Source organism: Zingiber officinale, chromosome 6B (assembly GCF_018446385.1).
Source record: "Zingiber officinale cultivar Zhangliang chromosome 6B, Zo_v1.1, whole genome shotgun sequence".
Lineage (NCBI taxonomy): Eukaryota > Viridiplantae > Streptophyta > Magnoliopsida > Zingiberales > Zingiberaceae > Zingiber > Zingiber officinale.
Genome location: NC_055996.1, coordinates 109408810 through 109480898, shown reverse-complemented (window position 1 = coordinate 109480898; position 72089 = coordinate 109408810). Strand labels below are relative to the sequence as shown.

Here is a 72089-nt window from a genome sequence, read left to right as displayed (position 1 = left end):
TAGGCATTTTAGAGATATTAGACATCCACCTAGGATGCCACTTGTTAATAAGTATTGTTAAATGCCATTTGTCCTTAATTTTAAGGAAATAGACATGATGCATGATTATGTTATGGCATACATCAAAAGGAAATATTTTTTTTTCCAAACGAAAATATCCAATAACTACATGATGTATGAGTGTCATGACATGGTATTTTTGGATTTTTCATAATAAAACATGAATGCAAAAATAGACATGATGTCATGACATATGATGGGCAAACAATCACGGCAAGGTTTATCATAAATAAAATATACCTAGATTGCCTATCTAAGTATCCTTAACCACTTAGCTATCTCCACTTGTTTTAACTTAAAACGTTAAACCTAGATTGCCCTAAATGATTCAAAGAAGTGCCAAAACCTAAATTGACATTTCTATTTCTCTTGATTTGTTTATGCCATTTAAAAATAAGCATATCCTCAAATGTTGGCATATTCCATTTTTCCTCAAGAGTAAGCACATAAATCAAGGCCCGGATTGCCTTAAATTCTTAAGAAAATACCAAAATCCCAACTTGGTATTTCTCTAGATTTTCTCAATTTATGTCATTAAAGATAAAATCAATTTTTCCACCATTAGGCATATTTTACTCTTTCAAAGAGTAAATAATAATTCCATTTCATTTTCAAAGGTTAATAAAAACCTTGAAAATGCTCTTTGAGTGTCAATTTCCTCAAAGTTGGGTTAACTACCCTTCTAATCGGAGTTGACACTCTCTAACCCATCTATGGGGTAGAGAAAATGCTCCTAGGAACCCAACACCTATTGGTGCTCCTTGGATGCTCTAGGTACTCACTAGGGATAACTTCCCTAGATACCTTCCTAGTGACCTTGTTGGGCTTCTTAGAAGCCTTGGTCACATTTTCTAGGTCAACTCTAGGGATAACCTCCCTTGTGACCTTGTTAGTGACTTTCTTAGACTTCTTAGAAGTCTTAGTTACTTTGGTTGCAAAGATACTCCTAGGGATATCTTCCCTTGTATCCTTGACTTGACCTCTAGACTTAGGGTTTGTTCCATAACTATATGGAACCCTATGATAACTAGGCACATCTTTTTTAGCCTTGGGTTTGTATCCCAAACCTCTATGGTCATTAGATGACCTTTGTACCCCTAAACCTAGGTTATGCCCATTTTGCCCTAATAGGATATTTTCCAATCTTTTTAGGGTCTTTTCTAATTTATCAAGTCTTGACCTCAAGACTTGATTTTCCCTCACTAAGTCCTTAGTATTTGATTTTTCATTTGATCCATGAGCATTTTTATTCTTGGCCTTGTATCTATTATCATTAGTGTTCTTGCCCAAATGTCTATCTACCTTCCTAACCTTAGGTTGGGTAGTCTTGGCATGTAGGGCCACATGTTTTTCCTTAATGCCCTCATGCTTTCTATTCTTATGGTAAATTGCATTAAAATGATAAAAATTAGAACTATCATCCTTTTTACCATAACGTAAAGGGGTAGGCTCAATAAATGTTACCTTCTTCTTTACCTTGGAGGCTCCCCCTTGACTAGTGCCTCCTTGAGCCTTGACCATCTTCTTCCCCTTGGGGCATTGACTTCGGTAATGCCCTTTTTGTTGACACAAGAAACACACAATGTGCTCCTTGCTCTTCTTTGTCCCGGGGGTGGTCTCCTTGGGCTTCTCCTTGCCCTTTTGTGTCACTTGACCCTTCTTCTTGGCCAAGTTGGGACACTTGCTCTTATAGTGCCCACTTTCCCTACACTCAAAACATATTATATGATTTTTATTTTTAATTGAAACATTTATACATTCTTGTGTAGGGATGGAACTTGCTCCTCCATTTGATATTTCTTGAATTTTGGAGGTGGCACCATCTTCTTCTTCTTCACTTGACCCGGATGTGGAGGCCTCTTCTTGCTCCGGATTCATTGATCTACACTCCCCCTCAATCCTAGAGGTGGAGGCTTCATCATCTTGTACATTGAACAATGAGTATGCTCCCTCCTTGTTCTCTTCATTGCACTCCCTTGAAAATGAAGCTTCTTTTTGGACTTCTTCTTCGGAGGTTGAGCATCTCTCAACCTCGGAGTCCTCCTCTTGGTCATGCTCCAAAGAGTCACCCTCTCTGGATTCTTCTTGCTCTTGTACAGTGGAGGGGATCTCTTCATGAAACTTGGCCAATTTACTCCATAATTCCTTTGCATCTTCAAATTCTCCAATTTTGCAAAGGATGGTGCTTGGCAATAAATTGACCAAAAGCTTGGTCACTTTGTCATTGGCCTCGCACCTTTGGACTTGCTCTTGGCTCCACTTGCTCCTCATGAGAACTTTGCCCTTTGAGTTTGTTGGAATCTTGAAGCCTTCCATAAGAGCAAACCATTGCTCTATCTCCATCATAAGAAAATTTTCGATTCTTGATTTCCAAGAATCGAAGCTCGTGGAAGTGTATGGTGGAGCCACCCTCGTGTCGAATCCGAGCCCATCTCGGAATTCCATTGTAGAAGTTGAGTTTTTGAATTTCTTTGACAATTTTGCTTCAACTTCTTCACCCTCTAGCTCTTCTTGTTATGCTTGACCCTTCCGGCGATGATTCCGGTGAAGAGCAGCCTCGCTCTGATACCACTTGTTAGGACCGAAAAGTAGCTAGATGGGGGGGGGGGTGAATAGCTCGTCGCTCGCTAGGTGCTCGTCGTTGCTTGTTTCTTCGAGATGTGCAGCGGAAAATACAGAAACAAACCACACAACGCTAACAAGGTTGATTTACTTGGTATCCACCTCACAAGAGGTGACTAGTCCAAGGATCCACACCTACACACACACCCTCCACTAAATAAAACTCTCCTTTATGGTAACTACCAAGGGCGGAGAAGCCCTACAAGACTCAATACAAGAAGAAAGGGAAAGGTAATGAAATACAAGCTTACAATGAGAGCAAAAACCCTAATCCTAGTTTCTTCTTCTTGCTTTGATCCGCCTGTTGACTTGGAAGAACCTCCAAGAGCCTTCAAGAACTGGCGATCTCGAGCTTGAGAAGAGCTGTGGAGAAGCTTGTGAAGATCTGAAATGAATCGGTGAAGAGCTGCTGAAGGAGACGCCCGCCTGCAGCTCAAATACGACGCAACGGTCGGATCCCGATCGATTCGAAAACTCCCAATCGATTGGGGAGGCTTTGGATCGATTCACGGATCGATCCAGAGCGCCTCTGTGCTATGGAAAAACGCCTAGATCGATCCACGGATCGATCCAGCGCTTATCGCGCGAAGCAGCAGCGTCCCAATCGATCGGCTGATCGATTGGGACCTCTGGATCGATCCACTGATCGATTCAGAGGCTCTCTGTTCGCTAGGAAAGGCCTGGATCGATCCACTGATCGATCCAGCTCTTGGTTTTTGCCCAAAACCAAGTCCCATGCCTCTCAAACCAACATCCGGTCAACCTTGACCTGTTGGTACATCATAACTAGCATCTGGTCACTCCCTTGACCCACCAAGTGTCTGGTCAATCCCTTTGACCCACTTGGACTTTTCTCTTCGTGCCAAGTATCCGGTCACTCCCTTGACCTTACTTGGACTTCCACCAGATGTCTGGTCAACCTTGACCCATCTGGATTTCCTCGTGCCAAGTATCCAGTCAATCCTTTGACCTACTTGGACTTCCCAACACCAGATGTCCGATCATCCTTGATCCATCTGGATTTTCCCTTGCCTGGCTTCACTCACCAGAGCTTTCACCTAGCTTCACTCACTAGGATTTTCCATCTGCCTAGCTTCACTCACTAGGAGTTCCACCTGGCTTCACTCACCAGGATTTCCTTCTGCCTAGCTTCACTCACTAGGACTTTCACTCTGCCTAACCTTCCAGTTAGGACTTCCCAGTCAGGTATCCGGTCACTTTTGACCTACTTGACTCTTCTTCATTCACCCTGATTAGTCCCTGATCAGAATCTCCCCATATGAACAACTGCACCTGCATTGTCCATTGTGTCTACATGTATTTTCAAACATCGAAACTATGACCAAGACTCAAGCTTGGTCAACTCAGTCAACCTTGACCTAAGGGATATTGCACCAACAATAATAACTAATATATAAATGAAATATTTACCTTAGTTATGTCAAAATTTAAACCCCAAGTTTTATGATAGTAATATTTTATGCGTTAGTCGAGGGTACCGTTGTAAAGATATTTTGAGAGTAAATTTGGTTGACGAGGCGTTCTTTTATTTATTTTAATAAAAAAGCTCTATTGATCGTGTTAATAATTTAGGACGCCGACTTTTAATTTTTGTCCAATATATTTTGAAAACAAACTCCTACATCTTTGAGTGGTTTACTAGAGGGATATTTTGCAAACGATTCCGCATTTCCACTGCCGCTTTGCAGAAATCGTCTCCTCCGCTTCGGTGCCATTTTCTAGGGCGAGGTAGCGATGGACTCCGACATCGGGAAAAAGGCGAAAGGTGCTCATTTGTATCATTTTTGGTTTTTGTTCCATTTCGATCTGTTTCTTTATAGGAACCGCCTGACCGATCAGAATTTCACTATCACCGACATGGTAACCCTAGCAATCCTAATAGATATGCAAAATCTCATTCCGGCGACACAATGACCTCTTCTTATTGCACCAATTCCTGTAAAAATTTTCCAACATGGTAACCCTACCCAAAAAAGAAGAAATTTATGTGACTGCAGAGGATTAATTCTTTAATTCTTGGCTGATCCTATGGCACAGCAGGGGTCTGATGGACGCTGAGCGGCACGGCACGGTGGGGGAATAATGGCTGCGAAAGGAACTTTCATGGATAATCACTAGTTCACCCTGGCCTCAGATTCAATAGCTGTGAAATGAGATTGAGTTAAAAGCACTGTGAAAATTCCTTTGTTGTAATTTTGTTCACAGTATCAGGGGCTTTGAATTCTGATGCAAAAGGAGGACCCCAGGAAGGCAGGAACTCACAATCTTCTATTGAATGAGGTTTGCTTACAAGCAAACCCAAGGGCCATGCACTTCACTATCAGTGTGTTGTCCTTTAGTTTATGACTCATTTAAGGCTTATGCTTCACGTTGTCATCTTAATTTCTTTCTATTTCATACATCTTCTCCAATTTATTTCCACCTTAACATTGCTAACATCTTTTGCCAATCAAGAGAAATAACTTGTGCAGTTTCATCTCCAAACATGTTCTATTTCAGATTTTCTTTCATTCTTAAAATTTATCTTTCCTGAGAGCTTTTCCCCAAGTTAATCTTTACAAGAATTAGTTGTCATTGATATGTTTATTTGACACACTTCCATTATCTCTGATACTCAGATAAAGAATTCTTTTCACTACTAGCCACTTAGCAGTTGGATATAACCGGTCTCGTAAATTACCTCCTTTCACATAATCTGGGATGGAAGGGACACCTGGGGTGAGCATAATCACCTTTTGCTACAATGATATAGATAAAAAAAGAGCATGATCATTGGGTTTCCCTATATAACACCAGGAAAGCCATTGGAAAATAAACCAAATCATTTTTATCTTCTTCTTCCTTGTGCTCATCCAAACTCCTCTTTTCTCAGCCTTCTCATCTTTTTTGCTCTCCTTTGTTTTCCATTTGAGGGACAAAAAAGAAGATGTGGGGGAGTGATCCTATATCTCAAAGCCCCTCTCAAGGCTCAGTTATGATGATGGTCATCAGCTTCTTCCGTCATAAGCTCTATTAGAAAACTGCACGGTGGAGAGACTCATGTCCTCTTGATCTGCTGATCATAGAGATGGCTGGAAGAAGAATTGATGGCAGTGGTAGCACAGCAGGTTTTTTTGAAAATGGAGGGATCTATGCAAATGGAGATCACGAAGCACTTCTAGTTGGTGGATGTCATGGTAATTATTTACTTTCCAACTTCGTTTCTTGTTTTTAGAACTTCTATTTATTTATTTTTACTTTTGATAGGAATGTTTTTTTAGGAAAAGCAAAGGTATGAGTTCTTGTCTTCCTTGAATATTAACTGTGGATTTTGTTGCACTTAAAGATACATAATCGAATAAGAATAATAAAAGTAATCTTTCTTTATCATAAAAGTTTCAGATGATCAATGAAACTCTTGTTTCAGTTCAAAAATTCCATTGAGTTTGATTAGTTCCATCATACTGAAAACACTGAACTTATGCTTTTCTTAATAGTTTTCACTTCTTATCTAGTGACATTTTCATTCACATTTCCTTAAGAAAACAAGGATATGTTACATTGGAGATGGCAATCTAATGTTAGTATTGCTTATATCTCGAGAAAAAGTTGCTTGTTTGATGTTTCAGCAATATTCTGACTTTTCCCCTTATCTTTACGTAATAAACTTGATAAAAAAAAGTTTTTGAGCAGTCTCTTCCAATTCTATTTTTATCATTCAGCTAGCAATAAGATTATTGTTCTTAATGCAATGATTACTGTATTTATCAAGTGTAGAACAATACTACACTTCAGGTTCACAGTTCATAATGAATTCTGATGACTTTCAGGAAGGTATCTCAAGTTTGACTTGTACGAAACTGATTCAGACGAGTTAACTCCAAAGTTGGGCAAAAAGAAGCGTCTGAGGGTCGATCAAGTGCGATTCCTCGAAAAATACTTCGAGCACAAGAACAAGCTTGAGCCAGAGAAGAAACTGCAGCTGGCCAATGACCTTGGTCTGGAGCCAAGACAGGTAGCCATATGGTTCCAGAATCGACGCGCTCGGTTGAAGACCAAGCATCTCGAAAAGGAGTATGAATCCCTCAAGTCTAGCTATGACACGGTCAAGGTTGATCATGATAACCTTGCCAAGGAGAATGAGAAACTCAAATCTGAGGTGGTTTTTCTCACTGACAAACTTGTCAAGAAAGAGGAACCATTCAAGCTGCAGGAGATTATCAACATGGAGGCTGAGGCCATAGTTGGCAAACATGAGGGCTCCAGCTCTGCCAACGCTACATTAGAGTGCGAGAGCCTCATGAATGGCTTCCATTTGGGTGACAAGGATAAGGCTTTGGTTTATGGGTTCCTCAGGTCAGATCATCATCCATTCAGTTATAAGTTACAGGCGGAGGACCAAACCTTCTGGTCCTGGCCTTAACTGCACTTCCTAGTATTTGCTCGCGTGTCAAACTTTGTTCTTAAAATAAAATCTCCATCTTTCATGTATTTTCTCTGTTCAGTTTTGTAAGCAACAAAGTTAAATCCCCTTATCCGAGTTCTTAATGAACAAAATAAAGCCAATTCTTCAACCACATGTGGCAAATTATGGAGGTCACATCAGACAAGACCTGTCTCCCTACATGTGGGAAACCAAAATTAATCAGATGAAATTCGAACGACAATTTACCAGGGCGCAGTTGAAAATCTGAATTTATCAAAAGAATTTATCAAAAGACGTACACTACTTTGATATTTATCAAAGAACGTACTTTTTTAAAATCATTTCCTATTTTACCCTCCTGATAATTTGACTTTTCTATTGTTTTTCTTATTTTCATTATATTTCTCTCACTTCTCTCTCCTCTGTCGGCAGAATATAGAAATAACATTAGTCAATCTTTAATCACATTTTAATACATTGGAGCTTTCTAGAACGATCAGTGGGTTTCGGTCAAAATCCACTGATGGACCTAGAAAGCTCCGATTGCACTCATTTCAGTTTCTATGGATTTCTAAAATTACAAGGAGTTCAAATATGGTGTACATTATTTATTTTGACTTTTTATATATGTTAACAAGCAAAATCAAAGAATCGACATAAAAGCCCACGTTGGGCGTGATATTGAATCATATCAGGCCCAACGTGGGCCTGATATCATTCCATATCAAGCCCAACGTGAGCCTGATATCATTCCATATCAGGCCCACGTTGGGCCTGATTTGAGTCCATATCAGGCTCAATGTGAACTTTTTTGTCGATTCTTTGATTTTGCTTGTTAACATCTATATAAATATCACACGAAACATATTTAATTTAAAAAATACTTGAAAAAGAGCACGTCGCCGCCTTCGTAGCGGAAGAGCCGACGAAACCCACCGATCGATCGGGTGCCTGAATCTCCCGACTCCTGCAGCGACTTCGCCTGATTATTATTATTATTATTATTATTATTATTATTATTATTATTATTATTTCTTTCTTTTTCTTTTTTTTTTAGGCCATGACACGTAGCCGTAGATTACCTTGACCCCATATCCTTGTTCCTTTCTGGAATAATAACAACAAAAATAAAAAACAAAAAATAAATAAAGAGAGATTTAGGGTTTCAAACATCTCCACCACTAGAATGTCAAAATAATAATAGACACCATATTTTCACTCCTTGTAATTTTAGAAATTAAGAACGAAATGGAGCTGGTGATAAGTGGGTTTCCAAACCCACTTACGGACCCAGAGAGTCTCGATTACCCATTTCGCTTCTATGATTTCAAAATCGCAAGGAGTTCAAATATGTCCATTATTTTTTGGTTTTATAGATGTTAACAAGCAAAATCAAAGAATCGACAAAAACGTTGAAATGATCATATCAAGCCCAAGTGGGCCTGATATCATTCCATATCGGTCCGATGGGCCCGATATCATTCCATATTAGGCCCACGTTGGGCCTGATTTGAGTCCATATCGGGCCCAGTGGACTTTTTGCCGATTCTTTGATTTTTGCTTGTTAACATATAAAGCAAAATAAATAATGGACACCATATTTGAACTCCTTGCATTTTAGAAACCATAGAACCGAATGGGTGCAATCGAGCTCTAGGTCCGTGGTTTTGACCGAAACCCATCGATCGATCTGAAAGCTCGATCACCCATTTCAGCTTATGAATTCTAAAATTACAGTGAAAATATGGTGTCCATTATTATTTTGGCAGGTGGACAGAGGTTTTGAAAATCCTAAATCTCTCTTTATTTCTTTTATTTTTTATTTTTATTTTTGTTACCAGCACTATCATATCAGACCCACATTGGGCCTGATATGGGAGATATCAGGCCCAACATGGGCATGATATCTCTTCATCGCCCAAAAAAAAAAAAAAAAAAAAAGAAGAGAGATTTAGGATTTTCAAACCCTCTGGTCTATCACTAGAGTAAAAAAAATAATGGACACCATATTTTCACCCTTGTAATTTTAGAAATTCATAGAAACTGAAATGGGTGCAATCGGAGCTTTCTAAATGAGTTTTGGCCAAAATCCACCGATGGACCTAGAAAGTCCGATTGCACTCATTTCGATTTTATGGATTTCTAAAATCGCAAGGAGTTCAAATATGGTGTCCATTATTTATTTTGGCTTTTATATATGTTAACAATCCCAAAATCAAGCCCACATCGGGCCCGATATCTGAAATCACACCCAACGTTTTTGTCGATTCTTTGATTTTGCTTGTTAATATCTATAAAATCAAATAATAATGGACACCATATTTTAACTCCTTGCATTTTAGAAACCATGAAACCGAATAGGTAATCGGAGCTCTCATGGTTTTGGGTTCGAACCCAGCATGAAGTCTGACATACTCATTTCAGTTTCTATGAATTTCTAAAATTACAAGGAGTGAAATAATGATGTCCATTATTATTTTTGGCACTCCTAGTGATGGACCAGAGGTTTTGAAAACCCTAAATCTCTCTTTATTTTTTTTTTCTATTTTTTATTTTTTTGTTGTTACTAGGCCTGATATCTCCCATATCAGGCCCACATTGGGCCTGATATGGGGAGATATCAGGCCCACATTGGGCCTGATATGAAGAGATATCTGGCCCAATGTGAGCATGATATCTCTTCATATCAGGCCTAAACAAAAAAAAGGAAAAAAGAAAGAAAGAGAGATTTAGGATTTTTCAAAACCTCTGGTCCACCACTAGGAGTGCCAAAAATAATAATGGACACCATATTTTCACTCCTTGTAATTTTAGAAATTCATAGAAACTGAAATGGGTGCAATCGGAGCTTTCTAGGACAGAGAGCTCCGATTGCACCCATTTCAGCTTCTATGGATTTCTAAATCAAATATGGTGTCCATTATTTATTTTGGCTTTTTATAGATGTTAATAAGCAAAATCAAAGAATCGGCAAAAAAACCCATATTGGGCCTGATATGGACTCAAATCAGGCCCAACGTGGGCCTGATATGATTGCATATCAGGCCCAACGTGGGCTTTTATGCCGATTCTTTGATTTTGCTTGTTAACATCTATAAAAAGCCAAAATAAATAATGTACACCATATTTGAACTCCTTGTAATTTTAGAAATCCATAGAAACTTAAATGAGTGCAATCGGAGCTCTCTAGGTCCATCAATGGGTTTTGACCGAAACCCACTGATCGACCTAGAAAGCTCCGATTGCACCTATTTCAGTTACTGTGTATTTCTAAAATTGCAAGGAGTCTAAATATGATGTCCATTATTTATTTTGACTTCTTCAAATGTATTAAAATGTGATTAAAGATTGACTAATGTTATTCCTATATTCTGCCGACAGAGGAGAGGGAAGTGAGAGAAATATAATGAAGAAAAGAAAAATAATAGAAAAAATCAAATTATCATCAGGATAAAATAGGAAATGTTTTTTAAAAAAGTGCGCTCTTTGATAAATACCAAAGTAATATATACTTTTTGGTAAATTCAGATTTTCAAGTGCGTCCTTTGATAAATTCTCGAAATTCGAATGCTTGCAATATTAAAAAAACATTAATTAATTCGAACGGCCCCACAATGTCATTTCCCACATCATCTCGCGACTTTGAATGGTCCCACTCTTTGTGACACGTGTCGAGTTGTACAAACAAATCTTTATTTTTGATAATTTAAATATTCAATTTTTCACACACGTGTCAAAGCACACAGCAAAATCCAGTATAGTGATGGTAAAAAAAAATTGACAACGTTTACTCCAACCTTGATAATACTCCAACCTTCATAATATTTCATGCGTAATAATTAGGTGTCGATTTTTAAGAATTGACTATTGGAGGATCGGTGGCCGGCTAGAAGGGGGGTTGGATAGACGATGCCCCCAAATACTCGCTTCCTACGTATTCGTTAGTGTGCAAGCGGAAATACAAATACTAATAACGAATACAAAAGCTAATGACAATGAAAAGAACAAGCAAACCAATGCACGTCGATGTAACGTGGTTCGGAGATGATCCTCCTACTCCACGGCTGTCCGTAAGGTGGACGATCCCGATCCTTCGGTGGATTAGCCCCCGGCAAACTCCGGCTACTCAAGCAACTCCTTGTGGGTGGAGAAACCTCACCACAACACCAACCAAGAACACTTGGACACAAGAGACCTTGAGCACTTTGGTGACTACTAATTAGGCTTTAACCAAGTCTAATTTCGTCGCCTTGGCCGGCCATACCAAGCTCCTTCTTATAGAGTTGGGAAATCACCCTTGTCGATTTGCTTACCGATCGGTCCTTGCACCACCGATCGTGCCACCCAACCAAGACTCCAACGACTATCTACCGACCGATCCCACCATTTCGGCATAGAACCTCTCAGACCTCCAATGACCGGTTCCAAGATCAGACCGGTACAACCCTAAACTTAGGTTTCCCATCCCAGTACATTTCTCTCGACTCGGACCCTCACGACCACTTGACTCTTCTTGCCCTTGACCTCTTGCCTTCAAGCCTACTTCCTTTGGCTCGTCCCTCGGATGCATCCAAGCCCACGGCTCGTCCCAATGTCATCCTTCACAGATGCCTCAAGTCGCCTCGACCCTTGTCCTGCGCTTGTCCACGGTCCCTCGGATGCTCCATCCTTCACCGGACCCGAAGTCATCAACCTGAGTCACATGTGTCACCTGCAGTCCTGCACAACTCAAGTACACATATCAAATAACAAGGGTAAACCTAACTTAAACCCTTTGCCCAAACACCAAAACACATGGTCCCACGAACCATTGGGATTGCTCCAACAATCTCCCCCTTTTTGGTGTTTGGCAATACGTTTAAGTTAGGGAAAACAAATAGCAAATCAACATGCTAATACAATGGACTTACGATGCCAAGGCTACACACTTGGCAAACGCCGAATGGACTTACATTGCCAAGGCTACACACTTGGCAACCGCCGAAACAATACACAGGGCTTTTTAAGAACCTATCCCAAGGCTCCCCCTACACCTAAGCTCCCATTGAGCTAGGATTTTTCACATAAGGCTTTTTAAGGACCTATCCCAAGGCTCCCCTACATAAAGGTACTTTCAGGTTTTCCTAACTAAACCTTACTTCTCCCCCTTTGCCTAACATCCAAAAAGTTTTCCAACAATATCCCAATTGTTGAAAACTTATCATCCAAACTGACCCTAAACTCATGTATTAATCCTCCTTGGATCCCATACATCTAAACGAGTTGACATGGTCAAGAACAGCGCTGAAAAACACTTTCAGGCTGGTATCAGTCGACTGCCCTCGTCAAAATGAGCTTACAGAACCATTCTGTGCTCAAAAACATTGTTACCAGTCGACTGGTATCTGCACCAGTCGACTGGTACCCTATTTCTGAAAAAATCAGCCTTTTCAGGCCAACTTCAGAAATGCACCAATAATTCCCTAGACCTCCAAAAATTCCCAAATTTTGTGGAGAGGTCTATTGTACTCTTGTCTACTTGGGAAAAATACATTACAAAATGTATCTATCACCAATCCCAAGATTGACACAAAATCCAAAACTAGCTAAATGGTTCAATTGAACCTTGACCTAAAGTCCTAGTTTTGGCTTCCTTTTGATGTATTTGCCCATACCAACCCACAATGCATCCCTAGCATTGGTTTATATGGCATCTATACATCCAAAACCAATTATCATGCTATATGACCCCAAATGTCATATTTCTTGCATGAAGCACAATCCATGTGTGTCAAATCCCTAGGTTTGAGACTCAAATCAATCTCTAAACCATTTGGCACACTCCATGGCTCCTCTAGACCCCCAAGTAGAACCCACCTGAGATCCATTGGCCATGGGTCCCAATTTGACTCTTTGAACTCCCCCTAGAGCTCTTAACCTTAGCCACCTCCCTCGGTGACTCATCTATTGTGGCTATACCACAATGATGTCCCTTAGAAGATCTCCTTATCTTCTTGACCTTGGACACATCATCCTTGCCATAATCATATGCAACTCTAGCATATTTCTTTTTATTGGCTTTGGATGACTCTCCCTTGCCCTTATCATGTGCCACCCTAGCACATGGTCTCTCCTTGGCCCTTGAGGTGCTAGATCGGTATCCCAAACCCGATCTATCATTGTTGGGTCTTTGACTACCCAACACCATATTCAATCCCTTAGATCCAACATTAAATTTCTTAAGGAATTGCTCTAAACCATCAAGCTTTGCCTTCAAAGCTTGATTCTCCCTTTCTAGGTTCCTAAACCTAGAGTCAACATGTCTACCTTGGACATTCCTAGACCTACCCTTTCTAGGCATATGTCTCCCCTTCTTGGGATTAATGTCTTGGTTCTCTATTACCTTCTTCTCCTTAGGTAATGAGAATTTAACTTTCCTAGGTCTATCATGCATAGGTCTCCTAGGGTTATGATCGATATTTACCCTATTCCTATCATGATATTTAAATCCAAAATTTTGCATGGGTAAATAATGATTAACATTATTTTTCCTAGCATGCTTGGAAGAATGAAAATTTGAATTACAATTCAAATTAGGATATACCTCCCTTACCCTTGAAGCTCCCCCTTGATTTGAGCTCATGTTCTTCTCCCATTTCTTTAGATGCGCAAGCTTCTTGATTTCCCCCTTCTTGGGGCATTTGGTGTGGTAGTGTCCATTCTCCCCACACGTGAAGCACACAATGCGCAATCTCCTCCTTTGGGCTTTTTCACTCCTACAACCCTTGTTAGTGTTTAAAATAATTTGATTGGGTTTAGGAGTTACCTTCTTCTTACCCATAGGACATCTATTCTTATAGTGTCCCTTCTTATTGCACCCGAAGCACACAATGTGGTCCTTTGACTTAGCTTCGGTGGAGGTGCTCACTAGGTTGACCTCCAAGACCTCTTCTTCATCCGTCTTGGATTCTTCTTCAACCCTTGAGGATGTCGATGATGCTACATCTTCCTTCTCCTCCTCGGATGTTGAGCATGGCTCAACTTCCGTTTGCTCGTCCTCAACTTGAGCAATTAAACCCATCTCCTTGGGTTCTTCTTCTTCTTGTGTAGGTTTAGGTTCTTCCCGTAGAACCATCTTCACCTTGCTCCACAAATCATGGGCGTTCTCATATTTACCTACATCACTTATCACATTAGGAGGCAATAAATCAATTAAAATTGCTATTACCTTTGAGTTTGCCTCCGATCGTGAGGTTTGCTCTTCCGTCCAATGTCGTGTCCGGAGCTTCTTTCCTTTCTTGTCCTTTGGGACTTTGAATGGCTCTTTGACCACCATCATTATGTTCCAATCCGTATTGAAGAAGATCTTCATCTTCATCATCCAATAGGTGATGTCCCCAAGCTTCCTTCTTTGAACTTTGGAGAGACAATCAACCCGGCCATCTTCTTATGTGTTGCTCTTCTCGGCGGTTAGTCCGATGAAGTGCGCTCTCGCTCTGATACCACTTGTTGGAGGATCGGTGGCCGGCTAGAAGGGGGGTTGGATAGACGATGCCCCCAAATACTCGCTTCCTACGTATTCGTTAGTGTGCAAGCGGAAATACAAATACTAATAACGAATACAAAAGCTAATGACAATGAAAAGAACAAGCAAACCAATGCACGTCGATGTAACGTGGTTCGGAGATGATCCTCCTACTCCACGGCTGTCCGTAAGGTGGACGATCCCGATCCTTCGGTGGATTAGCCCCCGGCAAACTCCGGCTACTCAAGCAACTCCTTGTGGGTGGAGAAACCTCACCACAACACCAACCAAGAACACTTGGACACAAGAGACCTTGAGCACTTTGGTGACTACTAATTAGGCTTTAACCAAGTCTAATTTCGTCGCCTTGGCCGGCCATACCAAGCTCCTTCTTATAGAGCTTGGGGAAATCAGCCTTGCTGATTTGCCCGTTACCAGTCGACTGGTCCTTGCACCAGTCGACTGGTGCCAGCCCAACGGCACTCCAACGACTATCTACCAGTCGACTGATCCCAGCCATTTCGGGCATAGAACCTCTCTGTGCTCACCTCCAGTCGACTGGTTCCAGTACCAGTCGACTGGTACAACCCTAAACTTAGGGTTTCCCATCCCGAGTACATTTCTCTCGCACTCGGACCCTCACGACTCACTTGACTCTTCTTTGCAGCCTTGACCTCTTGCCTTCAAGCCTACTTCCTTTGGCTCTCGTCCCCCCGCGGCTCGTCCCAATGTCATCCTTCGCGTATGCCTCGAAGTCGCTTCCCTCGACCCTTGTCCTTGCTGCCTTGTCCACGGTCCCTCGGATGCTCCATCCTTCACCGGACCCGAAGCCATCAACCTGAGTCACATGTGTCACCTGCAGTCCTGCACAACTCAAGTACACATATCAAATAATAAGGGTAAACCTAACTTAAACCCTTTGCCCAAACACCAAAACACATGGTCCCACGAACCATTGGGATTGCTCCAACATTGACGACCTGAGATTTATTCCGTTATGTATTTATAGTCTATGTATATGTATGAATCTCCTTCGATTTCCATGAAACCGATACTAAGAGGAACACTAAGGAGGTGTTTGGTTTAGGGTAATAGGAGTGGGGAATGGGAATGAGAATCATTGATTCCCATTGTTAATGTTGTTAGGACCAAAAGTAGCTAGAGGGGGGGTGAATAGCTCGTCGCGTGCTCGTTGCTCGGTGTTGCTTGTTTCTTCAAGAATGCGCAGCGGAAAATACATAAACAAACACAAACACGCTAACACTAGGAGTTTACTTGGTATCCACCTCCAACGGAGATGACTAATCCAAGGATCCACACCACGCACGCACCCTCCACTATGAAAACACTCCTTTTCGGTAACTACCGAGGGCGGAGAAGCCCTACAAGACTCTCAGTACAAGAAGAAGAAAGGGTAGTAAAGAATAAGCAAAAGCTTACAAGAAATGCAGTAAAAACCCTAGCTTCTTCTTCTTCTCGTTGCAACTCGCCTCTTGACTTGGATGAACCTCCAAGAACCTTCAAGAACTGGCGGTGAGGAGCTTAGAGAGTGCTGGGGAGGAGCTGTGTTGAATCTGGAATGAATCGGTGAAGTCCTTCCCGAAGGAATCGTGCGCCTGCGGCCTTTATCGACGCCAACGGTCGGATCCCGATCGATTCGAATGTTCCCAATCGATCGGGGAGGCTTTGGATCGATCCAGAGCGCCTCTGTGCGAATGCTCGGATCGATCCATGGATCGATCCGGGCGTTTTCTCCAGGCCCCAATCGATCCACCGATCGATTGACATCTGATCGATCCACGGATCGATCCGGCCTCTCCGATCGCTAAGAGCTCGATCGATCCATCGATCGATCCAAGACTTGGTTTTGCCCAAAACCAAGTCCCAAGCCTACTAAACCAACACCCGGTCAACCTTGACCTGTTGGTACACCATGCCTAGCATCCGTCACCCTTGACTGCTAGGACTTCCCACCAAGTGTCCGGTCAATCCTTTGACCCGCTTGGACTTTTCTATTCATGCCAAGTATCCGGTCACCCTTGACCTACTTGGACTTCCACTGGATGTCCGGTCAATCCTTTGACCTACTCAGATTTCCTCGTGCCAAGTATCCAGTCAATCCTTTGACCTACTTGGACTTCCCAACACCAGATGTCCGATCATCCTTGATCCATCTGGATTTTCTCTTGCCTGGCTTCACTCACCAGGACTTTCACCTAGTTTCACTCACTAGGGTTTTCCATCTGCCTAGCTTCACTCACTAGGGCTTTCACCTGGCTTCACTCACCAGGACTTTCACCTAGCTTCACTCACTAGGGTTTTCCATCTGCCTAGCTTCACTCACTAGGACTTTCCTTCTTCCTGGCTTCACTCACCAGGACTTCCATTATACCTAACATCCCAGTTAGGACTTCCCAGTCAAGTATCCGGTCAACCTTGACCTACTTGACTCATCTTCAATCAATTTCTTATTGTCAAACATCTAAACTCAAACCAAGACTCAGCTTGGTCAACCAGGTCAACCTTGACCTGAGGGATGTTGCACCAACAATCTCCTCCTTTTTGATGTTTGACAATACCACAATAACACTTACAATACCACATGTAAGTTAGGCTAATCCTATAGCCTTAATCTTCATGCCACTAGGTAATGAACACATAAATTAAGCTCTTCATTCTCCCCCTAAGAGGGCACACTCCCTCTAGGTAATGAAAGCCTAACTTGCACCCATTCACAGGTCCTTTCATTCTCCCCCTATTGGCACACATCAACCCATCTTTGGGAACACATCAACCCATGCCCCAATTTTGGGTACACATCAACAAATCCATTTGTTGACGACTCTCCCCCTGAAGAGTTGCTCATCGTTGTTCACAACATCACTCGTCATGATCAACACGATAATGAAGGTCCCATACCCTTCATTTATCCTTAACTTCTCCCTCAATGTAGACAAATACCCAACCTTGAGCATTTTCTAACCACTTGAGTTCCCACTTGAAATAATGAGGATATCCACTCCCCATTTCAAGTTCAAAAGCTCATACAGGAGCATTTTCTTTAAAGAAGGTTAACCACCTTCCAAGGTTCATGAAAAATAACTTTTCATGTCTTTAAAGAGTCCCTCCCCCTAAAGACATGGTGGTAACTTCTGTCATTGCATCAACAATGACTTGGAATCCCTAAACCTTTAGGAAACCCAAATTTAGAAGTTTTGAGGTTCAAATACTCAAAATTTGAAACAAACCTCAACCTAAAACTTCAATGAAGTCTTCCTTAACCAATCCATCCTTGTTTTCACATGAAAACACCCTTTGTATGTATACAAATATATTTTTGGGGGTTTGGAATGGTTACCTAGACTCAAAGAGGTTCAAAGATGCTGAAATCAGGTCTTCCCAGCCAAAAATCAGCAACTTGGATCGATTGGAGTTGGGTTCCAATCGATTGAACCTTTCTGAATCGATCCACTGATCGATTCAGACTCCCTGGATCGATCGGCTGATCGATCCAGCGAGCTTCTGCTCGCGGGAGACATTCCTTCCGAATCGATCCACGGATCGATTCAGACACTCCAATCGATACATGGATCGATCGGAGCTCTGATAGTTGCTGAAATTTCATTTCAGTCAACTTCAGAAACCCCTAAAAAATTCTACAAAAATCCAAAAATCGTGAAATTTCGTGTAGATATTATTTAGGGCATACTTAATCATGGAAAAATAGTTTTCTATGAAAATACATCATATTTTCAAAGATTGACATAAGCTTGAAAACTTGCTAAAACTTTAGCGTTTTCTTCAAGTTTGTGTCTAACTATTTAATGATGATTACTATCAAAAGATAGCCTTCACCAAGGTTTTCCAAAATCATTTTGAAAACATTTTCAAAACCAATATCCCATCATGTTCTTTGGGCATAATGCACATGACTTGTACATTAGCTTTCCCAATGATGGGAAAACACATAACTATATATTTTGATGAACCTAAAAACTCAAAAGAATGCACTAAATCAACATCTTGAGTTTTGTTCATCATCCTAACATCTCACTTATATCTAATGTGCACTAAAACACATACAAGTTACCTTATAGTCTTTGTGAGATGTAGATTTTGGTTTTTGCCCTAATCTAGGGATCATGCATATCTATCTAGGCATTTTAGAGATATTAGACATCCACCTAGGATGTCACTTGTTAATCAGTGTTGTTAAATGCCATTTGTCCTTAATTACAAGGAATTAAACTAATGCATGATAATGTTATGACATACATCAAAATAAAATAACTTTCAAAAGAAAGATTCCTATTACTACATGATGTATGAATGTCATGACATGGTATTTTTGGATTTTGCATAATAAAACATGAATGCAAAAATATACATGATGTCATGGCATATGATAGGTAAACAATCATGGCAAGATTTAGCCTAAATAAAATATACCTAGATTAACTATCTAAGTATCCTTAAAATCTTAGCTAAACTTATAACTTAAACCTAGATTGCCCTAAAGTGCTTCAAGAAAGTGCCAAAGCCTAAATTGGCATTTCTAATTCCCTTGATTAATGTATGCCAAACGAAATTAAGCATATCCTCAAATGTTGGCATATTTCATTTTTTTTTTTTTACAAGAGTAGCACTTTTAAATTAAGGCCCGGATTGCCTTAAATTTCCTAAGAACATACCAAAATCCCAACTTGGTATTCCTTATGAATTTTTCAATATGTGCCATTTAAGATTAAAATCAATTCTTCCATAATTAGGCACATTTTACTCGTTCAAGGAGTAAATAATAATTCCATTTCATTTTCAAAGGTTACCAAAACCTTGAAAATGCTCCTTGAGTGTCAATTTCCTCAAAGTTGGGTTAACTACCCTACTAATCGGAGTTGACACTCTCTAACCCATTTATGGGGTAGAGAAAATGCTCCTAGGAACCCAACACCTATTGGTGCTCCTTGGATGCTCTAGGTACTCACTATGGATAACTTCCCTAGATACCTTCCTAGTGACCTTGTTGGGCTTCTTAGAAGCCTTGGTCACATTTTCTAGGTCAACTCTAGGGATAGCCTCCCTTGTGACCTTGTTAGTGACTTTCTTAGACTTCTTAGAAGTCTTAGTCACTTTGGTTGCAAAGATACTTCTAGGGATATCTTCCCTTGTATCTTTGACTTGACCTCTAGACTTAGGGTTTGTTCCATAGCTATATGGAACTCTATGATAACTAGGCACATCCCTTTTTGCTTTGGGTTTGTATCCCAAACCTCTATGGCCATTTGATGGCTTTTGTACCCCTAAACCTAGGTTATGCTCATTTTGCCCTTTTAGGATATTTTCCATCTTTTTTAGGGTCTTTTCTATTTTATCAAGTCTTGATCTCAAGACTTGATTTTCTATCATTAAATCCTTAGATTTTGATTTTTCATTACACCCATGAGCATTTTTGTTTTTGGGCTTATATCTATTATCCTTAGTGTTCTTGCCCAAGTGTCCATCTACCTTCCTAACCTTAGGTTGGGTAGTTTTGGCATGTAGGGCCACATGCTTTTCCTTAAAGCCCTCATGCTTCCTATTCTTATGGTAAATTGCATTAAAATGATAAAAATTAGAACTATCATGCTTTTTACCATAATGTAATGGGTTAGGCTCAATAAACAATACCTTCTTCTTTACCTTGGAGGCTCCCCCTTGACTAGTGCCTCCTTGAGCCTTGACCACCTTCTTCCCCTTGGGGCATTGACTTCGGTAATGCCCCTTTTGATTGCAAGAGAAGCATATAATATGCTCCTTGCTCTTCTTTGTGTTGGGGATGATCTCCTTGAGCTTCACCTTGCCTTTTTGTGCCACTTGGCCCTTCTTCTTGGCCAATTTAGGGCACTTGCTCTTGTAGTGCCCGTGTTCCCTACACTCAAAGCATATAATATGATTTTTATTATTAATTGAAATATTTATACCTTTGCTTGTAGGGGTGGCATCTTTTCCTTTGGATCCGGAGGTAGAAGCTTCCTCTTGATCGGACCTTGATTCTCCTCCAATTGATTTTTCTTGACTTGTGGAGGTAGAATCTTCTTCCTCCTCTTCGTCTCTTGACCCGGATGTAGAAGCTTCTCCTTCTTCTTGATCCGGCGTCACCAAGGATTGCTCCCCCTCAATCCTAGAGGTGGAGGCTTCATCTTCTTGAATATGAAACAAGGAGTATGCTCCCTCCTTGTTCCCTTCGTTGCATTCCCTTGAGGATGAAGCTTCTTGAATTTCCTCTTCTTCGGAGGTTGAGCATCTCTTAACCTCGGAGTCCTCCTCTTGGTCTTGCTCCAAAGAGTCACCCTCTATGGATACTTCTTGCTCTTGTACAGTGGAGGGGATCTCTTCATGAAGCTTGGCCAATTTGCTCCATAATTCCTTTGCATCTTCAAATTCTCCAATTTTGCAAAGGATGGTGCTTGGCAATAAATTGACCAAAAGCTTGGTCACTTTGTCATTTGCATCGCACCTTTGGACTTGCTCCGAGCTCCATTTGCTTTTCTTGAGAAGCTTGCCCTTGGAGTTTGTTGGAGCTTCAAATCCTTCCATTAGAGCAAACCATTGCTCTATCTCCATCATAAGAAAGTTTTCGATTCTTGATTTCCAAGAATCGAAGCTCGTGGAAGTGTATGGTGGAGCCACCCTTGTGTCAAATCCAAGTCCATCTTGGAATTACATCTTGAAGTTGAGCTTCTTGAAATCTTTGACTTTTGATGAATTTGCTTCAACTTCTTCACCCTCTAGCTTTTCTTGTTATGCTTGACCCTTCCGGCGATGATTCCGGTGAAGAGCGGCCTCGCTCTGATACCACTTGTTAGGACCAAAAGTAGCTAGAGGGGGGGGGGGTGAATAGCTCGTCGCGTGCTCGTTGCTCGGTGTTGCTTGTTTCTTCAAGAATGCGCAGCGGAAAATACATAAACAAATACAAACACGCTAACACTAGGAGTTTACTTGGTATCCACCTCCAACGGAGATGACTAATCCAAGGATCCACACCACGCACGCACCCTCCACTATGAAAACACTCCTTTTCGGTAACTACCGAGGGCGGAGAAGCCCTACAAGACTCTCAGTACAAGAAGAAGAAAGGGTAGTAAAGAATAAGCAAAAGCTTACAAGAAATGCAGTAAAAACCCTAGCTTCTTCTTCTTCTCGTTGCAACTCGCCTCTTGACTTGGATGAACCTCCAAGAACCATCAAGAACTGGCGGTGAGGAGCTTAGAGAGTGCTGGGGAGGAGCTGTGTTGAATCTGGAATGAATCGGTGAAGTCCTTCCCGAAGGAATCGTGCGCCTGCGGCCTTTATCGACGCCAACGGTCGGATCCCGATCGATTCGAATGTTCCCAATCGATCGGGGAGGCTTTGGATCGATCCACGGATCGATCCAGAGCGCCTCTGTGCTCTGGGAAAAACGCCTGGATCGATCCATGGATCGATCCAGCGCTTATCGCGCGAAGCAGCCGCGTCCCAATCGATCCACTGATCGATTGGGACATCTGGATCGATCCACGGATCGATCCACTGATCGATCTAGCTCCTGGATCGATCCACTGATCGATCCAGTACTTGGTTTTTGCCCAAAACCAAGTCCCAAGCCTACCAAACCAACACCCGGTCAACCTTGACCTGTTGGTACACCATGCCTAGCATCTGGTCACTCCTTTGACCTGCTAGGACTTCCCACCAAGTGTCTGGTCAATCCCTTTGACCCGCTTGGACTTTTCTATTCATGCCAAGTATCTGGTCACTCCCTTGACCTACTTGGACTTCCACCAGATGTCCGGTCAATCCCTTTGACCTATCTGTATTTCCTCGTGCCAAGTATCCAGTCAATCCTTTGACCTACTTGGACTTCCCAACACCAGATGTCCGATCATCCTTGATCCATCTGGATTTTCTCTTGCCTGGCTTCACTCACCAGGACTTTCACCTAGTTTCACTCACTAGGGTTTTCCATCTGCCTAGCTTCACTCACTAGGGCTTTCACCTGGCTTCACTCACCAGGACTTTCACCTAGCTTCACTCACTAGGGTTTTCCATCTGCCTAGCTTCACTCACTAGGACTTTCCTTCTTCCTGGCTTCACTCACCAGGACTTCCATTATACCTAACATCCCAGTTAGGACTTCCCAGTCAAGTATCAGGTCAACTTTGACCTACTTGACTCATCTTCAATCAATTTCTTATTGTCAAACATCTAAACTCAAACCAAGACTCAGCTTGGTCAACCAGGTCAACCTTGACCTGAGGGATGTTGCACCAACAAATGTTTGGATTATAGGAATAGGAATACAAATAAGGGAATGAATCCTTGAAATTGGGTAATAACTCATTCCCATGTACCCCCCCTTCAATGAGTCATTACCCTATTTTCATCAATCAAAATATTCCCTTATTCCAAAAATACCCTTAACTTAAAACTAAAATTTTCTCCATTAATATCAAATATCAAAATATATTTATTTATTTTTTCTTTCATATCACTTATCTCTCCTTATTCTCTCTCATTATATTTTCTCTCTCATCATAGTTTCTCTCTCATCATTTTATCACACACTTTCTCTCTCCTTAATCTCTCCTATCACACTCTTTTTCTTTTTTTTTTTCTCATTACACTTTCTCTCTCATTATACTTTCTCTCTCCTCAATATCTTCAATCACATTCTCTTCCTTCTTTTTTTTCTCATCACACTTTCTCTCTCATCATGCTTTCTCTCTCCTCAATCTCTCCCATCACACTCTCTTTTTTCTCATCATACTTTCTCTCTCCTCAATCTCTCTTATCACACTTCCTCCTTTTTTCCTCAACACACTATCTCTCTCATCATACTTTCTCTCTCATCGTATTTTCTCTCTCCTCAATATCTTTTATCACACTTACTCCTTTTTTCCTCAACACACTTTCTCTCTCATCATACTTTCTCTCTCCTCAATCTCTCTTATCACACTTACTCTTTTTTTCCTCATCATACTTTCTCTCTCCTCAATCTCTCCCATCATATTCACTGTTCTCTTTTTCTCTCACTATACTTTCTCTCTCCTCAATCTCTCTCATGACACACTCTCTCCTCATTTTTTCTCACTATATTTTCTCTCTCTTCATCCTCTCCTATCACACTTTCTCTCACATCATATTTTCTCTCATCATGCTCTCTCCAATCACACTCTCTTTTTTCATTTTCTCTCATTGCACTTTCTCTCTCTTCATTCTTTCTTATCATACTTTCTCTCTCATCATTCTCTTTCATTATATTTTTCTCTCACATTCATCTTTCTCTCACATCTAATTTTTTTCTCTTATTTTCCTTTAAGGGTAAAAAAGGAAACTTTGATTTATTCCGATAGAAGATATACAACTAACCAAACATTACTTTTAAGAGTGATATCCATGCTCATACTCATTCCCATTCTATAATATAATGATTCTTATTCCGATTCCTATTCCTAGGAAAGAACCAAACGACCTCTAAGATAATGGATCTTATTTTTTTATTTTTTATTTTTTTAATATTTCATGCACTATAACGAAATCCATAGTCACATGTCTTCGTTGTCATGTAATAGTGCAAATAGCGGAGAGAGATAAAATGCTAAAACTTGATATGTTGACTTTAGGAGGAAAGATGAATTTTGCACACGATCGATAACGATAAATTTGGTCAAATGTCTCCACATCTGTTTTTTATCTCCTCCACACAGTTGTATCCACAAAGCACTCGTCGACCTTCCTTCTCGCACCTCTCCCCCAACCTATTTAACTCTCTCGATAGTTTCTCTCGGTTCCTGGTATCTTAATCACATTGAGAGATAGAATAATGATCCATTGCTTTTAGGGTCAAACACCGATCACTTGTTTGAGCTCGCGGTTTGCAGCTCCTACAAGTTCGGTATATATATCAAAGCGAGCACATCTTATCACTTTTCCGAAAAAAAGTCGACGAAGAAAGAAAAATCAAATCACAATGGTGCCGAGGTCAACGTTCTTCTTCTTCTCTCTGCTTTTCTTGGCCTCCGCCACCTTCTCCGCTGCGCACATCGCCGACTTTGATGATTACTGGAAGAAGAAGGCTGAATTGGCAGTTGCCAAAAATCAAGCCTCCTACAACCCCGACCCTGAATCCGTCACCAGCACCTTCAATGCCGATGTCCACAAGTAATATTTGTCTCTTTTTTTTTTTTTTTAAATTTGGTCGATAATGCAAATCTGATCGATCGATCAATGGATTGTTAGAGAGACGGTGGACATGGAGGAAGAGACGGCGAACAGCACGAGAAGAGGGTTGCGCGGGAAGAAGAAGAATTTGATAGGGGAGCCCTGCGTGGCGACGAACCCGATCGACCGGTGCTGGCGGTGCCGCAGCGACTGGAGCAAGAACCGGAAGCTGATGGGTCAGTGCGCGAAGGGGTTCGGGCGGCACACCACCGGCGGGCTGGACGGCCGGTTCTACATCGTCACCACCCCCGTCGACGACGACATGGTGAACCCCAAGAAGGGGACGCTGCGGTGGGGCGTGATTCAGGACCGGCCGCTGTGGATCGTCTTCGCCAGCGACATGATCATCCGGCTCAGCGAGGAGCTGATCGTGAACAGCAACAAGACCATCGACGGCCGCGGCTTCAACGTCCGGATCATCGGCGGCGCAGGCATCACCCTCCAGTACATCCACAACATCATCATCAGCAACATACACATCCAAGACATCAAGCCCGGGAACGGCGGCATGATCCGCGACTCCGAGGTTCACTGGGGCTTCCGCACTCGCAGCGACGGCGACGGCATCTCCATCTTCGGGGCCAGCAACATCTGGATCGACCACGTCTCCATGGACAACTGCGGCGACGGTCTCATCGACGCCATCATGGGGTCCACCGCCATCACCATCTCCAACTCCCACTTCACCCAGCACAACGACGTACGTACGCCATGCATGCGGATTTAATTTCCTGACACTAGATTTCTATAATTGACCTCGCTCCAATCAGGTGATGTTGTTCGGTGCTAGCGATGCCTACTCCCCCGATGCGATCCTGCAGATCACCCTCGCCTTCAACCACTTCGGCCGAGGACTCGTTCAGAGAATGCCAAGGTTTATATATTTATATATATATGAAGCTAGCCTTCAATCACTGAATCTATTTGATGATTATCATGCAGGTGTCGATGGGGTTTTGTCCATGTTGTGAACAATGACTACACCCATTGGCTGATGTATGCAATCGGAGGCAGCCAACACCCCACCATTCTGAGTCAAGGCAATCGATTCATTGCTCCACCAAACATTTTCGCCAAGGAGGTATGAATTATGCTAAAAACAAAAACAAAAAACAAGGTATATATATATATATATATGAAGAATTTGATCACTATATGTTACGATGTAACAGGTGACGAAGAGAGAGTATTCTCCAGAAAATGTGTGGAAGAATTGGAACTGGACATCAGACGGTGACCTATTTCAAAATGGAGCCGTGTTTATACCATCGGGCGTGACTCCGGACAAGGACGGCTTCCTCCTGAAGGACCTCATCAAGGCCAAGCCTGGCGCCTTCGTCACGAGACTCACTCGCTACTCCGGCGCTCTCGACTGCATCCGCGGCCGACCTTGTTAACATTATTCATTGAAGATTATTATCGATCGATCGAATAGGATTTGAAGACGACGATCGACTATGTGTTTCCTTTTGACTCAACTGTTTTAACTAAACCTGATCAGGTCGAAAGGGCCTGTGCATGTTTAGGGACCATTTAATTTTGTTCTAGCTAACTTGGTTGGATTTTGGGCTCCTTAATTGTTGAGCAACGGTTGCAGCTAGCTCATCGAGTGCTACGTACTTAGCCGATCGAGAATGAACTACTGTTAATTTATGCCCATTTGGTTCATCATATGTTTTTTATTCTTCTTCTTCTTCTTATTATTATTATTATTATGTCCCTGTGATTTGTATTCCAATTTTGAAAGGGTAAAATTTTGAAGAAATTGATAATTAACCGCTTACAGACTTTGATCTTTCGCTCTCTTTCACCCATTTCTGTTTTAGCTGATTATGATGTTATAATATTTAACAACGTCTCATGGCTCGAACAGATAATATTGTATGATATATGTGGTACTCTTTATAAAACTAATGATCTAGTTTTAGATCCTCAACTTTTCTTGAACCGATATTTAATTAGGTTCTTTTATATCATTGGCGAAACAAAGAAAATATTTCTGAAAAGAAAGTTATAATTGATTCCTTAACAAATGAAGCTTCTTTATAAAAGATTACACCAACTAATGTGCCTAATTTATATAGGTATTATAAAACTAAGAGCATAACAAAGAGAGAGTGATAGATGAATATGAGAAAAGAAAGGGGAGACATTTGTTTGATTTCCAATCAATTACATTCCAATAATTTTGTACATGTCCTATTTATAGGACTAAGAGTATAAAGGTGAAGTGATAGGTCTCTTGACATTAAAGGAGGAGATGAAAAACTAAATGTTATATACTATCCTTTCAAATGTCAAGTAAGCAAAGCCTTTGTAAACAAATTGGCCAAATTGTCCTATGATCGGATTTGTTGAACATTAATATCTTGAAGATCATGCGTAATTTTTTTTTTTTGTGTGATATGTGTTTCGTTTGATTACCTTTAATGTATCCTCTCTTTAATTGAGCAATGCATGTAGTATTATCCTCATATAATGTTGTTAGGATGCTTTTATTTAAAGGTAAATTAGGTACCTCTCGAATGTGATGTATTACAGATCTCAATCATACATATTCCTAATTCGCCTCATGAATTGCGCTATGATCTCAGAATGATCAGAAGACGTAGCAATAATCGTTTGTTTCATAAATCTTCAAGATATGGCTGTACCACCACATGTGAATACATAATCTGCTTGAGATCTACCATTATGGGGGTCAGATAAATAACTAACATCAACATACCCAATCAATTCCGCTTCAGGCGTATGAGGATAATATAATCTCATATTTATCGTAGCTTAAAGATATCGAAATACAAATTTAATGTCATTCCAGTGTCTTCTTGTTGAAGAAGAAATATATCTTACTAATAAATTTTTAGCAAATGTTATATCGGGTCTTGTATGACTACAAGATAAATTAGTGCTCCAATAGCACTAAGATACACTACCAGAAAATTGAGCTTTTACAACACTTAAAAGACAATGCTTTTTTTAAAAAGCGTTGTTATTTTTTTAACGCTTTTAGTGAAAAGTGTTGTCTATTTCTTTATTTTCTTACTAATAGACAACACTTTTTTAAAAACCGTTATCTTTTAGTGATTTTTATGGGTCAACGACAACACTTCTTGAAAAGCGTTGTCTATTACCATTTTTTTAGTGTTGTCTATTGTTAAGTTCTCGTCTAAATTAAATCTAAAATGATATAAATCGTTCCATCAAGTAAGGAGTTGAAAAACCCCTAGGTTTCACTCACTCGCACCCCTAGGTTAGATTAGATTAGATTAGTTGAATTTTGACAAATTTATTCATGTGGAAGTTTATTTCTAATATTTCCTAAATTTTTGCGACTCAAATTTATTCAACTTGTCCATTACCTTGTCTATAAACTATGCACTTCCAGAATCATAAACTATGCACTTCCAGAATCTTATTGAAGCTTGTTATTGGGTCGGTCTTGAAGCTATATTATGTTATTTTGGAAAGTTTCTTGAAACATAATCCATTCAAAGAAATTTGGAACTCAGGAAGTGTGGACTTCCATTGCATTTTATCCATACCTATGTTTTCTCTTTAACATCCTTGCATCTGCTTATGGTTTAGTCACTTTATTGCTATTCACTTTGTCCATTCGAAGGATTTAACTCAAATTCTATAAGATAATTTGTTGCCTGTTTTCCCTCAGTTTGCTTGCTCGATGCACATAACACAACTAGATATGTGTTCCATTCTAAAAGTTTTCTATAGTTTATGATTGGCTTCTATATCAATTTATAATTTAACCATATAAGAACTAGTGTGTTTATGGTCAACATGGTTATCCATTAGTATAACTCATTACATGTATTAGATGTTCTAAAGAGATTTTAAAAGTCGAGTTTGGATTCTTATTTGTTAATTTGGGTGCTGAATATTTGACCCTAACCCAAGCAAGTTTATCCCAGGGCTTTCATTTTTTTTTCCTTCGCTTTGTATTTTGGTTTTAAGGACTTCTATCAAATTGACTCATTTTGCTCTAATATGTTTCAGAATTTGGCTCTCTTTGGCACACTATTGTTCTTGGAACTGGAGACCTTCGGACCTTTCCAAAGCGGCACAAGGTGGTCACTTGGACAAAAGTCAGCTGAGCAATGTGTAAAACAAATTGTGTTTGTTTAAGCATCACGATACCACCATGTTGGTGTGATTTCCCACCTGCAGCGGAGAATAGGAACAATTTCATCATTAATTATCCAAGTGTAGTTTTGTTTCTGTTGTACCTTGTTTATTAGAGTTGCCTTGAGAAACCACATTAAACTACTTGATCCGAATATGGAGGATTAAGATGCAGAATATAGAAAAATAAAAGTCCATGGCTGCATATATCAAGAGAGAGGTCCGTCATCATTTATCTCCATTCTCTTAGAAAATTGCATGGGCCTAATAACTTTTCTTTTTTGTTAAAATTTGTTTGAAAGCGGAGAGTTCTTAAATAAATCTAATAACTTTGAGTGATTGGTAAGGATGTTGGATATGTATCTGTGAGAAAAAAGAGTTCTTTAATGAATCCAAACTTATGTGTTGCTTAAGTATTTTTACCTTAAGTTTTTTGATCTTTCACCGATCTATGTTTGTTTTCTTTGATACACAGGTTTGTTCTGCCTTGGTGCAACTTATAGAAGTTCGACCATCATTCCTAGAGGTATGTGAAAAAAAATATTTGGTTTTTAGGTGGATTTGTTCATATTTATATTGATTGCCCATATTGGTTGTGTGCTTTTGTCATTCTATCTTAGACAAACATCACAATGGGAAGATGTTGTGGAATTCTAAAATAGTAGCATCAACATTTCTGCTAGCACAACCATGACATGGTAGCACATAGTGAAATGTGGATGTTAATTATATAAGATATTGTACATTAAGCCATGAATTTGTTCTGCTTTTTTGGTTTATTAGTTATGTTGTGTTGTTTGTTGATTTAATGCTAAGTAAATTGTCTTGATTCCTACTTCAGAATCTCAAAGTTTATAGAATCCACTAGAGATATTGTTGTTGTTCCATTTTTGTGGGTCATCAAGACTAACTTACACTTTGTCTTGAATCTTTCATATGTAGTGCCTTTTTAGATATTTTGAAGGTGAATGGAGGTATTAAAAAATCCAGCTAAATAGCTCGGGTATGGATGATTACAGGAGAAACTACATGCTATGTGGAACTACATCCGAAGCTCATGGGTGTGACTGGGAAGTACTTCGACGAAGAACTATCAAGAAGGCTTTGGGATTTAAGTGAGAAGATGGTTAAAGTCAATGAGTAAAGAACATTTAATTCAAGAGGATAAGTAGCATCTATAAAGATCCTTTAAGTACATGCAATAAGATGTAGACGATAGAAGTAGTTTTCAGAGTCTCAAATTAAAATTTCTTTGTATGCAAGTAATTATGCTTGTTATAAAGTGTATGAATGATAATTTATATATTTATCTTGGTTGTTTATTTAATAATACGTCGTTGATTGAAGTAGATTCACTTTCATTTATCTTTTATTTGTCTTTGGTATTAAAAGATAATAGTTTAAAACCTCTTGGATAATGCTTTTTTATGTGTTGTGAAACTGTTGTCTTTACTAAAGAGGACAACGCTTTTTATGCGTTGTCTTTAAAAAAAGACAACGTTTTTTATGCGTTGTCTTTAAAAAGACAACACTTTTTATGCATTGTATTTGAAAAAAACAACAACGCTTTTAAAGAGTTACAAAAGCGTTGTCTTTTCTACAAACGACAACGCTTTTAAAGCGTTGTCTTTGAGCAGACTTTTAACAACAGTGCTTTTAACAACGTTTTTTCAGCCACATAGACAACGCTTTAAAAGCGTTGTCTATTAGCTTTTTTTCTTGTAGTGATATGGTACTTCAAGACCAAAAAGTTCGTCGTCATTCATTCGAGATCGAAATAGATCCTTATTTACATCAAGAGACCTTACGACCATTGGACTACTCAATGGATGTGCTTTATCCATATAAAATGTCTATAATATCTTTGATGTATACGTAGTTTGATGGACAAATAATTCATTTTCAAGGTGCTCAATCTGCAAACCAAGACAGAGTTTTATTTTTCCGAGATCTTTCATCTAAAACTCTTTCTTTAGGTAATCTACCTTTTCAAAAAGTTCATTAGTAGTACCAATAATGTTTAGGTCATCGACATGTATTGTCATTATAACAAATTTGGATCTAGATCTCTTAATAAATACACATGAATATATCAGATCTTTTAGATATCTCGTTTTCAACAGATATTCACTAAGACATTTATACCACATACGTCAAGATAGTTTCAATCCATATAAAGATCTACATAACTTAATCTAGTATAATTCTCGGTGACATGAATTATATGTTTTTGGTAGTTTGAATCCTTTAGGGAGTTTCATGTATATGTGATTATCAAGTGAGACATACAAATAGGTTGTAATGACATCCATTAATCACATTTCCCATTTTTCATGGATTGTCAAACATAACAAATATCAAAATGTTATTGCATCCACCACAGGAGAATATGTCTACTCATAATCAATTCTTGGTCTCTGAGAGAAACCATGAGCAACAAGTCATGTCTTATATATGACAATCTCATTTTTCTCATTTTGTTTATGCACAAACACTCATTTGTGTCTAATCAGTTTTACACCCTCAGGTATAGGGACAACATGTCCAAAAACTTTATTTTTTACGAGTGATTTCAATTTTGCATCAGCCACATCTTTCTATTTAGACCAATCATTTCTTTGTCTGCATTAATTAACAAACTTTGGTTCAAGAACCTCATCATCTTTTATAATATTACATGCAATTAGATATGCAAAAATATCAACGATGTTGATTTCGTCTCGGTTCCATCATTTTTCAGTCATACTATAATTTATTAAGATCTTTTGATTATTAGGTACCTGAGGTTCTTCTGGAATCATATTATTAATGATTGGAGATTCTTTCGATGTTATTACTTCCTCGTTTTGAGTCTCTAGTACTTCTTTTCTTTTTTTGAGGATTTTTATCTTTGGAACCAATAGCTCTACCACGTTTCACTTATAGTTTAGGCTCATTAGCTATCTTAGGTTGTCCTTCGAGGACATTGATTTTGATTGGAGCATTAACAATTGGAATTTGTGATTTTATCATTTTCTTTGGGTCAGTAAATGCATCTGGCATTGGATTGGCTTATTTTTACAAGTGAATAATCTTCTAAACTTCCAGTTCACTTTGCTTTATTCGAGGATCAAAATGAGATAATGATAACTCACGCCACATAAAATTTTTTTTAATTACTTATTTTCCCCCTTTTAATGTTGCAAATGTCATTTCATCAAATTGACAATTGGTAAAATGTGTCGTAAATAAATCTTTTGTCAATGGTTCTAGATATTTAATAATAATTAGAGATTCATATCCAATATAAATTTTCAATCTCCTTTGGGGACCTATCTTAGTGGTGGAGCAATAGGCAAGTATACTGTATGACCAAAAATTTTAAATGGAACATATTTGGTTCATGACCATGAACCAATTGTAAAGGAAAGATCTCATGATAATTTATAGGTCTGATGTGAATTAGTGCCGTTGCATGTAAAATAGGATGCCCCAAAGTAGAAATTGGGAGTTTTGTCTTCATTAACAAAGGTCACACAATTAATTGAAGACGTTTAATCAATAACTCTACAAGGTCATTTTGTGTGTGGACCTATACTACAGGGTGTTTAATATTTATTCCAATGGACATGCAATAGTAATTAAAAGCATGAAAAGTAATTTTTTTAGTATTATCGAGATGAATGACTTTAATTTGATAATTTGGAAATGAGCTCGTAATCGAATAATTTATGCAAGCAACCTCACAAATGCTTAATTACGAGTTGATAATGAACACACTTGTAACCATCTTGTTGATGCATCTATTAATACCATAAAATATCTACATGGTCCACAAGGTGAGTGTATAGAACGGCATATATCACCTTGAATTCGTTTTAAAAACATTACGTGTTCTGCCTTAACCTTAGTCTTGATGGTCTTATTATTAACTTCCCTTGTGAGCAAGCAATGCATGAAATTTCATTGGGAAGAAAAATCTTCTGGTTTTTCAATAAATGCCCACATGAATCCTTAATGATTCATTGTATCATTATAGATCCAAGATACCCCAATTGATCATTCCATGTGATGAAATTATTTTGCTTAACAAACTTCTAGTTTGCGATGGTATATACTCCAATGACACATATATTTGTATAGTATAATCTAGATGATTGATAAACAATTCTGTCACACTCGTAAATCAAATTAATAATGTATTTTTAACTGAACCCCTTATCTACACAATCATGTTGTAATAACGAGCCCAAGATCGAACATCGAGGAACCAACGGTAGGATGTAATCTAGGATTATATTTTATTCCTATTTTTAAGGTTTTTAATATATAAATGGGGAAATTAAACTTTGAATCTAAATCTAACAATTGAAAAGCACAAAAATTAAGTACTAATCTAATGCATAAAGAAAATCCACCTACGTGTCAACAAGCAATCAACAACGCATTGTCACCTTACGTTATGATTTAACCGTCGACACACTTAAACTAAGAATAAAATAGCAACGCCTAAATGAAATACAATCTAAAGCAACATTTAAACCTAAACTACAGTAATGAAACTACTCAACAGTACTGAAATTTAAGCTAAAGTAAAATTAACAACAACTTCAAAATTGATTGAAACTAAATTACTCAAACACTTGAATTAAATCAATTAAGCTAAAAGATCTATAATTAAGGAATCCAAATAGCATAAACTGAAATCTATATCTATCAACAGTAAAAGAATGCAAAAGTTAAACCCTAAACCATCTCAACATCAAACCAATCTACACGGCAACTTCTCCTTGCTGTCACACAAGGAAACATCCATGAAACCTCATCTCAGCAATCGGAGAAAACAACCTCAGTAGCTAGACTAAGCTCAGCCTTTACCAGATTCACCGGACACCTATCCAAGTGAAGCTGATGAAGATCGGAGCCGCCCAACTTGGGAAATATGAAAATCTGTGAGCTGCAACCTCAGATCTGATGTGGAGAAGATGATGGATGGAATGTCGTCGGGAATGGTCCAGAAGCAGTGGAGGAATACCGCCAAAGCTCACGGATGGAAAGCGGAACCTCGAATCGGAAGGACACCTCCAAATCGGGCGCGGCAGAATAGTCAATCGCAAACAGAATTCTCGCCGTAGGACCACCTTGGAGCAAGGTCAGATCACCGGAAGTTGGTCACAAGCGTCTGAGAACATCATCGCCGATGAAGTTGGCCAGAAAACTGATCTAGAAGTCGAGATGGGGTCGGAATCCTGGAAGAAGCTCGCCGCGGGACGCGAAGCATAGTGCGGAGGAATCGACGAAGCAAAGGGTACTGTAACTTCTCGTTTTAAATCAGATCCAGATCTGAACGGACGGCTGAAATTGATTTGGAGCTTGATCAACGGTGAAAAGTCGCCTAAAATCCGATCTGAAGGTGCTGATCTTGATCTAGGGTCTGGATATACTCTCCCTTAGGTCGGATCGACCAGATATTCACTGGATGATTCAGATCTATCCAATCTTCGATGAACAGCCCATAATGCTCTGCAACTTGATATTCTCGTTTAAACTCTGATTCGAACACAAATTCGGTTTGAATAGATCCAAATCCAAGATCCTTTGATGCCTACAAAATAATAATCAAATATTAGCATCAAATAACACCAAAAATAATATAATTTGCAATTAAGTCCAAAAATAAAGACAATGTATAAAATGTGATGTAACCATGATTTAAACCTATAAAATCAACATCAAACCATGCATATATGAATCAAAATAATATAGTAAAATCATGGTTATCAATGATACTTTGGGTAATTTTTCTAATATAACTTTCTTACCCAAGATAATATTTGTAATGTATAAATATTCTGTATTATTTGTTGGGCGATCGGTGGCCAGCTAAAAGGAGGGTTGGATAGACGGCGCTCCCAGATACTCGCTTCCAATACACGCCGATTTAAGTGGTTTAGAGATAAAGCTCCTACTTCACGGCTTTCCGTAAGGTGGACGATCCCTATCCGTCGGTGGATTATATTACTCCCCGGAAGACCTCCGACTAGCTCACGTAGCTCCTTGTGGGTGGAGAAACCTCACCACAACTCTCACAAAGGACTCTTGAGAATCTAGGGCACTGGTAGACTACTAATAGAGGTTAACCACCTCTATTTCGTCAACTATAACCAAGCTTCCAAGCTTTGGTTGTAGAGGCCACGGGTTGAAAACTCCGCCTACCAGTCGACTGTCAAAATCATCAGTCGACTGTCCTCTTGTGAAAATTTGACCGTTACATCCCAATGACTCGATACAGTCGACTGGTAAAAGTACCAATCGACTGCTCCACACAGGTCGAGCGAACAGAATCATTCTATTCGCTACCAGTCGACTACACCAGTCGACTGATGAAACCACCAGTCTACTGGTACCCGAGTACACTTCACTCAAGAATACTTGGAGCCAAGGGCGGATCTTCAATGTATCGACCCCGGAATTGAGGATTGGATCCGAAGACTATTCTTCATCGTAGATAAGTTTTCTTTCTCTCTTTTCTTGGATTTGGGGGATCAAGAATGCTTGTAATCTTTCTTTCTTCGGATTTCCCTCCTCGTTCCATGGATTAGATCTCTTGTTATAGGATGGAGGGAGTAATTGTAAGGATGATTTGATGTAAAACTCTTGTGGATTTGCCAATTTCCTATTTCTATGATTTTGTCCTGTTTTGTATCTATTTGATCTTGTGTGGATTGTTGTGTTTGTGCATAATTATCATTCTTGATTGAATGTTTGGATATCTTGTGGATCTTGTAGAGATTGTTTCTCATTAGATTTTCCGAGGGACGTTCGTGACAGGAACATGCCCGTGTAAGGACATTTGAGGGATGATCTTGAGGGTGAAATATGATCATTCAAGGGGGTAGGATAGATAGTGTGCATTAATCTTTGTATCTAGATGAGTTGATGAATGATGAATTCGTATGTTGATTATCCGAGGGACGCATATGACAGGCAAGTCCGTGTAAGGACAACATATGATTCATTCTTAATTGATTACATTAGGTATAGATTTCAGTCCTAAACTGGTTGTCTATTACAAAAGAGAATCGACAACTTTCTACAAATTATGGTTAATTAAGAAATAAGACTTGGTAGATCATTTACATTGAAGAACCTTACAAAGAAATCGAAACTCCTAGAACATTCCTTTTATCAAAGCCCTTATTCTTGTTTGTTATTCTTTTATTTCTATGTTTTATTTTGCATAGTTACATTTAGCTTTTGAAAACCAATTGATTAGTTGTTTAGCTAATTCGTGTTGAGACACCTTTAGTGCTTATTCTAGTCCCTGTGGATACGATATCTTTTATTATTACTTAAGATATTTGTGTACACTTGCGGAGGTCAACAAGTATACATCCCAACAAGGAGGTTTGAGCTAGCCGGAGGTTTCCGGGGAGTCATCCATAGACGAATTGGGATCGTCCACCTTACGGATAGTCGTGGAGTAGGAGCCCTAATCTCCGAACCACATAAACACCTTGTGTTACGGTTTGTTTTGGTTTATTGTCTTTCCTTATTATTTATAGGGTTTAGCTTTCTTCTTATTAGTTTGTATTTTATTTTCCGCTGAGTACTAACAAGTGTAGGAAGTGAGGATTTGGGTGACACGCTATTCCCCCCCCCCCCCCCCCAACTCTAGTGAACGTCAAGGTCCCAACAGATAACAATCTCTAATTTCAACCGTTCTGAAAGTAGACAATAATTAGGATTAATAAGCCTGTGTAATTCCAAAAATTTACACTGGATACACAAGATAGTCTACCTACACAAATCATCATTGAGAATGTGAATTTAAATAAGGATCAAGCATTTACTAATAATGAGGTGAAACTGAAATCTTAGAATTACTTTCGTTATATAGATTTTTCCACTAGCTATTCCTTGACCTCTGTCTCTCTGCTACTTTTCTGATTTAGTACTCATTATCTTTCTCTCTCATCCTCTCTTTTTCTCACGATCATTACTTGTTGAATTTTTCAGTGACAACACTCTCCATTTATGATTAGTTTAGACAATTAAGTTTGATTAGTAGGCTAGTATTCAATCTCCAGTCCCTGTGATCTTTTTATTACTTGACGACATTTCCGTTAGGGGTGTCAAAAATGAACCCGACCCGACGACCCAACCCAAGTCGACCCGAAAAAAATCAGGTTCGGGTTGGGCATTTTCGGGTTCGGGTCGGGTTCGGGTTGGAGAGTAAAAAATTTTCGGGTTGGGTCGGGTCGGGTTCGGGTTGACCCGGGTACTTAAATATAGGGTTTTGTGGATTTTTTTGGGGTTAAATCAAATTTTATTTTAAAAATTTAGATGTTTTTATGTAATTTGTATGATAATGATGGAGTATTGAGATAAAAGTGAAGAATTATAGGGAAAATAGTCCAAAAAAGTCGTTTTGAATCGGTTTTTCGGGTTATATGGGTCGGGTTCGGGTTGATCGGGTTCGGGTTTAGGTGTTTTGGGTTGAACTCGGGTTCGGGTCGGGTTTGGGTTGGGTTAAAAAAAAAAAAACTCAACCCGACCCAACCCGACCCGACCCACCCGAATTGACACCCCTAATTTCCGTGCACTTGCAAATTTGCACACATCACCAACCTTACTTGACTCCTTAGAATTTGAAGGAGATGATCTTGAAAATGTTTTCATGATCATGGATGACCATTCACTTAAGATGCCAATTTTCTAAAAAAAAAAAAAAGGTCATATGTTGACCCCAAACGCCCCACATAGTCGATCTCATAGCCATTTGTAGAGAGGTAAATTAGGAAACCAAGCAGACCACCATATGGGAGGATATTTTCATCAACTTCATAGGAATTGACCCTTGCTCATTGTTGGATGTGTGCAATAATTGCACACGTTAAGAAGATGAAAAGGTGTCCCTTTCTCTTCCTCTAATTATGTGCTATTACTCCACATAATTGCCACTTCTCTTTGTAAATGTTCGTCTAAGGAAATTAGAGAAGAAGGTGAGAAGGAGAACATATCAAGAAGACATTTAGGATTTGGTTTGTGAAACTTGAGAGACAATTGAATGATGATTTGACTAGGAATGCATTTTGAACCTTAAGAATAAACCATGTATTATGCACGTAACTAGCATGTAGGCTAAGTGAAACTGATTGAGTGCATGTGCTTGAGAATGATACTATATGATAGGATTCAATGAGTTCATTAAAGTTGGGGAGAGTGTTATTCACATGCATTTTAGATTAGTATTTGCTTGAGAACAAGCAAAAGTTTGGTATGGAGGATTTTGATGTGTCTAATTTATATAGGGATTTTGATATGTTTTATTACATTTTTGACTCACTCACTTTGTATGCATATATTTCATGATTAACTTGTTGTTTTGGGAGTCCTTGGGATATATAATCATTAATTAATTAATTAACTTTTTGTCTAACAAGATAAAAGCCTTAATTAATTAGGCTATTTAGGGAATTACATTTTTAGTTCTTGCAAAATTTTCAATTTTAATCATGTTATCTACAAATTTACATTCTTAGTACATTAATTTGTATATTTTCCAATTTCAATCTTTTTTGCCTGAATTAGAATTGATCATTGGTAATTGCCTAGCTAGCAGCAACGATGCTGACATGAAAAACTAATTTGAGCATTTTTACTTTTGGTGGACAAATCGCCTATGTGGTAAATTTTTTAAGTCTACTTAGATATTAAAATAAATAAGGAACATAAAATTAAAGTCATATCACGTTAAAAATAAAATAAAATTCTTTAAAAAAATATTACACATGATCCCGTCCGTAAATTGAGTAGATGGGCGGTCGGTGAGCTGGTAGGAAGGTTGACAGAGGAATGACTTCAAGCTGGGGGTTGCAGACTTGGAGCTAGGGGTTGCGGACCTATGCACACCACATACATAACCAATGGGAATGTTAGAGAGAGAACCAAGGAGAGGTCCTTGGCGCAGGCATTCTGATGCTCAAGTCAAAGCAGTAACCGAGTGAAAATGGAGAAGAAGAAGAACAGTAGAATAGTAAATGTGGATGTGTATGTGTGTGCGCGTGAGCTTCCTAGTATATATCTGGCTAACGGAGAGGACCCTCCTTTTTATACCACCCTCTTTTAACCTCTGTAATAATGAAGCGAATGTTTGGTGTCAGAATATTTTGGGTGATGGAGTATGTACAATAGTCTTCCTCTGGACAGAGGAAGGTTTTATGACGTATTTATGTCAGAATAAGAGAATATTCTCAGGTGAGTAACTGTTATTTTCTGACAAATTGTTACGATTCCCTGACAATACTGTTTCTTAGAGGAGATCATCTGATTGACTCTGTAACTGGGTGGATGTAACTGGGAGTCGTGCCTAGGAGAGATGAGGAATTGAGTCTGGAGGTTCGACCGACTCTTGAGCCGAACATATGTATGCTAAGAGACTTACACAGGAGAGGTGAGAAGCTAAGTCACGACGGTCCAATTGGTTCTAGGTCTGACCAGTTGTATGCTAAGAGACTTGCACAGGAGAAGTGTGGAGCTAAGTCTTGAAGGTCCGACTGGCTCTTTGACCGCCTGGGTATATGCTGAAAATCCAATTTATAAGTAGTAAGGAGCTGAGTCCTGTAGGTCTGGCCGGCTCTTTCGTCGCTCAGGTCTATACTAGAAGTCTAATTTATGAGTAGTGAGGAGATGAGCCCTGTATATCCAACCGGCTCTTTTGTTGCCCGGGTATATGTTGTATACTGGAAGCCAGTTCATGAGTAGTGACGAGCTGATCCTCGTATATCTGACTGACCCTGTGCCCGTCCAGATTTATGTCGAGAGTTCTTTTGAGAGGTGGTTTGTTCGGATACGTACACCCGAACTTTGACTACCACATCATATTGACTATCGACCTTACATTACCTTTGGGGTCACTCACAACACGTCATATCAACATCTATCATATATCCCTCCCCCTTTAAAACCAACAATCCCCCCTTCTTCTCCGCTATAAACCCTAGATTCGGAAACCTTGTCACTTGACCCAAGCCTCTGAATATAGTTTCTCATAAAAATAGGAAGATAACGAAGCATCATTCACATTTGGATATGTAATTTATTTGAAAGAGCAAGATGTCTTCATTTTCTGGAAGTGTATTCATGTTCTGTGCAAAACGGTCAGTGTTGAGAACTTCTTGGACAAATGATACCCCTTGTATGAGGTTTCATGGCTACATTGGTTGGAAGGTGATATTTTTTTCCTTTCATTTATTCTTAATCATTATTGATGTTATTATGAATGTTAATGTCTCACACTCTTGTTCTTGACAGAAGGATGATTGTAACTTTTTTGTTTGGGAAGACCCACCAAAGTGCTATAGAGATATGACCATAATTCCATGATTAAAATGAAAGTTAATTGTGTTTGAAGAAGAAAATCGGAAAACGACGAAGGAGAAAAAAGCTCTGAAATTATTGGTTGTGGTGCCATGGTTGCTTTTGAGTGAGGAGATTTAGATTTAGTAAATCACTATGCGATTTACTGAATGTGTAATTTATTTCGAGTGAGGGGATTTCTGATTTGAATCGATTTTGAGTGAAGGCATTGGATCGAATAAGTCAAGGAATCAGATTGAGTTAGGGTTTACGGTGGAGAAGAATGGAGGATCATTGGTTGGCTTGATTTTGTGTTTCTAATTTATTTTAATGTTCGGGTGGACTTAAAAAAGTTGCCACGTATATGATTAGTCCACCAAACGTAAAAAAAAAAAGTTAAATTCATTTTCCATGTTAACATCACTGTCGCCACCTAAACAATTATTGGTGGTCAATTTGAATTCCATATAAAAAAAAATTGAATTGGAAAACAATGCAAGTTAATATACTAAGAATGTGAATTTGTAGATAAGAAGACCCAAATTAAAAAAAGTGTAACTTATGGAACTAAAAATATAATTTTATCTTAGGCTATATACAAGTTAAGAAAGATGATCTCCACTGCTAATTAATTAGTAGCTCATGTTTAGGTGAATTAGGTCCTATTTTGAGCATCTATGCCTGAAACTTTTACTTCCAACTATTATTTAAAGAAGTTGTGGATATGAAAACACCTGATTGTATAAGTCCCAAAAGGTTGTCGGACTAGTAAAATTCATGATAAAATAAAGAGTTTTCAATGTTTGGGAGTTGGGACGTGGCTGCTGCTAGGATTTAGGGCATGAAAGAAGATGCTTTCCTCAGCTATTGGACATAGTCAAGTCAAAACACACATTGTTTGAATTGATATATAAGTTTGATCAATGTTTGGGCGGAAGGGGAGCTTGACGTAATGATAAAGTTGTTGTTTATGTGACCTAGAGATCATAAGTTCATTTTATAAATAACCTTTTACAAAGTATGACATAGTTACGCACAATAAACTCTCCTCTGGGATCCTATATTAGTGGAAGCTTCATGCACTAAGTATTATTTTTTTTTTCCCAATGTTTGAGAGCATGGCCAGGTATTTCTACCTATCATTCACCTGAAGATGGTCGGTTCGGTCCCACGTAAACTTCCCATCAGCTACTAGGTAAATTCGGGGGATGACCCAACACCATAAATACTTATTTTCATTGCATGAGAATTGAACATCATTGTTCAGGAAACTCGTATGTCTGCTTACCATCGCACCAAGGCCTTAGGGGCCCCTAAGTGACTTTTTTTTTTGCAATCCAAGTATCCAACTCTTTGAATCGACTAATCCTGCAGATGACCGGTCTTGTTTTACAGAATTTTCCACCGATCACCAAGATAATCGAGAAGCGCTCGCAGTCCAACATCCAACGACCAACATTTTTATGTTTGTCATCCCACTCATTCCTATAATGTGCCATAGCTGAGAATCAAACTTGATGTCTGGTTAATCATTGAAATATCTTACCACTTATTGAGACCTCGTTACTTGGGAAACTCGTCCGTCCGCTTATCACGGCACCAAACCCCAGGGCCCCTAAGTGACTTTCTGGAAACTTGGAGAAATAATCCAATTTGCTCTTATCAAATTGAAGTAGGTCAAAATTTCATGTGTTTAATTTGATGCAGCTTCCAAGGGGAGATGGACCACCATAATTATTGCTGTTAAAACTACAGAAAGTATTGATCACTTAAACTGCAGTAACAAGACAGAAGTAACAATGAAGGTAAAATTTTCCACTTAATTAGGGGATTCACTAAGGTTTGGTGAATTTATAACTAAACTATATATTTCGATAACTTGAACTACAATACTTTTATAAAACCTGATTGCTTATTGTCGAATAGTAAATTACTCAGTGGTCAATTAGTGACACATATGCAAGATAAGTAGTCAATTGTTATCCAAAACCAACATAAGAGGTAAAGAATAAGATCTTATAAGTGCTGATAGGATGATCATCTTTCAAAGTATTCCATTTAAGCGTTTTGTCTCCCTTGAAATCAACTTCAAAGTAGGAATGGTTGACTATGTATGTAATAAAACATGTGGGTTTGAATAATTCTTTTCTAGAATATATTTATAAATATGAACTTGGAAATTGCACTAAGAGGTCAAGCAATATTTGAGGAATATTGTAGGGTACTGATTCAACTTTTCTTCCTATGCAAACTTCTTATTTTTCAAAGAATATTCTTATACTTCGATTTTCTACTATTTTTCCTAATTCTAGCTGCATCCCTAAAAGTCACTTCATTAGATGAGAACATGTAATGCTTTTAGATCGAACAGTTGGTTAGGGAATTCGATACTGTCGGTCGATCAGTCAGTCTAGTTAGATCTAAAATCCTCCAAAAAGTCCACAAAAAGCCTTCAAAGAATATTAATTTGTTTGAATAAATGCACCGGCCGTAGAAGGAAGAAAGTGAAAAAAAGGCTTTTGGAATTGATTCTAAAGATCAGTCAACATGTCTTTATATATCAAATTTTAGACACTAGTTTTTAAAGTTATCTTTCTTTGATAAAATCAGCTAAATAATTCGATCGTTCATTTAATATGTGAATCGAGCAATCTTATCTTTGCAACACGTGAGTTGAATTTAGGTCGATAAATCAGACCAAGTTCATATTGTTGACCCTCAGTGGACAAAGTTCACTAGTTGAACAATATATCCTACCCTCAGTTGACATTGTCAAAGGTTAATCCCAATACTCCAGTACATTAATTAAATTTTGGTAGATCTTACAAATAAGTCAACTAGTATAGACAAAGGTAATAAAGAGGTTTCATCATTAGACAATAACCTTCAATGACTATAGTTCAATGAATCTAAAATTCAAATTTTATTTATTTCAGCAAGTCACTGATATCGTAATCTAGGAGATATAAACATGCACGTACGTTTTAACCTAAAATGTCAATATCCAAATAATAAAAAAATGCAAATGAAATGGCAAAATAAAAATAAGTTTCAAAGGGATTTTATTCCCACTCATTTTGTACTATATGAAACTTTAAAGCCAAGCCACGGAAGATGATCCCACTTGCTAGGTCACCTATTTTTTATTTTTTTATTTTTTAAAAAAATCAGACTTAAATTTTGGAAGGCCACACTTTTAAACTAAAAAAAAAAGAAAAAAATGAAGTACAATAAAGAATAAATAAAATAAAGAGGAAGGCCATTTACTAATTGTTGTGAGGAACTTCTTTTACTGTTTTTTTTTTAAAAAAAATAATCAGCATAACATTCTTTCCTTACACATTCAGAGTCCAGAGAGTTGCTTCCCAATTTTAATTTTAAAAGCACTATATTTTAATAGGAAATCCACCATGAAATGGTTTAATTAATATTGTGTTTACTTGGCTGCAAGTAACTGAAAAAAAAAAAAGAGAAACAAAATATGTTTGTTTAGTTAGAAGGAAATTAAAGTTTAAGCATATGATAAATATATAGAAATATTTTTTTTTTAGTTTGATGCATGGAAGTAGAGTGAAGGAAAGAAATTATTTTAGTCTAGTTTATCCATTAAAATTCCATCCAAAGAAGGTTAAAAAATTGATAAATACAATAAAAAATAAGTAATATATGTTTCTTTTAGTCCCCTACTTAAAATAAGATCAATAAGATATAGTAATTTTCCCTCTAAATTAGTCGTCTTGTTTGTTCTGGTTTGAGCTTTTTTTATAAGGACTTAAAAATAAATCCTATTTTAGCTGTAATTCGATTAAATTTTGATTTTTTTTAAAAAATAAATTATAAATATAAAGAATGGCAATATTATATCTAATAAATCATTTACTCTAAATAAAAGATGAGACATAGCTCTCGGAGTAATAGTGTAATGATTAATAAATATAAGAATATTGATTGCTTCGGATGAACAATCACACGGACTTTTCAATTTACTCTCGATAAAAATATTTGAGTCTAGGTCATTTTTAGGACTGTTTTAAAAAAAAAAAATTGGATAGCTGGACATTATAAAAACTTTATATATAAGATAGAATCGGAACACTGATGAATTTTGTCTTATGTTCAGGTTCTTTTCACAAAGTAAGTCAAATGTAGGTTATTCTATTAGCAAACGCAACATATATTTTAGGATTTGAAAATAAAATGAAAAGGATATTTTAAAATCAATAAGATCCGCGCACTGTTGACGTAGACTTTTCATGTGGCTGTGATGACCATCGCCTTCAATGGTAGGATTGAGATACCTGAACACACCTCTCTCTCCCTTTAAATACTCTCTTCAGCACGATTCTTTTATCTCCTCCTCCCTCCCCAAGTCAGGCCTCCAACTAGATTGCAAATTGAAGAAGAAGAAGAAATGGTGAGTTCCTTTTTCTTTCTGATCAATGTCAACTTTTCTCTCAGAATACAACGAATCAATCAATCAATCAATCAGGCCTTTCGATTTCCATGGCAGGAAGGAGGGGCAAATGAAGCTGAAACATGGGCTGGCTACGTGAACTGGAGGGGCAGACCTGCCCTCAGAGCCAAACATGGAGGCATGCTTGCAGCTTCCTTCGTTCTCGGTAAAGTAGCTAACGCTTATATACAATCCCTACGATTAAGCACCGCAAGAGAGAAATCCCTGGGAAGAAGAACAAGAGTTGACCTTTTTTTGTTCCATCTAATTTGATGGCGAGATAGAGTGAAAAAGTGCAACTTGAAATTGGTGCAGTGGTGGAGATAATGGAGAACTTGGCATTTCTGGCCAACGCCAGCAACTTGGTGACCTACTTGACGGGGTTCATGCACTTCTCGCTCTCTCGCTCGGCCACCGCGGTGACCAACTTTATGGGCACAGCCTTCCTCCTCGCCCTTCTCGGGGGCTTCTTATCGGATGCCTTCTTCACCACCTATCACATCTACTTGATAAGTGCTCTCCTCGAGTTCCTGGTGAGTTTTTTCTTCTTCTTTTTATTTTTCCGTCTGTTTTCGATTCGATTTCCGTATGTTAGATCGCAATTCTTGCAGCAGATGTGAAAATGAGCGTGATATTGAGCCGTAGATTTCTGTAATTCAGTGTTGCGCTCTGTTCTGTTATGAAACAGGGGTTGATCATCCTCACGGTGCAAGCCGTCTTTTCCTCTCTCAAGCCGCCTCCCGGCGAGGAGGCCACCGGTGGGAAAGCCGCCATGCTCTTCGCCGGTCTCTATCTGACTGCGCTCGGGGTCGGCGGCATCAAGGGCTCGCTCGCACCCCACGGCGGCGAGCAGTTCGACGAGAGCACCGCTCGCGGCCGCAAGGCCCGCTCCACCTTCTTCAACTACTTCATCTTCTGTCTCGCCTGCGGCGGCCTCTTCGCCGTTACCTTCGTCGTGTGGGTGGAGGACAACAAGGGCTGGAAATGGGGCTTTGGCATCTCCACCATCACCATATTACTCTCGATCCCCGTTTTCCTCGCCGGCTCTCCTCTTTACAGAAACAAGATACCCACCGGAAGTCCCCTCACCACCATCGCCAAGGTTCTGCTCGCCGCCATCCTGAATCGAAGAAGCAATTATCAGAGCGCGCGAAACGCAGTCGTCGACATGGAACAGAGTAGCCCCGCTGAGGATATTAAAGAAAGCGAGGCGACGGTGCCGATGCCGGGGAAGGAGCTGGTGTGTCTCAACCGCGCGGTGGAAGGGCGGCCGCTCCATCGCAGCCTCGCGTGCGACGCGAATGAAGTGGAGGACGTCAAGGTCGTGCTGAAGCTCCTCCCGATCTTTCTCTCGACCATCATGCTCAACTGCTGCCTCGCGCAGCTTTCCACCTTCTCGGTGGAGCAGGCGGGGACGATGGACACGCGGGTGGGCCGGCTGACGGTGCCGCCGGCATCGCTTCCGGTCTTCCCGGTCATCTTCATCATGACCATCGCGCCGTTGTACGACCACGTGATCGTGCCCTTCGCGCGCCGCGTCACGAGGACCGAGATGGGGATCACGCACCTGCAGCGAATCGGGACAGGGCTGGTCCTGTCGGTGGTGGCGATGGCGGTGGCGGCGGCGGTGGAGGTGAAGCGGAAGCGAGTGGCGCGGCGGGTCGGGGAGGGGTTTCAGGGGCCATTGCCGATCACCTTCTTCTGGGTGGCGTTCCAGTACCTGTTCTTAGGGTCGGCGGATCTGTTTACGCTGGCAGGAATGTTGGAGTTCTTCTTCAGCGAGGCGCCAGCGAGGATGCGGACGCTGGCGACGTCGCTGTCGTGGGCGTCGCTGGCGATGGGGTACTACCTGAGCTCGGTGTTGGTGACGGTGGTGAACCTTGCTACGTCGTCGGGCGGCGGCGGCGGAGGGCGAAGGGGGTGGCTGTCGGGAGAAAACCTGAACCACTACCACCTGGAGAGATTCTATTTGTTGATGTGCGTGCTCAGTGCGTTAAACTTGGTCAACTTTGTCTTCTGGGCGATGATCTATCGCTATCGATCCAGCAAGAAATAGTTAGACATGATGAATCTTGGTTGGTTTGAATGCTAATCTTGAATTTAAATTATAATTAGATTCACAGATCAACTTTTCCATATCAAATTAAAATTTAAACAAATTTTCAGTTGATGGATTCGATGTTAAGCAACCCACAAGCCTAGTTTTAATGATAATTTACTTGGAACGTTACAGCAGCTTTATAAAAGAAAAGAACATTTTCATTTTATTGCAAATTTACTTGAATATTTATACCCACCTTGGTCACTCTTTGAAATAGAGCTTAGCCTCATTCAATTGTATTACAAAAAGACTTATAAAAGGAGTTTTTTTATAAATCAGTTTTTATTTTGTATATTTTTAGCTAATTTTAGGTGCAACACTTCTTATTTAACAAGAAGTCAGTGCTATGATTTTTATCTACTTCTTTCTCCTTAGCCATGCTTATACTCTTCAAATTTCTCTTTTTAGTTCAATATTCATCTTATTGTTAATCCTATCTTTTTCTTATTCTATTTTTTGTATTTCTATGTATTTTTTTTTTTGATAATCTAGATATCAAATTTTTCGAATCGATTAATTTTGAAGATGACCGATTTGATTTTACCTAATTTTTTTATCGATCATTATGATAAATTAAAAAACACGTGTATCGGATACATTCATCGTTCGAAAGCTACTATAGACATCTCTCAATTTAAATGGTGGAATCTAAATCAGAGAGTAGGATTATAATTAAGAAGCTCTCGGAATTTCAAAACTACCTTCAACATCTTAAAAATATTTCAAATCAAATTGGTTGACCATACTCTTATATATTAGATAGAGTTTGGATTTTTATATATTCTGAGAGCTATATAATTCTGCCACGTATTAGGAGAATCGTTAATTGCAAATCTAGTATAATAAATTTAGAAATTGATTGATACCTTCATTGTTTAATAGTAGTTAACTGTTAATGAATGATTAATAGAGATAGAAACAACTATGCGACTCATGAATTATTCATCACAAATCTAATACAGACTGGGTGTCTCATAGCTCGATGAATGATGGGGGTGACACTGTGTGAGAGACAAGTGCGTTTAAAGTTGAATAGACAGTTGGGATTGTTAATAACTTGCCGTATATCATATGCACCTTTTCCATTTGCTTAACACCCGGGGTTCAGGCAACGACAAGGATGCTCGTATAATTTGTTTTTCTATAGATAAGAAATTGCCTTTCTTTCGCGTAATATTATGGAGCGCAGATCCTCTGGTCCGTAAAGTATGGACTAAAGAATGGACAGTGGAAAATGATGATCTCTATTTATTTTACACGTAGGGTCATCATTCTCCACTAATAATGGAGAATGATCCATCTTCTGATCCATGTTTTGCGAATCAGAGTATCTGAGCTGAACATTCTCTTGCTAGAATTTTCTTTCACGCGTCAATTTTCTGGGTGTAAGTGATTGATTCGGTTTTTCTTAGTGTGTAATGGTGAAAAGAAGAATACGGCTGTCACCCAATTTGCGCCCGTTGATGCTCGAAGATGCTTTCCATGTTGGGATGAGCCGGCTTTTAAGGTGCTGCTTTTTGCTGCAACTTTTTTGTTTTAGGTTTTTATTTAATTGTTAACAAAGTTATTGCTAAAGTCAAAAGCAACCGATAGATTCTTACGTTTTTTCCTTCGACTTCTAATCTTTTTTACTAATTTTCAGTAGATTAAATTAACTTTTCTCTTACATTTTTACTTCATTTTCTATTGTTTTTTACTAATGTTCTGATCTCTAATATTTGCTTTGTTAGCATTTGATTGTTTAATCTTTTTTATAAGATTGAACAAGCAAACCAAGACAAGTTTAAAATGAACCAAGTTCAAATTAAACTAACTTGAATCAAGATCTAACTTATAAAAAATAAATCAATCCAAAATTGAACAATTATTTGAATAATTTATTTTATTTTAGACTCGGTTTGCTTGCTTTATAATAGTAACTTTGAGTCTTCTATCCTGCCCAGCATTAACCGTAATTTACTCCCTTTGGAATCTTGTGGGGCCGGGGCCAGGGGGCCGCTAGGGTGACGGTTCCATCTTTTGCCAATGATCTAGCTTTGAAAATTACAATTACGTCTAGTGTGATTGCTAGGTATTTTTTTATTATGCTACTATTACAAGATTGTATAAAAAAATTAGCTCAAGTTATAATTTTTCAGGTAGATATTAATCATGCTAGTGAAATTGATGAGATATTCGATGCTATAAACTACTAAAAAGGGGCCTGATCAGTTATTAGGATGTGCATAGTAATTCAAATTGTGATATCCTTTGTTACCATGTTGATATTCTTCCTATCGACTGAAAAGGTTTCTATCCACATGGCAATTCACTTGTCAGGTTACTGCACTGGCTATTTGATTGCAAAAATTCAGGACAATGCTTCTCCATCTTTAATCATTGTGGAAATCAAGGATTGAAATTTTGAAATGTATCAGGCACGTTGACAAATATTTACTGTTCCAACTCTGAGACATGAAATCTGGTGAGACACTATATGCCTCAAGCACTTCATTCCTCATTGTCACAGCGTCGCTTGCTGATCATTACTTCTCATTGCTCGCCATAGTAGGTTTTCTTCATTATCACTGGTCATAGCAAATAAGATGAGGTTGAGATTGAAGCCCCAAGTGAAACTCTAAAATAATAACACTTGAACTCGTTACATGTTAACCCATTAGCCATAAACCTGTTATCCATTAACCTAATTCTATATCCCTCTCGTTTAAATTGAGGTGAGCTCTTCTTTGTTCTTGTAGTGATGGCGTGCATCAAGGTAAACCTTGAGGCTCCTCCTTCCTCTTCTACTTCTCATTCTTCTCTTCCTCTATTCCACTCTCCTTCTGCTCATTGATCCTATTGGTATCACTTGTTGGCCTACAGGCACGACAATAATACACCAATATGGTTTGTTCTGACCGAAGATTGAAAGTCAGTGTACAAAATTTTACCTTCATTGAGTCGCAAGATTACATATATCATGTTCTGAATAAAAACAACAAAATCAGCTTTAATTACTTCTGACAGAAGATTGAAAGTCAATTTTATTGTCTTATGTCTTGATTTACTTTGAGTTTTATTCTTATTGTAGACACAGTTTCTGTCAAGTGGTTCCGAAGGGAGTGGAAATGGATTGTTCCTATTACAGTATCTTGTGGTTCTTATGCATCTCAAAAGAAGTTCCTGCTAAAAACAAAATCTGAAAAATTGGATGTTCCAGAACTGACCAATTTAATAAGCACAAGCGATGGAAGCTTTTGGATCAAACTCAATGTCGATCAAACAGGCTTCTATAGAGTGAAATATGATGATGTCCTTGCAGCTGGATTGCGATCTGCAATAGAGGCCAACCAACTTTCTCCAACTGATAGATTTGGTACATGATTGTTAGATCTTCTCATTCTTTTTGTTTGATAATTGAATGCTCAATACTTGTGTCAATTGCAGGCATTTTGGATGATGCATTTGCGCTTTCTATGGCCTGTAAGCAAACATTGTCATTTTTGTTGTCTTCCTTCTGAGAATAAGATGAATATACACTTCTATCTCAGATAATTACTGTGTGTTCCTCTCTTCTTCTTCTTCTTCTTCTTCTTCTTCTTTGATGATTTTCTCTTCAATCTTTTTGATTATATAAAATATGTACTACTTTCTTCCAAACAGATTAGTTATAAAATTACTAATATTGCTGCTGATGCGGCCCCAGAGTTAGTGGCAGAACTCAAACAGTTCGTTGTCACGCTTCTCTGGCGTCCTGCAGAGTATACATTTTTGCTTTTTTTTGGTTACTTTATTTTGTAGCTATTGTGATGATATAACTTATCTTTTATTTGGTGTTGGCTAAATGGATCCCCTTTTTTTTCAGTCTCCATTTACCCCTTACACCTTCCAGTATAACCAATTCAATCTTCTAACTATACAATATATTGTTCACCTTTGACTCATTGCCATCTCAGCTTCTTCTGGTAGTTAAAATTCATGATGCAAGCTTACATTTGCATCTAACTGCTGAATACAACTTGAAGATTTTTTTTTAATTGGAAAGATATTGCAATCTGTTGTATTCTATTGTTTATTCTTTGTTGTTGATGCAATGAAATTGTATCACAGAAAATTTATGCCACAAACTTCGTGTAGATTCCCAACATGCTCTTGTTTGCAGGAATAAAGCGAGAACATTTGCTATATCCTCAAATTGATGTTTTGTCTCTGATATCTTCTTAATTAGCTTAATCATTATCTTGAAACTGAATAGTTCTAGAGAAGAGGCAGAAAAACTATTGGCAGAAATATCACAAATTCATTTAAAAACTTCCTGTTTATTTCTGCTGCAGCACCACCTGACAACTATTATTTGTAAGACCTACACTTTTATTAGAAAGGGGTCTTTTTTAACTTTTGAAAATTAAGATTAGTGTTGTCAGCGTGTAGAAATTCCTATTTTGCTAATTCTTTTTGAACATTTTGTATTTCCATTGGTGACTCCTGTAGGGAATATAGTCTAATTTGTCTTGAAAGAAGATTTAGCTAATGTCTGAGTTTATTAACACAAAAATAAGCTTGAACTCTGTCCTCGGGAAACATATTCATCTATATGCTGACCAGTTGTGCTTGCATAATTTAATCCAAGTTATTGGCAAAGACAGCAGAAAAAGGACTGAAATCAGACCGTCGTGTGCTTATTTATGCCTTGAATTAACAGCATGTAGGAAGTGCTGACATTGCATGGGTGTGCCCTTGATGATGATCAAAATAGAAAGAAAAAAAATATCTTTTTTTGATGAATTAAAAAACAAACTAAAGGATGCCATTGTGATTTGCCCTAAAGTTTTTTTTTTTATTTATAGCAATAAAAAGTTTTAAGGATGGTGCTCTCAATAGAACAAACTTAATGTAAAAAAAATATAATTTTTGCACCTTTTTTATGCTGCTTCAATTGCTAAGTGGTTTTTGATTTACCCCGAGAGAAGCTAGAGTGAGAAATAAAGCGAAATGGCAGAGTAAAATCAAACACTTTGATTGTTAGATAACTGAGGAAAGGGAAGGATGGCAGCGGTTATTATATTTGGTTAGGCTTTGATAAATGATAGACGAGAGATCGATCAATTGGAGGCGAATGATTGCCGACTTGGATGAGCATAAGAATAATTGTATAGATGAGGGCTTCGACTAAGCATTTGTTTACCTCAGAGGAAAAAACATAGTTTCGACCGAAGCACATGAGACTATGAGAGTCAAGGGATTTGACACTGTTTACTTTGTTGGAAGTACTGGAAAGGGCTCCAAGCTCTTTCCCGGGAGACTAATATGCCATTTTATAAAATTTAGCGCCATACTCCTCCGGCCGAAGCCACTTTATAAATTATTTGTCTTCGTAATCGTCGTGATGATGTTGCATTTGTTGCTGCGCTTGATAAGACCAGAACTTCGTACAGTACGGTGATCACTACTTTTCAGGTAGGAAATTATAATTAAATGCACAGATCAATTTTTCCATATTAAATTAAAATTTAAATAATTTCTGTTGATGGATTCAATGTTAGGGCAATTCACAAGCATCATTTATAAAGTGAAAGTGTGAACATTTTCATAAGCCTCATTTATAAACTCTTTTTTATTTCATCAAATTTTAGCTAATTTTAGGGATAACACTCCTTAATTAACAAGAAGTTAGCAGTTCAGATCTTTTGGTCCACAAAACACGGACTAGAAGATGAGTCACTCTCCATCATTCTTCACCAATGATAAAAAATGATTCATTTTTTAGTCCATATTTCACGAACAAGAAGATCCGCACTCAAAAGTTAGTGCTATGATTTTTTTAAATCTATTTCTTTCTATTTGGGAAAGTTTATACTCTTCAAATTTCTATTGTTAGTTCAATATTTATCTTATTGTTAATCCTTATATTCTCTTATTCTATTTCTTTATTGAACTAGAATATATAGTAAAAATATTTTTATATATCTTTCCATCAATAATATATTGTCAATTATGCTAAGTCTAGTCTGGTGATCCTTAATTCTATAAAAATAAATTATTTTATTTTAAATATTAAATTCTTAAATGGATATCTTTGAAAAATAAAAAGAATGATGGATAAAGAAGAAACATAGCCCCAGGACACGGTGAGATGTAGCAAGGCGGGATAAATCCAACGGCAATGATTCGATTCTCACGCAATCCCCAACGGAAATTCCCCAACGGAAATGGTTCGATTCTCACGCAGCGTATTCTCGGACGCTTGTGGTGTTCGAAATGTTGGGCCGTTGCGATGATTTGGGGCCCGGATCGTCTACGCAACGAATAAAGAAACATAATGACCTTTTCTATTGTTTAACGCCTTAGAAAAGCTTCCTCTCCTGTTAAACACAGGGCGGCGCCTGCGTGCGACCTCGAAAGCTAGTGGCGAAGAGCTCCAGGTCCAGTGATTAACGATGGCGTCAAGCCAGAGCATCGATCTTTTCAAGTCCCAGGCGAGGCTTCCTAAATTCGCCATCCCTAGGCGATACGATCTCTTCCTTAGGCCCGATCTCTCATCCTGCACATTCGCTGGCCTCGCCGAGATCGCCGTGGACGTGGTCGGCGACACTAGGTTTTTAGTCCTTAATGCCGCTGACCTCTCCATAGACAGCGGTTCCGTCCTTTTTAAGAGTCCGAGTGTTTCTAAGGTAATTTTGCAGAGTCCGATTTGATTTTAAAATGATTTTTAGTTGTGTTTTATGATCATTCTCGATCGTCTCAGGATCTCCGTCCGTCGGAGGTTGTATTGGTGGAGGAAGATGAAATCTTGGTGCTTCGATTTGATGATGTTCTTCCCAGTGGGGAGGGATTTTTGGGGATCAGCTTTCAAGGAACGTTGAGCGATAGAATGAAAGGTTTTTATCGAAGGTAAGTAATTTGTTTTTCTAAAGGAAAGAAATTACATTTCTTTCGCATGACATTCTCTTCCTAGAATTTTCTTTCGCACGTGCCAATTTTCTGGATGTAAAGATTCAATTTTCCTTAGCGTGTACGAGTATAATGGTGAAAAGAAGAATATGGCTGTCACTCAATTTGAGCCCGCTGATGCTCGAAGATGCTTTCCATGTTGGGATGAGCCGTCTTTTAAGGTGCTGCTTTTTGTTGTAACTTTTTTTGCTTTAGGTTTTTATTTAATTCTTAACAAAGTTATTACTAAAGTAAAAATTGCAACGCTTAGATTCTTATTGCTAAAGTCAAAATTGCAACGCTTAGATTCTTACTTTTTTCCTTCAACTTCTAATCATTTTGACTATTTCTCAATAGATTAAATTAATTTTTCTCTTACTTTTTTACTTCATTTTCTAATCTTTTTTTGTACTAATGTTCTGACATCTAATATTTGCTTTGTTAAGCATTTGATTGTCATAAAATTTATAGTAGATACAGATACAATTTTTCCAGTGCTCTTGAATAACCCTCTATGATCTTTTTGAAGTGAGATAATCCTAGTTGATTTCATTTTTTTCTGTACCCATACTTGCTTGTGCTATCTCCATGATGAGCATAACTTCTGTTGCACCTTCATATGTGTTTCAGGCCACATTCAAAATAAAATTGGAGGTTCCATCTGATTTAGTAGCTTTATCAAACATGCCAGTTTTGGAGGAAACAATTAATGGGCCTGTTAAGATTATCTCCTTCCAGGAGTCACCAGTAATGTCTAGTTATTTGGTAGCCATAGTGATTGGTCTGTTTGATTTTGTGGAAGCCTCAACATCTGATGGTAAGACCTTGTTTTCACTCTGTTTAATTTTGTGATTAAGCATATTGATAATCATGTTATTCACTATGCGTGCATAGGGATAAAGGTTCGTGTATACTGTCAAGTTGGTAAGACTAGCCAAGGAAAATTTTCACTAGATGTTGCAGTGAAGACATTGGACTTGTATAAAAAGTAATGGTGATGAGTTTGTGACCTGTGTGCTTGATTTTAGTTCATTTGTGCTTCATTTATCACTAAGTACCATCTGTATTGAAAATTGTTTTCTCTGGGTAGTACTCTACTTGATAATATAAAGTAAATATTGACAGGTATTTTGCTATTCCATACCCACTTCCCAAGTTGGATATGGTTGCCATTCCTGACTTTGCAGCTGGAGCTATGGAAAACTATGGTTTGGTCACATATCGTGAAACAGCATTGTTGTTTGATGATCGCCACTCTGCAGCTTCAAATAAGCAAAGGGTAATTTCTTTGCATTTTCATACATTTTTTTTCTTCTTTCCTAATAAATTTGTAGTATTACGAAGAAAAAGGTAATTATAAATTGGTTCCCTCTTTTTTTTATGCAAGTAATTATTTCCTATTTGCTCATGGAGTGACTTGTATATTTTTAGTATATGAAGCAGAATGCAATTTTGCATCATTATTACACAACCCCGCTATTGATTCATTTTTTTCTTATATTATTTTAGGATTGTGAAACATAATATATATTTTTATCCTTTAGGAAAGTAATTACTTTATATTTTGCCAATAAAAAGTTGCATATTTTTTGATACTTGCGTATTAAGTCTTAGAAAATGAAAATTTGTAGGTGGCCGTTGTTGTAGCTCATGAGCTTGCTCATCAATGGTTTGGGAATCTTGTAACGATGGAATGGTGGACTCACTTATGGTTGAATGAGGGATTTGCAACATGGGTATTCAAGTGTTTCCTTTTATTTCATATAATTGAAGACTTGTTATGCCAGTGATGAAACAACTACAATCTTGCTTTTTGATGCCTCCTTTTTGAATTCAGGTCAGCTATCTTGCAGCCGATTCTTTTTTTCCTGAATGGAAAGTCTGGACGCAGTTTCTTGATGAGACGACCGCTGGACTTAGGCTGGATGCGCTTGCTGAATCACATGCTATTGAAGTAATTTTTAATTGCAACCTTAGTTTTACAACAAGCTTTACTTATTGCTAGGGTCCAATTTTTGTATGGATGAAGTTTGCTCGAACTTTTAATCATTCGCTTATAGAATTTGCTAATGTTGGTGTGTTTTAGGTAACTTTCCATTATTTATCTTTATGATAGATACAAATGTAAAAAATTAATTGACTGAAAAAAGATTCCATTTTACCTAGACTTTCTTTGCCATACAACTCAACCTGCTTGTGAGTCCATCCATCAAATACCAACATCCCAACATCAACACTTCGAGCTGTCACTAGGCACCCCTATTGAATGAATTTAAAATTTTTTAGCAACAGTCCTGTCAGATACTTGAATCCACACCGACATTGATTACTCATATCCTAATTCAAGTAACATAGCATATCATATAGTTTAAGTTTTGTGTTTGTGAGGTTTCAAAAATGCTTGTATTTGACATCAATGCAGTTACAGTACAGTGCATATAATGCATATACCGTATGCAAGTATACGTCTTATCCATTACTCTAAAATATTATTCAAAAAATAATTTAGCATCAGTTTTATACTTATATACATAAAATGTATTATACATAATATCACACCTTTAATAAAAATTGTCCATCAACAAATAGTATATACCTAGCAAATAACAAATGCAAATAAAACCAAGTTTTAAGCATAACTCGAATGTTTGTATGAAAAGCATTAAAATATTGATGTACGAATTTGGTAACATCATTCAGACAACTTTGAAAGCTGATGTCCAAATCTGGCAACCTCCACAAGATGTAAAATCTTCACACTCTGTGCTCTCTTATATCAATGGTGATTAATTTTTTTTCTAATATGCCCCATAAATGTTGTACAGGGGGGTATAAATAAATCTGCTGCAGTTTCTTAGCCAAGACAGCTCATTTCTTTGCAAATATTTTTGCAGCGTCACAGAAAGCATGATTGAAACACCTTTCCCTTTTTAAACAAACTATGATCTTTTTTTTCTCACTTCTTTCTGTTTGAATTCTGGATAAAACAAATTCACTTTGCATTCAGTATATTGGTAAAGCTATTAAGTTAGATGAAACTAAGAAACTACCTTGGTTATTGTGAGCTGATTAAAGATAAAAAACAAATATGAGATTGCATACGCATTTAGGTATATGCAGTTAGTGAAGCAATGCATATGCTCTAGGACTTCTCAAGGACTTGGTAAGAACTGGTGCAGATGTATATTTAGACTTGCTGATTCTCTAAAGACCAACATGTAAAGATAATAGTAACTTTGAGACTTTGACATCCTTCCATGGTGTGATGGTCTAGCTTTGCAAATTACAATTACGTCTAGCGTGATTGCCATGTATTTTTTTTTTATTATGCTACTGTGACAAGATTGTATACAAAATTTAGCTCAAGTTATAATTTCCCAGGTAGATATTAATCATGCTAGTGAAATTGATGAGATATTCGATGCTATAAGCTACAAAAAAGGGGCCTCAGTGATTAGGATGCTACAAAGTTACCTTGGTGCTGAAAGTTTCCAGGTTTGGCTTTTACATTTCCTGATTTTTTTTGCAGTTTTTTTTCCTTGTACTAAGTATGCTGGCTCATTATTTTTTCTTATACATATTACTTGACCACTAGTTTTTATAGTTAAAATCTCCCACTTTTTGTGTTTAAGATTGAAAATGTTATATGGTAGAAGTCTCTTCTTTGAATGTAAGCAATTCAAATTGTGATGTCATTTGTTGTCCCATGTGGATCCCCTTCTTGTTGACTGAATAGGTTTCTATCCACATGTCAATTTACTTGTCATGTTACTGCACTGACTATTTGATTGCGAAAATTCAGAACAATGCTTATCCATCCATCTATAATCATTGTGGAAATCAAGGATTGAAATTTTGTTCTGTGTCAGCCAGCATGGACAAAATTTAGTGTTCCAACTCTGAGACATGAAATCTGGTGAGACAATATATACCTCAAGCACTTCATTCCTCATTGTCGCTTGCTGATCATTGCTTGCCATAGTAGGTTTTCTTCCCTTCCACTGGTCATAGCAAATAAGATGAGGTTGAGATTGAAGCCTCAAGTGAAACTCTAAAATAATAACACTTAATCCTGTTACATATTAACCCATTAACCATAAACCTGTTATCCATTAAACTATTCTCTATCCCTCTTGTTTAAGTTGAGGTGAGCTCTTCTTTGTTCTTGTAGTGATGGTGTGCATCAAGGTAAACCTTGAGGCGCCTCCTTCCTCTTCTACTTCTCATTCTCCTCTTCCTCTATTCCACTCTCCTTCTGCTCATTGATCCTATTGGTATCACTTGTTGGCCTACAGGCACGACATTAATACACCAATATGGTTTGTTCTGACTGAAGATTGAAATTCAGTGGACAAAATTTGACCTTCATTGAGTCACAAGATTACATATATCATGTTCTAAATAAAAACAACAAAATCAACTTTAATTACTTTTGTTAATTGATCGACTAGCTACTTATTCCAAAAGCTTGAGTTAGTAGGAAAGTAACCAATTTATATGTCATCTATCCTCCGTCATCTCTCCTCCATCATGTGTGGAGATTCCTAATGTTATACCTTTCTCTAATTAGAACGTAGAGCTATACTATTGAAGTTCGATATATCCTGTCATTGAGTAACCTTGATATATTGACATGATGCTGCACCCATGTAACAAAGCATGTAAATATTAGGCTTGGGAAGTTTTTTGGATAGATCAGTAGGGTTATTACATAAAAGGTCTTCAGAAGTGTGGCTTCTAATGAAAATGTTCCTTTGTATCCTTATGTGGTGCTTTCTTTGACAGAGTTGAGATTTAACTACCTATGTAGCCTTATCTTGTCAATTACTACCTTACAAGGATTTTCCTTAGTCTCTTTTCCCTTTCTTATTGTGCAATTTGGTGATCAAACTCTAATATTCTTTTCTCAACTTTGTAAAGTACTAATGTGTTAATTCTTTTAGAGATCATTGGCTTCCTACATAAAAAAATTTGCCTGGTCGAATGCGAAGACAGAAGACTTATGGGCTGCCCTTGAAGAGGAATCAGGTGAACCAGTAAAGATATTGATGGAATCTTGGACTAAGCAGAAAGGTTATCCTGTTATCAATGTAAAAATCAATGATGGGAAGTTGGAACTTGAGCAGGTTTCTAAATTTCCTCCCTACTAAAACATGCCAGCTTAAATCTCTTGACATTTCAAATACATAGGACATTAGAAAAAGATTGTACACATTTTACATATCTAACTACACAATTTTATTGTCTTATGTCTTGATTTACTTTGAGTTTTATTCTTTTTGCAGACACAGTTTCTGTCAAGTGGTTCTGAAGGGAGTGGACAATGGATTGTTCCTATTACAGTATCTTGTGGTTCTTATGCATCTCAAAAGAAGTTCCTGCTAAAAACAAAATCTGAAAAATTGGATGTTCCAGAACTGACCAATTTAATAAGCACAAGCGATGGAAGCTTTTGGATCAAACTCAATGTCGATCAAACAGGCTTCTATAGAGTGAAATATGATGATGTCCTTGCAGCTGGATTGCGATCTGCAATAGAGGCCAACCAACTTTCTCCAACTGATAGATTTGGTACATGAGTGTTAGATCTTGTCATTCTTTTTGTTTGATAATTTAATGCTTAATATTTGTGTCAATTGCAGGCATTTTGGATGATGCATTTGCCCTTTCTATGGCCTGTAAGCAAACATTGTCATCTTTGTTGTCTTTGTTGGCTTCCTTCTCAGAAGAAGATGAATATACACTTCTATCTCAGATAATCACTGTGTGTTCCTCTCTTCTTTCATTTTTTGATGATTTTCTCTTCAACCTTTTTGATTATATAATATATGTACTACTTTCTACCAAACAGATTAGTTATAAAATTGCTAATATTGCTGCTGATGCTGCCCCAGAGCTACTGGCAGAACTCAAACAGTTCCTGATCACGCTTCTTTGGCGTCCTGCAGAGTATACATTTTTGCTCTTTTTTTTGTTACTTTATTTTGCAGCTATTGTGATGATATAACTTATCTTTTATTTGGTGTTAGTTATATGGATCTCCCTTTCTTTTTAGTCTCCATTTACCCCTTACACCTTCCAGTATAACCAATTCAATCTTCTAACTATACAATGTACTGTTCACCTTTGACTCATTGCCATCTCAGCTTAATTCTGGTAGTTAAAATTCATGATGCATACAATGTACTGTACCTTTGACTGATTACCATCTCAGCCTTTTCTGGTAGTTAAAATTCATAATGCATGCTTACAGTTGCATCTAACTGCAGAATACAACTTGAAGATTTTTTTTAATTGGAAAGATATTGTAATCTGTTATATTCTATTGTTTATTCTTTGTTGTTGATGCAATGAAATTGTATCACAGAAAATTTATGCCACTAACTTCCTGTTGATTCCCAACATACTCTTAATTTGAAGGAATAAAGTCAGAACGTTTGCTATATCTGCAAATTGATATTTTGTCTCTGATATCTTCGTAATTAGCTTATTCATTATCTTGAAACAAATTAGTTTTAGAGAAAAGGCAGAAAAACTATTAGCAGAAATATCACAAATACATTTAAAAACTTCCTGTTTATTTCTGCTGCAGCCTGACAACTATTATTTGCAAGATCTACTCTTCTTTTATTTAGCTTTCTGGCCCTTTTATTAAAAGGAGGTCTTTTTTTTTAACTTTTGAAATTAAGATTAGTGTTGTCAGTGTGTAGAATTTCCTATTTTTATAATTTGTTTTGAAAATTTTGTATTTCCATTGGTGACTCGTGTAGGGAATATAATCAATTTGTCTTGAAAGAAATGTCTTAAGCCAGTGCACTGGCATCTGGGTTAATTATAGTGTTCAATAACATCTTACAGGAAACTAGGTTGGGATTCCAAAATTAATGAAGGCCACTTGGATGCTATGTTAAGAGGGGAGCTCTTGACTGCTCTTGCCCAGTTGGGTCATGATCTTACTATCAAAGAAGCAGTCAGACGTTTTTATGCCTTCTTAGATGACAGAGATACAGCACTTCTTCCTCCTGATATAAGAAAGGTACAAGTTTGGTTATTAATGTTCACATGTCATTTTCATGTACTCACTATTGATATTTTATGAATTGTTTTGTAGGCTGCTTATGTTGCTGTGATGCAAACTGTTGACAGTTCAAACAAAAAGGGATACGAATCTCTTCTTAGAGTTTACAGAGAAACTGATCTAAGCCAGGAAAAAACTCGTATATTAAGTAGGTTGATCTCATTTTGGGAAAATAATTATTTTTATTGCCAACTTTTTTTTTCATCTTTTACTTGTGTTTATATAGGTGCTCTAGCATGCAGTTCTGATCCTGTCATTATTCTTGATGCTCTAAACTTTGTATTGTCATCGGAGGTGACTTAGATTTTCATTCTTTATAATTTAGATTTTCATTCTTCGTAACTACTTGCTTTACTATGTTTGAATCTTGACAATGTTATGCCACGACTACTTTTCTCTGTTGTTTAAAATCTATTTGAATATTGTATTTAGGTCCGGAATCAAGATGCTATTCATGGGCTTTATGGAGTAAATATAGAAGGACGTGAAATTGCATGGACGTGGTTAAAGGTACATATTGCACCAGCTGTTAGTAAGATTCACCTCACAAGAACATGATGTAAATTGATCGTGACCACATAAACACAGGCCTTGAGAATGCTTTTGAAACATACAATACTAATATGGCATATTGTGGCCTGGTTCATTTGAAACTTTTTATAGAGCTTAAACCAAGTTACTCTGCATGCATTAAAGGCAATTTAGCACTAGATCTCAAGAATCTACTGGAAAGTAAGTGCAGTAAAGTGTAGTTTTTTTATAAATGAAGAACTTGTTTGGGCAGTGTACCACATAGATTATCATTGCATTCTGGAAAAGTTGTAAAACTCAGATCGGTGGGTTTAGCAAATGGACTGTTATGTATTCATTGAATTCAATCTACTACAATTCAACAGCTGCTTTGAACAGCAAGAAGAAACTATCATTGGTGATAATCAGGTCTCTTATTTCAAGTTGACTTAAAACACTTGGTCTATACCTGCTGAAAAGTATCCTTGCCTTATTTATGATTACATTACTATGCTGGATTGTTTGTTATTGTGTTTCTACCAATGGTTACTTTGAACAACTCACATCTATGGTAAAGTTGCAATCAACTGGTCAAAATAGGCAAAATGAAAATAGGTGTTTAGAATAATGCACCTAAATGACCTTAATTGGAAGAGGACCAAGTAGAAATATGATGTTTGTACCATCTTTTTGACACTAAATTTCCCTACATAATTCTAGATTTTGATTTTGGCAAATGGTTATGATATTGCTTTTTAAATGCAGGATAACTGGGATTACATTTCGAAGACATGGGGCTCTGGGTTTCTAATTACCCTTTTTATCAGTTACACAGTTTCGCAGGTATACCTACAGCTCTTTTTTAAGTTTCTTTTTCAGGTGAAATGCATGTTTTCTACACTAACATGGTGATGTGGTTGTTCTTAAGTTTGCCTCGGATGAGAAGGCCAATGAAATCGAAGAATTTTTTGCAAGCCGAACCAAACCTTCGATTGCTAGAACAGTGAAGCAAAGCATTGAGCGTGTTAGAAACAATGCAAGATGGATCAAGAGCATTAGAAGCGAGGAGTCACTTGCTCAGACGATAAAGGAGCTAGCAAACAAGTCCTAAAGAGTTTTTGTTGCATTTGCCATCGTCCATGTTGAACGCTAACAGTCACGTTTTATGTGGGATTTAATTTATTTGCTAAATGTTCTTATAGTGTTCGTAAGCAAATTGTCTTAGTTTATTAACAGAAAATAAGCTTGAACTGTCTTAGGGCAATATATTCTCCTATATACTGACAAGTTGTGGTTGCATAATTTAATCCAAATTATTGCTAAAGATTAGACAAATTACTGAAAACCAAACCATTGTGTGCTTATTTTATATTTATGCAATTAGTGCCTAATTTAATCTCAAGCAGCATGTAGTAAGTGCTGACATGGCATGGGCGTGCCCTTGATAATGATCAAAATAGAAAAAAAAAAAACTTTTTTTGATACATTAAAAAAAAAGGAAAAAGGATGCCATTGTGATTTGCCCTAAAGTTTTTTCTTTTTTTCCTTTTTTCTAGCAATCGAAAATTTTAAGCATGTGCTCTCAATAGAACAAATTTAATGTTAAAATTCTAATATTTGCACCCTGTTTTTATGCTGCTTCAATTGCTAAGTGAATTTTGATTTCCCCCGAGGAATAAAGCGAAATGTAATCAAGTCAAACGCTTTGATTGTTAGATAACTGAGGCAAGGGAAGGATTACAGGGTTTATTATATGGCTAGGTTTCGATAGATGAGAGAGCGATTACCAACTTCATTTGTGGAACCGTCACATCAGTGATCCTCCTAAAACTGGTCTCACGGAATGGAGGAAGGTAAATACAGGTACACAAGTGGAAAGAGCATGGTGGAGACGTTAATCCTAGACAGTGACATCCCGAGAATCGATCCCTGGACCTTTTGACCACAGAATCATGCACTCCCTATCTGTGCTACGCCCTGGGGACAATTGCCAACTTCATTCATCGTAAGGATAGACGAGGGCCTCGCTAAGCCTTTGTTTACTTCGGAGGAAAAAAAAGGGGATAAAAATTAAAAGGATTTCCTTTTTTTCAATCATTAAACGATCGTATTTTTTTTTATCAAAAAAACGCCGTGCTCCATATAAAATGACACTGTCATTTTAGTACCATTTTAATTATTATTCTGGTTATATCTAACTTGTAGTAATTATAATTTCGTAGCCATTGTACCGTAATAATAATTATTAAATCATAATTATTACAATATAATTTTTTTAGGATTAAAATGATTTGGAGCTTCCGAGAATATTTTAAATAATATTTCTTAATCTTAAAATTGAGCCGTTATAGATTCCATCCAGTTATCAATTATAAATCTCTGGGCAAATTCTAATTTATTACATTGTGCGTTCTATTATCTAACTTAGTCAAAACTTAACATCCGACTTCTCGACTTAAGAAAATTATTGCCAACTCATCATCAAAGTCAACAGTCAAAAGAGTTAACTCATCCTGGCTCTCAGACACCTCTCGGACAGAAACAATCAACAACGATTTGTTTTGGAACGTGTGGAAATTATATTATTTGAAAATTTGCCATTTGACTTCAAAGTTGTTTTTTTTGGCATTTATTTAGGGTTAATTTTGTTGAGATTTTACACACATGCTCAGGGATAGGGAGTTCGAAAAAACAGAAAGTGTCTTCCACCTGAATTTTGTGCCGAATTTCCTACCTCAAGAAAACCTTTTAATGATCCATCAAATATAAAGGATTAGTCTTTCATCTTTACATGCTCCTTAGCTTAGGCTTACTAGGATTCATCGAGCAATCTATATTCACATGTCTCTTCCCACTTCTACTTTGTACACGTGTCTCCAATCGGACAGTCCATTATACTAGTAGAGATTTTACTCTCATTTAAGTAATTAATCTAATGACAAAGGGTAACCCAGCGAGATGGGTTCGAAACTCACGCGGAACTAAATATAAAATATACACCCATGGCCCTATGGTTTCTCAAATTTCTCATGTGCATGACCACCCGTTACATTTTCCTAATGAGCTATGATATTCTTAAGAAAAAATCTCAAGAAAAACTCTTAAGGATAGACATATAAATGATGGGATCCACGATTTTATTTTTTGTGGATCCCATCATTTATGTATCTATCCTTAAGAGTATTTTTTGAGATTTTTCCTTAAGAATATCATTTCTCTTTCCCTAATTTACCTAGTGACCATCCGGGCCTTTCACCTCCATGTTAGTCCTGGATTAATATTTTTTTGTTTAAGTAAATTAATAATTTGGACAGCTTCTTCAAAGAACCATTAAATTGGCAATGAAATTAATTGTGAAATCATCAAAAGTAAATAGGTAGTTATTTGGTTTATAAAATATTAGCATCCTAATTCACTACATCATCATCCATCTATCTCATCATTTTTTTTTAAAAAATAAAAGAATTAGAGAGTTTGGTTAAGCATAAAATCATCGAAATAAAGACATGAGCTTTTAAAGATCATAATTTTTTATTCAGGTTTCTCGTGTAATAGTCTTGATGAAAAAAATACTATTTAACATTTTTCGAAGTCTCTGAAGATTTTTCTTTATGCTAATTTTTTGAATGTTAATTTTTTTTTTCTGTTACGTTTTTTTCTGTTAATTTTTTAATTTTTTTTAGGTCTTAGGATTTTGATTTTGTTTTAACAATTATTTAGTTGATGTTAAACATTATCTTTTGTTTGGATTTAATTTATTATGATTAAACCGAGAGATGACTTCTTTATATTTGGCTGTTTTTTTATTTTCTTTACAATTCCTTTATGAGCTTCTGCCTCTAGAATAAACACTATTATATACGGCGTTAGTTAATATTAGATCCTTCTAAAGCATAAAAATATATAAATGAAATCTATAAATAATAAACACTCATAGTAATTTGTCAAAGATATTGTCTTCATATGCAATTGGCGATGACAACTCATGACCTTCATGTTTGTTATCGGAAGAGCAATCCCAACAAGATCGAAGGCCCTTCAGATGTTCACAAATCAAATCCCTCATCAACGTGGATGTTCTTCCTTAGAAAGATCGTACAAAACCTTCACCTCTTATCCCTTTGTTTCTTTTTGCACTTGGACGAACCAAATCCCAAATGAACGAATGCCTTTTTCAAATTCCTTGGATGACTATATAGGTAGAGGAGTGGGTGTTACTTGTCCACTCCTTGGTAATTTGTGCAATAACTATACACGTAAACATCTCTCACTCGTCCAAGTTAATTTTTCAAATGATGCATCAAATGAGAAACAAAAAAAAAACATTTCAGTTTTTGCTTGTGAACCCTAGTCTACGCTAACAGCAGTTTCTACTTCTTCTCCTTCATTGCCAACCCCTACACTGCCGACAATGTTGTGCATCCCTCTTTTTGCCCGTGTGCTAGAACGGAGACAAACTCTGTGGAAGTGGTCACTGTTTGGGGCTCGACAACGGTGGCAGATCATGACACATGCAAGGTTTGGCCCGGTGATGACTGTATATCACGACACAATTACGATTTTGCCTGGCGACGAAAACAACACAAACAGAGCAACTTCCATCGGTGTTTTTTCTCGATAGCGAATAGGAGTCACGAGGCATAACATTTCAGCGAGTGATTTGTCATTGTAGAGGTAAGTTTTAGAGATTTTCTCATACCTTCAGGGCGTAGCACAGATGATAGGCGCATGACATCTCTGGCGTAATAGTTAGGGGGCGATTCTCAGGAACTGACGACTTGGGGTTTACTCCACCATGCGCCTGACGCCTATGTGCCTGCATGTACCTCCCTCCATATTCGTGGGGCTGGCACTAGGAGGGCTGTTAATGTAGCAGATCTATATTTTTTAAAGATTTTCTCATGTATTTAGAATCTATGCTCTGATACCATTTTTGATTTTAAAGCATGGGAATATAGAAATAAAATATGTAAACTGTGAACATTGACAGTGATCTTCCAAAGATCTTGTCCTTATTCTGCAATCGGCGACAACAACCCGTGACCTTTGTGCTTGTTGTCAGAAGAGCAATCACGACAAGATCGAAGAGCCCTTCAAAGGTTCACAAATCAAATTTCTCTTCTACATGAATGTTCTTCCTTAGAGAGGTCGTACAGAGCCTTCACCGCTTATCCCTTTGTTCCTGCTTGCACTTGGACTGACCAAATCCTAAATGAACGAACACCTTTTTTAGATTCCTTGGAGGACTATATAGGAAGAGGAGTGGGCGTTACTTGTCCACTCCTCGGTAACATGTGAAGTAACTACACACGTCCAACATTAATATCTGCTTCAGTGAAACTTCGTCAGTTTCAACGGCGGGTTGTCGCGGTCATAATGGGCATATTCGAAAGAGGAAGCCTCACATTGTAATCACAGCGTGAGGATTTATAGATGCAAGTCATAAAATTAACCTAATGTCTAGCGGCACGAGATTTTGAAGATCGTGAAATCTCTGATTGTGAATTTGAGTCTACTTTTGAGAACCCATATAACCATCGTGATACATACTGGGAACGTCGTGGTCGAGAGGAATGATATGGAGACCTCAGTTTTCGAGTTGATTTACCCGGATTTTATAGTACATTACAAGTAGAGGGATTCATTAATTGGATTAACGAAGTGGAGAGGATTTTTGAATATAAAGAATTGTGTCTGATCGTGTGAATGTGAAATTGATTGCCATCACGCTTAAAGGTTGAACATCAACATGGTGGGAGTAGTTGCGAAGTTCATGAGACGGACATGGCAAAACTAAGATCACTGATTTAAAGAAAATAAAAAAGAAGATGAAAAGTCACTTTCTTTCCTTTAGTTATACTCAAAATTGGTTTCAACAACTTCATGTGTTCAGGAAGGGTGCGGATCGATTGATGATTATATGGAGGAAGACGAGACTGAGGCAATTAGCAAGCCGATGTATGACGATGATGAAGTTGATAGATGAGTTGTTGTATACATGTATGTAGTGTTCTAAAAGGCAAGAGGCGGGCATCAATTGCACCGCCTTAGGTTGAGGCGGTGCTTTAGGTGATAATTCACCTTCTTCCGCCACCACCGCACTTGGAGCTGCTGCTACGACCATTTTGCCACTGTGATGTGTCCGGACGCATCGCTTGGGCCAAGTGACGAGTCCGGACGCATCGCATGACCTCATAAACATCGCCCGAGTTCGGTGACGGGCCCAGAGGAGTCGTCTCAACCTGGCGATGGGCCGGACTCATCGTTCGGACCCGACGACATGCCGGGTGCATCACTCGGACTCGACGACAGTCCTAGACGTGTCACTCGGATCTGACGACAAGCCTGGACACGTCACTTGGGCTTAGGGACATTTTCGAATTCGTCGCGTGGTCCTGGTGATCTATCACCTCGACCGAAACAAGATACATATGGGTAAGTTCTAAGTTAGGATTTAATTAAATTAATTTAGGTTAATAATTTTAATCAACTCCTAACTATGATTGGGATAATTTAAATAGACTTAATTAAATCCTAATAAAATTATCCCATTAATTATATGTATATATATATATATAATTTTAAATATTTTGATTAAAATTTAAATTTTTTCGCCACCCTCTTCCTCTAGCACGAACTATACTACACATCGAGCCAGTGACCGTCGCCACCTTTAGTGCATCATCTCCTTCTTCAACCATCGGCTCTCCTCGCTCAACCTCTTGCAATACCTTTTCAAGCACTGGTAAGTGGTAATCTCCATCTACATCTTCTTCGTCTTCTTCATCCTTCATCAAAATCCAACCTGTCCATCAATTTTGCCTAAGAATCTCTCCTTTTTTTCCCTCTTAAAATCAATCGAAATAGGGGGACAAGAAAATGAATTGGGCACCTCACTTGACTCTCTTGTTCTGCAACAATTTTCATTTTTTTTTATGGTTTGTGATTGCTGTGACTGAATTCTTAGCCAATCGGCTGAGTCCTGCTTTTGCGACTACAATCTCAAACCATTTAAACAACAATTAGAAACTGAAATTCAATCATAAAAAAAGAAAATATTTTTAACACATTTTATTTCTATGGATGAGTTTAAGGTGCTAAGATTACTTCTAAATTCCCAAATTTGTTCCCTTTTTAAGTCCTTTATTTTTTTTTTTGATTTCAGACATTTCAAGTTTCATCATAACACTGGATTTTATGGGTAGGCATTGTACTTCTCTTTATCTTGAAGTGACAAATCACAGGTAATCTTAGATTTTTAGTTGTGATTTTATTTGCAATTATTTAAAAATTTTAAATTATCTAAAAATTATGATTCTAATATTGGGGATGTGTTGTCATATTATAAATTGATTTATTATTGTGTTTGAGTTTGTCATAAAATGAATAATACGATTGAATTTGTTATAATTGATTAGTAGTCGTTTTTTGTTCTTAAGTTATAAATAATTAATTTATAGCTATTTTTTCTTTAGGTTATAAATGAAACACCACCAACCTTCAAATAAAAAGTCAAAAATATTACTATCATTTTTTAGGAAAAGAGATATCAATCTGAATCTGATAATCAATTGCAATGTGATATAACTCTTAGACCAACAATTGGATTCTCTACTTCCGATTTACAACCTCCTTCCGTACCTAGGCCAATAGAACAAAGAGAAGAAGAATTTGATATTTTTTCTATTGAACGAGATCTAGGATTATGAAAATTGATTTGTGAATACTCTGTTAATGAACGAGATGAGATTAGAAGAGTATATATCAAAGCAGGGCCTTATCAACCTAAACTTGTTGAGTATCCAAGAACAAAAATTGGAAAGCAAAACCATTGATTTCAATATGTTTGGTTCAATCAATTTCCTTGGCTAGAATATTCGCCTTCAAAGGACAAAGCATATTGTTTTCCATGCTTTCTTTTTGAGAATACAAGTAATCCAATGGCTCGTTCTGCACTTATTTTTGAAGGGTTTAACAGTTGGAAGAGAGTTAATGATGGAGAACAATGTGCATTTCTTATTCATGTTAGTTCATTATCTTCATCACATAATAGTGTGAAATGTGTTCAGGATTTGATGAAACCAAAGCAAAATATTGACAAAGTGATGAATGCTGAAGATCTATAGAAGAAATTATAAAGAATAGGTTGCGTCTAAAAGCAACAATTGAAGGTTTTAGAGGTCATGATGAATCAAAGAGTTTCTTAAATCATGGAGATTTTATTGAATTGTTAAAATTTTAAGCATATTTAAATGATGAAATTATAAAAGTTGTGTTACATAATGCCCCGCAAAATGCTAAATACACTTCTCTGCAATTTCAAAAGGAAATATTGCATATCCTTACTAATAAAGTGAGAACAATGATTCGAGATGAATTGGTAGATGCCAAATTTTGTATTCTTGTTGATGAAGCTCAAGATTAATCTAAAAAAGAGCAAATGACCCTTATTTGTAGATTTGTTAATAATTCTGGTTTTTTGGCTGAGCATTTTTTTGAGATTTTGAGTGTTAAGGATGTTAGAATTTGAGGGATGTCTTAAGGCAATTGCCTTATGATTTTTTCTATTTATTTGATAAGTATAGATTCACTATTTGAGTGCATATTATATGTTTGATTGTCTTAAAATCATTTATTAAATGCCCGTAATATAATTCATAGCATGAGAGAATTTGTGATTGAATCACAACTAGTGGTTATCTCTACATGTACAATTATGAATATATTAAAATTTCTTAGTCATCAAATTGAAGTATTCGGACACCATCAATTCTGTAAGACTAGCACGGGTTATACTTCTTGGTTCGACCAAGTAGCTATTTTCTCACTGGCTGGAGACATTGGCATGTCGAGAGTTAAACGTGGATACTGGTTATGACTGTTGGACCCCCAAGGTGTTTTGATGTGATCAAACAAATTAAGTTAGGTCCTGTGTTGTCTAACCCTTGTGTCTAAGTGTGTAGGAGCTTAGGAACACAGGAAGTCGAGCGGAAGACGCGGCTAACAAGAAGGACGGCACGGGGAGAGAGCCGACGGGCTCGGTGCGTCCGAGGGACGAGGTGACCGCGGAAGAGTACACCGGTGGACGAGAAGAACGTGTGTGGCGTTCGAGGGACGAGAAACCAGGAAGGAAGGCTGCTCGAGGAAAAGGCCGGAACTTGGGTTCGGGTGAGCCCTATTTCGGATGGCCGAGATCACCCAAGCTAGCGGAGCCGGAGTGAACAAGACCCGGACCGAGACGAGCTGAACCGGAGATGAAAAAGTCAACATTGTTGACTTTGGGCTCCGGGGCGCCCGGAGCAGCCCGGGGCGCTCGGAACCCTTCCGGGCGCTTGGACCTAGATTTTGACCAGGATCGCGTCAAACGTGATCTGATCGTTGGGGGATAAAATTTTATCCCCCCAGGGCGCCTGGAACCTATTCGGGGCGCCCCGACCAGTGCTATAAATATAGCACTGATCTGCACAGTCAAATCAACAAACTTGTAATTCATTTCTTTCTGTGCTTTCTATTCTTTTACTGTCAACGCTGTAAGAGGCTACTTCGCCCAGAGGAGAATCAGATAGTGCACCATCTTTGCCTTGGATTAGCAATCCTCTGATTGCAAACCAAATAAATCCTCTTGTGTCTAATCTTTTAATTTAGTCTCTTATTTTTATTATTACAAGTGTCTGTTAATTAGTTGAATATCCGAGAAAGATTTTTGGTTTAATTCTTGTAGGGCAATTCACCCCTCCCCTCTTGCCGGTCTCTAAAGGGACCAACAAGTGGTATTAGAGTCAGGCGCTTCAGGAGGACTAACTGCTGATTGAAGCAACAAGATGGTCGGACCAAGCATTGTTCCACCAAAATTTAAGGGAGACTTCGCAGACTGGAAGTGATGTATGGAGGTATTCCTAAGAACTGATTTCGAAATTCGATTTATTATGAAATATGGTTTTGTAGCTCCGATGAATCAAGATGGAGAAGAAAAAGAAGAGAGCCATTAGACAAAGAAGGAGCAAAATGAGTCTGTAGCAAACAGTCGTGTGGAATATCACCTGCTGAGCGTGTTGCCGCCTCAAGAGGTCAACCGCATCGCAAGCTATTCATCTGCCAAAGAAATCTGGGAGAAGTTCCTGGAACTCCACGAAGGCACGTCCGAAGCGAAGCTCGCTAGAAGAGACATCCTCTGGAACAAGCTAATGAACATCCGACTGGAAAAAGGTGAGAAGGTAGCTAGTCTACACGCAAAGGTAAAAGAACTGATTACTGGTCTCGAGAACCTCGGAGAAACGGTAACAAATTGGGAAACAATACGCTACGCACTCAACACGTTTCCCAGAACTTCAGATTGGACATCAACCGTCGACACCTATTACATTTCAAAAGACCTGGAGGTAAGTACTTTAGAAGAACTATTCTCCACTCTTGAATTGCATGAAACTAGGTATGTCGGGACAACAAAGGAAGCAAGCCAGATGATTGCACTAAATGCAACCAAGAAGGATGAACCCGAGTCAGATTCAGAAGACGATCAGGAAACATACATGGTAAGAGATTTTAAAAAGTTTTTTAGATCTAATAAATTCAAAGAAATGCAGAGTAAAAAGAATCCAAGAAATAGAAGAAAGATGCGTTGCTACTAGTGTCAAAAGGAAGGACACCTAAAAGAAGATTGTCCAGAACTAAAGAAGGACAAAGGCAAGATTCCCAAGAAGCACAAGA

The 72089-nt window shown here is 38.0% G+C and overlaps 4 protein-coding genes and 1 long non-coding RNA gene across 12 annotated transcripts; all 5 read left to right on the top strand.

Moving 5' to 3' along the window:
• The first annotated feature begins 4289 nt into the window (after positions 1-4289).
• LOC121988849 (homeobox-leucine zipper protein HOX16-like) lies at positions 4290-7173 on the top strand. 5 transcript variants are annotated; one of them, XM_042542538.1, is made up of 4 exons: positions 4290-4468; positions 4744-4983; positions 5322-5879; positions 6513-7173. In XM_042542538.1, the coding sequence occupies exons 3-4, from the start codon at positions 5771-5773 to the stop codon at positions 7103-7105; spliced, it is 702 nt and encodes a 233-aa protein (XP_042398472.1). In that variant the 5' UTR covers positions 4290-4468; positions 4744-4983; positions 5322-5770; the 3' UTR covers positions 7106-7173. The 5 variants fall into 5 exon arrangements, with proteins under 5 accessions (XP_042398472.1, XP_042398474.1, XP_042398473.1 ...); XM_042542540.1 differs by lacking the exon at positions 4744-4983 and having other exon boundaries at positions 5627-5879; XM_042542539.1 differs by lacking the exon at positions 4744-4983.
• A 17427-nt stretch (positions 7174-24600) lies between these two features.
• Positions 24601-26248, top strand: LOC121991359 (pectate lyase-like). Its single transcript, XM_042545368.1, has 5 exons — positions 24601-24791; positions 24870-25551; positions 25622-25725; positions 25794-25932; positions 26024-26248. Exons 1-5 carry the CDS (start codon positions 24601-24603, stop codon positions 26246-26248), a joined length of 1341 nt encoding a protein of 446 aa, XP_042401302.1.
• Positions 26249-28107: 1859 nt separating this feature from the next.
• LOC121988848 lies at positions 28108-30123 on the top strand. 3 transcript variants are annotated; one of them, XR_006114116.1, is made up of 3 exons: positions 28108-29211; positions 29467-29517; positions 30011-30123. It is a non-coding gene; the product is annotated as an uncharacterized LOC121988848 (long non-coding RNA). The 3 variants fall into 3 exon arrangements; XR_006114114.1 differs by having other exon boundaries at positions 28108-29517; XR_006114115.1 differs by having other exon boundaries at positions 28108-29517; positions 29934-30123.
• A 14570-nt stretch (positions 30124-44693) lies between these two features.
• Positions 44694-46886, top strand: LOC121990521 (protein NRT1/ PTR FAMILY 4.6-like). 2 transcript variants are annotated; one of them, XM_042544637.1, is made up of 4 exons: positions 44694-44745; positions 44842-44950; positions 45100-45317; positions 45473-46886. In XM_042544637.1, the coding sequence occupies exons 1-4, from the start codon at positions 44743-44745 to the stop codon at positions 46838-46840; spliced, it is 1698 nt and encodes a 565-aa protein (XP_042400571.1). In that variant the 5' UTR covers positions 44694-44742; the 3' UTR covers positions 46841-46886. The 2 variants fall into 2 exon arrangements, with proteins under 2 accessions (XP_042400571.1, XP_042400570.1); XM_042544636.1 differs by having other exon boundaries at positions 44701-44745; positions 44821-44950.
• A 6308-nt stretch (positions 46887-53194) lies between these two features.
• LOC121988847 (aminopeptidase M1-like) lies at positions 53195-62717 on the top strand. Its single transcript, XM_042542535.1, has 19 exons — positions 53195-53535; positions 53610-53755; positions 53874-53976; positions 54425-54611; positions 54689-54782; positions 54920-55073; positions 55426-55530; positions 55632-55748; positions 57176-57289; positions 58738-58920; positions 59080-59365; positions 59437-59558; positions 59646-59743; positions 60653-60830; positions 60906-61020; positions 61099-61166; positions 61305-61382; positions 62148-62225; positions 62311-62717. Exons 1-19 carry the CDS (start codon positions 53302-53304, stop codon positions 62491-62493), a joined length of 2643 nt encoding a protein of 880 aa, XP_042398469.1. The 5' UTR covers positions 53195-53301; the 3' UTR covers positions 62494-62717.
• The last annotated feature ends 9372 nt before the right edge of the window (positions 62718-72089 follow it).

Excerpts from the sequence above, each read along its gene's own strand:
- LOC121988849 (XM_042542540.1), top strand. The coding sequence starts at position 5,771 with ATGGCTGGAAGAAGAATTGATGGCAGTGGTAGCACAGCAGGTTTTTTT. Across the intron at positions 5,880-6,512 it reads TCTAGTTGGTGGATGTCATG|GAAGGTATCTCAAGTTTGAC; the intron begins GTAATTATTTAC and ends GATGACTTTCAG.
- LOC121991359 (XM_042545368.1), top strand. The coding sequence starts at position 24,601 with ATGGTGCCGAGGTCAACGTTCTTCTTCTTCTCTCTGCTTTTCTTGGCC. Across the intron at positions 25,552-25,621 it reads ACTTCACCCAGCACAACGAC|GTGATGTTGTTCGGTGCTAG; the intron begins GTACGTACGCCA and ends CGCTCCAATCAG. Across the intron at positions 25,933-26,023 it reads CAAACATTTTCGCCAAGGAG|GTGACGAAGAGAGAGTATTC; the intron begins GTATGAATTATG and ends ACGATGTAACAG.
- LOC121990521 (XM_042544636.1), top strand. Across the intron at positions 44,951-45,099 it reads TGCAGCTTCCTTCGTTCTCG|TGGTGGAGATAATGGAGAAC; the intron begins GTAAAGTAGCTA and ends AAATTGGTGCAG. Across the intron at positions 45,318-45,472 it reads GTGCTCTCCTCGAGTTCCTG|GGGTTGATCATCCTCACGGT; the intron begins GTGAGTTTTTTC and ends GTTATGAAACAG.
- LOC121988847 (XM_042542535.1), top strand. The coding sequence starts at position 53,302 with ATGGCGTCAAGCCAGAGCATCGATCTTTTCAAGTCCCAGGCGAGGCTT. Across the intron at positions 60,831-60,905 it reads TTCCTCCTGATATAAGAAAG|GCTGCTTATGTTGCTGTGAT; the intron begins GTACAAGTTTGG and ends ATTGTTTTGTAG. Across the intron at positions 61,383-62,147 it reads TTGCATGGACGTGGTTAAAG|GATAACTGGGATTACATTTC; the intron begins GTACATATTGCA and ends TTTTAAATGCAG.